This window comes from Myotis brandtii, unplaced genomic scaffold (assembly GCF_000412655.1).
Source record: "Myotis brandtii unplaced genomic scaffold, ASM41265v1 scaffold2495, whole genome shotgun sequence".
Lineage (NCBI taxonomy): Eukaryota > Metazoa > Chordata > Mammalia > Chiroptera > Vespertilionidae > Myotis > Myotis brandtii.
This window is the reverse complement of record NW_005359456.1, coordinates 107,966-169,865: the sequence shown is the minus strand read 5'-3', so window position 1 is coordinate 169,865 and position 61,900 is coordinate 107,966. Positions and strand designations below refer to the sequence as shown.

Here is a 61,900-nt window from a genome sequence, read left to right as displayed (position 1 = left end):
AACATCGATCAGCTGCCTCCTGCACACTCTCTACTGGGGATGTGCCCACAACCAAGGTACATGCCCTTGACCGGACTCGAACCTGGGACCCTTAAGTCTGCAGGCTGACCCTCTATCCACTGAGCCAAACCAGTTAGGGCTGGGCCATGAAGTTTCAATCGCACTATATGCGCGCCCGCACATGGTATATTGTGGAAGAGCCACACTCAAGGGGCCAAAGAGCCTCATGTGGCTCTTGAGCCGCAGTTTGCCGACCACTGCCCTAGACCCCTGCCTGAGGGCCTTTACACTTGACCTGTCACCTACATACAATGCTTCCCTCTTGTGTTTTTGCTCTCCTGGCTCCTTTCCATCATGGGGTCTTAGCTTAGCATTATCGCCTGACCACCCATCAAAAATCACTCTGTCCCTTTCTTCACAGCACGTGTCATTATCAGCGGTCAGGGATGTGGCCAGACATCCCTCCGCCCTCACCGACGAGGTCTTTTCTAGAGTTCTCTGGGGTCTGCGTTGGTTTTTTGTTTTATTTCTGTGCAGGACTCCGACCACCCGGGCCTTCCGGGACCACAGATGTGTGCTCTGTTGGCAGTGTTCCCCCCTGAGCCATTGGAGGGGCTCCGGGAGCAATGGCATCCTTTGCTCTGCCAGGAAAGAGTCGAGGGGAGGGCAACAGCATGGAGCTGAGGAAACCATGTCCGAGACCTTGGCTGCCTGCCCGGAGCTGGCTGGCCTGGCTGGTGCACGGTGGCCTTGCACCTCAGCGGCAGTCAGCAAAGCCAGCCAGCCCGCCCCTGGGCTCCGTGCTTGCACTGCTGAGCGGGGCTCCCCAGCCTGGCCAGAGGGAGAGCTTCCCCTGAGTGTCCCGGCAGCGGGTGGAGATTGAGTTCTTATTGGTCTTTCTCCTTTGCCCCGAGGGCGCGTCCACTGGAGGTCTGGCAGCGTGAAGCTGAGGGGGGAAAGCCCACCGCGGTGTGTTAACCTCACTGCACATTAGCCCAGTTAAGACACGGGGAGTGGCCTGCGTATGAAAACCACGCGGCAGGCTTTTTACTTGTAAAGTTCATCTGACAATTCGGGCTCTGTTTGATCCAGTTCCCCGCAGCCCTCGTGTGTCCAGACTCCATCCAGGCGCATCGTAAAGAGAAAGGAGGCTGTGTCAGGACAAGGACTAAGACGTTCAGGACGAATCTAGTTAAAACGATTCTATTGCACAAGGACTCTTTGAGGAATGTTCTGACTGGTCACTCCCCGGCTATATGCACCTTTGCCATGTAATTCTTTAAAAAAAAATCCTTTATTGTTGAAAGTGTTACAAATGTCCCCCTTTTCCCCTATTGAGCCCCTCCAGCCCGCCCCTGCTGCTCCCCCCACCCCAGGCCTTCAGCTATCCCACATATGAATGCAGTCATGTGATACTTGTCTTTCTCCGACTGATTTACTTCACTTAGCGTGATCCTCTCCAGGTCCCTCCATGCTGTCTCAAAGGGTAAGGGAGCCTTCTTTTTTTACTGCTGCACAGTATTCCCTGGTGTAAATGTCCCACAGCTTTTTCATCCACTCGTCTACTGATCATCTACTGATGGGCAGCCCAAGCACCATGTAATTCTGAACCGGGTGGGGTGCCCCAGGAGGAAGGCATGAGAACACATGTGACATGGGTGATTACTGCGTCTGCAGTCGTGCCAGGAACTCCTTCAGAAATGAAGTTTTCGAAAGACCTTTCTGGTCTTGGCAAGAAGAAAGATCCTTATTTTTTTACTTAAACCTCAAATAACAGAATCCTTCTGTTGAGGTTTGTGGTCAGTACAGTTCGTTGCTCCTAATGGCCCCACGTGAAGTCTTTTACTGTGTGCAACCCTGCTTTACAGGAGTTATCAACAATTATCCGACAAACGCGACCTTTACAGGCGGTGGGGGATGGGGCCGAGCCGCCCACAGTTTGGGTGAACTTTATGGCCAAACGCAGGGCCATGTGTCTTTGAACGCTCCGTGGCCGGCTGTTTATTACACAAGAACAAAGGCTTTGCGTGTGAGCTTCTGTAATGACTACGGTGCCTGAAAACAAATCTCAGCAACCATCCAACTTCTACCGCTGAGACTTTCCTCCCAGGAAGGAAGGCCGCGCCTGCCTCTGCCAAGACCGCCCGAAGGCTGTCGGGAAACCACCTCCCTGGTGGAGCGGGCGGGCCTGGATGCGTAGGGTTTAGGTCTGGCCACGTGTTGGCTTTGAAGAAGGGGCACCCCAAGGGAGGGTTTCTGGAGGAGCGGGTGGGTAAGATCAAAAATGCCTGGGGAAGGCTGGGGTACTCAGGTGTCTGCTCCTAGGGAAACAGGTGTGTGTGTGTGTGTGTGTGTGTGTGTGTGTGTGTGTGTGTGTGTGTGTGTGTTAAAATGCACATAACAGAAAATCTACCATTTCAAACATTTTTAAGTGTATGATTGAATGGATTAAGAACTTTTTCGTCTTCCCAAACACAAGCTCCTGGTCCCCAACCCTCTACGTTCCGTCTCTATGAATCTGACTGCGCCAGGGACGCCACCTAAGTGAAGTCACACAGTATTGCCCTTGTGACCGGCCCCTTTCACTTGGCACAATGCCTTGAAGGTTCATGCAGGTGGGATCATGTGTCAGAATTTCTCTTCTTTTTAATGCTGAGCAGTAGCCCATTGGGTGTACGTGCCATGTTTTGCTTCTCGGGTCATCGGTCAGCGGGCATTTGGTGAAGTTTTCAGACTGTTATCTTCTGCATGGGCAAGAACATTATGCAACTTGTAGTGTAAAGAACATTTGCCCAATCTCTTTAATCGGATGGAAAAAGAGACGATGAAAGGTGAGTAAGTGGGCAAACAGCACGCATTTAGATGATGCCAAACGTGTAAACAGCGGTGTGCTCTCCCCCTCCCAGTCATTTCTGTTCTGGAAGAATATTCAGGGTACAAAGCCTACATTTCAAAAATAGAACTTATGAGTCTAATCGTATTAACTCAACAGGGAGCACCGATGCCAGCACAGCCTGGGTGAGTCACTCCTTGGAGTCTGACAGGAATGCGTTTCAGACAGGAGTTTTCTCTTCTTTGAGGTCTGTTTTAAGAAGTTCCAAAAGCAAACAGTAAAAATAACAAAATGCCCGGGGTCACCGATCTCAAGGCAGCCCTTCAAAATAGCAGCCCCGATGGCGGGCGCCAGGGGCTGGCGCTGGGCTGGGACTCCTTTCCCCAGGTGGCTCAGGCCCACCCTCTCCTGGGTCTTGCTGCGTCTCTAGTCCATTTAAGAAGCCGTGATGTGGAGGGAGTGGGTGGGGGCTGGTGGAGAAGGGGAGTGTAGGGAAGGAAGCAGAAGGAGCTGGGGGCTTTGGAAAAGCCATAATCATTTTTTTAAATGGTTGGTTTACTGATTTTTCTGTTTCTAGTTATCAGCCGAGGCCTGGAGCAAGCTGAAATTCAGGGTTGTAGCGTGTGGCTGCAGAATGACACCATTCATGCCACCGCGTGAGCAGTGTGTGCTGTGTGCTGCTGGGCCTGAATCCTTGTCCCCGAGGCTCTCACCGTGCCCCCCCCCCATCCTCCCACTTGCTTTGCTGTAGGCATTCCCAGGGGCTCCGCCTCCCAGAAGACTGCCCGGTGACATCATGAGTTTCAAGTTTCTCTCTTGTTTTCACGCCATCGCTGAATTGGCCTATTGGCTCAGCTTTATGCACCCCCTTTGCCTGGGGAACAAAACCTCTCTATCAAGAATAGCATGGCCTTGGCTGGTTTGGCTCAGTGGATAGGGCGTCGACTGTGGACTGGAGGGTCCCGGGTTTGAGTCTAGTCAAGGACATGTGCCCGGGTTGCAGGCTTGATTCCCAATAGGGGGTATGCAGGAGGCAGCTGATCGATGATCCTCTTTCATCATCAATGTTTCTATATCTCTCTCCCTCTCCCTTCCTCTCTGAAAAAAAAAAAAGAATAGCACAGCCAGCGTGGCTCAGTGGACACTGTTCTGGGGAGATGCTCCTTGATAAGATGGTGTGAGGATTAATCACCTTTAGAGAGGGGCCATCCCCATCTCCAGAAATTTAATGTGCACTGGGAGCCTCCAGGAGCCTCCAGGAAACCCCAATGTAGACCCCGGTGAAATTCAGGAATTTTACACCGTGCTCAACACACAGTAAGTTACCTACAAGTATCCGCAACATTTCCAGGACCACATATTAAATGCACCAATAACCCCAGACTCTTTTTCCCAACCCACGCCCGGAGTCCCCCCACCCAGAATGCCAGCTTTTAGTAGAGGGAGAAGGAAAGGGGGAGGGAGCAAATGATAGCATTTTCCATGAAAAGGTTTGAGAACGACTGTTGCACAAAAAGGTAGGAGCCCAGGCAGCATGGCTCAGTGGTTGAGCATCAACCTATGAACGAGGAGGTCATGGTTCGATTCCCAGTCAGGGCTCAATCCCCAGTAGGGGGCTTGCAGGAGGCAGCCGATCAGTGATTCTCTCTCATCATTGATGTTTCTGTCTCTCTCTCTCCCTCTCCCTTCCTCTCTGAAATCAATAAAAATTAAAAACAACTTTTTTTTAAAGACAGAAGGAAAGCCATCAGTGTACCCTGGGAGAGGGGGAGGAGAGGAGGAACATCTCCAAGAACTGAAATGTGAGGGACAGAGAGAAGGCTGGAGGAAGAAGGCGGCAGAAGTTTCCCTCCGCACTGTGATGGAATCCTCCTGTGGCTCTTTCGAGAGCCTTCATCTGCTTTTTGTTTTTTCCTTGCCTGCTGGGTCGTCTGGGTTTTGACTCAGACACCATGCTGCGGCTGGTTCAGGGAGCCAGCAAATCAATCCGACTGAATACAGGCTTCACCAGCAATAACAGTCACTGTTTACTATTATTCTTATCATCCACCCATAACCAGGTCTCCTCGCTGCTCTCTCCAGAGAGGACAGTGTTGTGGGAACCGTGGTTCTGGGGGCTGACCCGTGGATGTATCAGCTTCGCCAGATGCCTTCACCTTGATGGAGATGAATGTCATCTAAAGATTCCACGTCTGCCCTGGCCAGTGGGACTCAGTTGGTTGGACTGTCATCCCATGTACAGAAGGACTGCAGGTTCCATGCCCTCTCAGGGCACACCCCCAGGTTGCAGGTTCCATCCCTGGTTGGGGTGTGCATCGGGAGCAACCCAGTGATGTTTCTCTCTCACATCAATGTTTCTCTCTTTCCCTCTCTCTCTTCTCTCTCTAAAACATCAATAAAACATATCCCCAAGGGAGGATTAAAAAATAAAGACCCCGAATCTCTAAACCATGGTGAAGCACTGGCCAAGGAAAGGCAGGTTAAGGGATTCCCTTTTCCAGGCCCTCGGACAGCAAGGTGAGCGTCTATGTCCAGCAGGTAACCCGACAGCCTCCTCTGGCCTCAGCCGGTATCACCATGCGGGAGCACCTCTAGGGGGTGATGTGGGGGTGGGGGGGCAAGCAGGCCCCAGCCTGCATCATTGCCTACCTCCTTGTGCCCCAGACGAAAATGATGAGAGGTGTGGACTGGCGCTTCGGCCAAGCTTTGATTCCAGTGGAAGTCACACCTCGGGGCTCTGCCCACTTTGATGAAATCAAAGGAGAACATTTTGTTTCTTGCTTGTAATTTCTGTCTGAAGCATCTCCATGGGTGACCTCAAAGGCTGCTTTGAAATCACTCTCCAAGCACCAAAGGATTCTTTTGCACCTTTTTCTCTCCAGGGACATAGAGGTCCCGGATCTGACCGCACCGTTGGTGATACCGCACGAGAGCGCTGCAGGGCAGCTCCGAGTGGCTGGGACAGAGCCTCCTGAGTCCGGTCCAACCAGGACCTGGTTTTTCGTTGCGTTTGTTTTGTTTGTCTCAAGGTCTTCTTGTTGAAGACCTTGATTTCAGTCTTTGCTGGAAGGTTCTAGAGTCTGAAGCATTGTCCTTGGTCTGAAGCAGACTCGGGGGAGGGGGGGTGTCGTCTAGATGAGATGCCATCCAGCCACCCCGGGGGAGCGCCTGGGTGAGAGCCATCCAAGGTTGTGTTTGGATGCGACCCACAGGTTGAGAACCGCTGGCTTAATAGCTCATTTCTTTTTAGTGACGTATCTTTTTAGTGATGTATCTTTTAATTTATTTACAAAATTAGAATGGGTTAAAGAATTGGAGCGGGTGCAGGAGGAGGAGTATGGGGAGAAGCAACCTGACCGTGTAACCCTGGCACCCAATTTGCCTTTTGACTTGGTTGGGCTCATCAGATGCCGGCATTGGTCTTCATATGAACAGCAGGTGCTATCAGATTCTTCTTTCATTGTTCATTCATTCATTCATTCGTTCACTCCTGTCACAATGACGTTCCCTGGTGGCTGACGAGGTGTGGCCTCCTTCATGGCTGAGAGGCTGACTCAGCCAGCACCCAGTGGGCCAGAGAGCTCTTCGAATGCGAATCAGAACTTTCTCAACTAAGAAAGGCGGTGGGAGGGGGTGGTGGTGGCGAGAATCAATCAGCAATGACAGAAAACAACTTTCCTGCCCTCCCCCCTGCAGTCTAGCTCCGTTCAAACACCCTCTAATGCAGTGGTTCTCAACCTTCTGGCCCTTTAAATACAGTTCCTCATGTTGTGACCCAACCATAAAATTATTTTCGTTGCTACTTCATCACTGTAATGTTGCTACTGTGATGAATCGTCATGTAAATATCTGCTATGCAGGATGGTCTTAGGCGACCCCTGTGAAAGGGTCGTTCGACCGCCAAAGAGGTCGCGACCCACAGGTTGAGAACCGCTGGCTTAATAGCTCATTTCTTTTTAGTGACGAATGATATTCCACTGTCTGGATGTGCCACAGTCTCATCCTTTCACCTCCTGGAGGACATCTTGGTTGCTTCCAAGTTTGGGCAATTACAGATAAAGCTGCTATAAAAACCCGTGTGCAGGTTTTCGTGTGGACATAAATTTCCAGCTCCATTGGGTAAATAACAAGGAGTGTGATTGCTGGATTGTTTGCTAAGAGTATGTTCAGTTTTGTAGGAAACCATTAAACTGTCTGGAGTGGCTGCACCGTGTTGCATTCCCACCAACAATGACTGAGCGTTCCTATTGCTCCACATCCTGCCAGCATTTGGTGGTGTCAGCGTTTTGGATTTGGGCCATTCTAATAGGTGTGCCCTGGTATCTCGTTGTTTTCCATTGTATTTCCCTGATGACATAAGATGTGGAGCATCTTTTCATGTGCTTGTTTGCTGTCTGTGTATCTTCTTTGATGAGGCGTCTGTTGAGGACTTTGCCCATTTTTTTTTTAATCAGGTTGTTTTCCTATTGAGTTTTTTTTTGAGTTCTTTGTATATTTTAGGTAACAGCCCTTTAACAGATGTGTCTTTTGCAAATATTTTCTCCTAGTCTGTGGCTTGTCTTCTTATTCTCTTGACATTGTCTTTCACAGAGCAGAAAATTTTTTAATTTTAATGAAGTCTAGTTATCAATTTTTGTTTCCTGAATCCTGCCTTTGATGTTGTATTTTTAAAAGTTATCTAGGTGTTTTTTTTTTTACTATGTTATTGTCTAGGAGATTTATCATTTTGCATTTTGCATCTGAATCTATGATCCATTTGAGTTCATGTTCCTTCAAAGTGGAAGATCTGTGTCTACATTCTTTTTTTTTTTTTTTTTTTGCATGTGGATGTCCAGTTGTTCCAGCACCATTTGTTGAAAAGACTGTTTTGCTTTGTTGTATTGTCTTCGCTCCTCTGTCAAAGGTCAGTTGACTATGTCATGGAGGTCATGTTTCTGGGTTCTCCGTTGACCTCCTGTTCCATTGATCTATGATTTGTCTCTTCTTTCACCAGTACCACCCCGTGTTGATCACTGTAGCTTTATAGTAAGTCTTGAAGTCCGATAATGTCAGTCTTCCAACTCTGGTTTTCTCCTTCAATATTGTGTTGACTGTTTTGAGTCTTTTGCTTCTTCATATAAATTTTAGAATCAGTTTGTCATCATTTGGTTTTTTCTAAGGTGTTTAAAATTTATTATGGGGGTGGAGGGAACCCAGGGGCAAGAAGTGTCTGATAGCAGCTAGACAACATCTCATTTAGTCTTGACGCCAGCCTGAGGAAGGGGGGACACCAAGTCCAGAAGGGGTTAAGCAGCCTGAAGTCATTGAGTGAGTCAATGCTTCTTTAACCCTTTAGCACGCATAACAAGTTGCCGCTAATTGAGAACACCCAGCGCACACCTTCTAACAAGCACCTGCAAGCTGACCTGGTTGGGTAGCTGTGCATTCCCATCGCGCCAATCAAGAGCCCAAAAAGTCCATGCAGCTAGCACTTCACATCACTTGGACCTGAGCACCATTCCCCAGATTAAACTGTGAAACGACACCCCCGCCCCGAGTTCATGCCTCGCACTGAGAATGTCCACAGCAGCACTTAGGAACTGGTTTTCATTTTTAAAAAAATCCACAGTTTAAAAAAAAAAGAAAGAAAGTGAAAATGGATAAGATTTCCGGTGAAGGGCTCAGAACAAAGATCCCGGGAATTCGCGTGCTTTCCTCTGAAGTTGTTCTATGGGTTGTGTCCAGCGGCTTCTGTCACCGTGTCTCTTTCTGACCTTATTTCTTTGTCTTCTCTTCCATGTCTTAAAAACTAGTGAGTGTATTTCTTTATCTTTATTTATGTGCTGAAATGATCATTGAGACCGAAGACGAGCAGCTGCCTTTAACGATGAATGAAGAAGCCGGCCCAGCTGTATGCCCTTGGCTTTGAGGTGGGCGGTTCCTCTTTAAACTTCCTCCTGGACGTACAGATCTGGGAGTGACGGGGTCAGAGAAAGCTGCTTCCACCAAGGTTGGCCTTTTCCACGGTGAGACAATGACTCAGCACGTCTTTCCAGCTCCAGGGTCCAGGCCTTCCTACGTCTTGCTGTGTGTGACTTTTTCTGAGAGAGGAAGGGGCCTGCGTCCACATGGGGTTTGAATGGGGGCGGGGATTTTGCCCAGGGTCAGCCATCCACAAGCAACAAACAAACAAACAAACAAACGAAGAGGGGACTGCAGTTCCTAGAAGCTCCTTCACTTGAGGGAAATGTTCTCTTTTCCAGCCCATTAGCATAACCGTCTTAGCATAACCGTCTTCCACGGTGAGTTCAGACTGTGGGGAACTTCTCAGATAGAGTCATCGGTGTGCGGCCCTGGGCAGCTCCTCCCGGGAGGAGGCCTGTGGATGGAGTAACCATGAGTCACTCCTGTAAATGAGAAATGAATGAACTAGTTCCATGAGCCCCTCTGAGCCCTACCTTTGCCAGCACAGGGAGTGACAGGGGCAGCTGCCTCCTGGCCCTTCGGAGCCCCCCCCCCCATTCAACTTGGCTCTCCCAGGTGGCAGGCCAGAAGCCAGCAGATGGTGCCCATGTGAGGGTGGGATGTCACCTGGAGGTGACCTCAGGTCACCAGCCACCAGCCTCCTTCTCTTCCTGCTTCTTCAACCCTTTAGCACCTGGAGAGCTGGCCCTGCCCTCTGACCTCCTCTGACCTCCTTCCGGGAGACAGCGGGTGGGGGGAGAGGGCTGCGGGCGGGAGGGGGGGGGGCGGCGTGCTGGCTGGTCCTTTCTTGGATTTGCCCGGACCCACCGGGTGGGTGCTTAATTAGTTAGTGTGTGTGAAGCCCTTTGAAGATACCAAGTGCTGCATCAAAGCGGGTCTCATGGTGCGATAATGGGGAGGCCTGCGTGCTGGTCTCTGGTGGGTGCGGCCTCGCTTCTCCTTCCCTCCCTGTGTGTGGTGTGTGGTGTGAGTGTGGTGTGTGTGGTGTGTGTGGTGTGAGTGTGGTATGTGTGGTATGTGTGGTGTGTGTGGTGTGTGGTGTGGTGTGTGTCGAATGTGTATAGTGTGTGGTGTGTGTATGGTGTGTGGTGTGTGTGGTATGTGTGTTGTGTGGTGTGTGTGGTGTGAGTGTGGTATGTGTGGTGTGTGGTGTGGTGTGTGTGGCCTGGTCCCTCCTGGCCTCAGCATGTACCTGGGGCTGCAGGACAATGACCGGGACCACTGTCAAGGGCAGGGACAGAGCTGCTGTGGGCGGGGTCTGGCGTGGGCGGCCTGAACTTTTGTTCTGAGCCCCCATCCCCTCCCAGGCCGCCCGCCAGGAGCCAGGAGCTGTGCCTCCCGCCCCCACAGCCGGCAGCCCACATGAAAGCCATTAGCTTCCCACTGACAAAGGGGGCGGTAATTTTTTTGAAACCACCCTCGCTGCTGCTTCTCTCCTTTGCCCCGATTCCTGCCAACCTTGATCAGGGCCCCCTCCCGCCCACACTGGCGGGGCTCCAGGCCCCGTGACCCTGCTGCCGCCCAGCCGTGGGAGAGCTGCTCGCTGCCACCCCCGCAGGAGGGGAGTGCCATCCAGAATTCCTTGGGATGCAGCCGTGCCCCCAGGACGCTGGGCTACCCTGCAGTTGGGCCTGGGCAGGGGATATGTTACTGCAAGGAGCTGCTGCAGGCACCGGGCACCGGGCAGGCCCCACCCCCTCAGTGGCAACGCTCAGGGGTGCCCTGCCCTGCAAGGCCCTTCCGGGGTAACCCCACCCGAGAGGCCCTCCCTGCCTCGCCGCACCTCTGGAGAGCTGGGCGGGGGGAGCAGTGGAGAGGACCCGCCCTGACGCCCGGCCCATTGCCTCCTCGCGGGCCACCAGCAGAAGGGTCCCCGTGGCTGCTTTTCAGAAACGAAGACGCAGTTCACGTGCTGCCAAACTCACCGTCTAAACCATGACAAGGCGCACAGACAGCTCTGTGGTTCTGAGTCAGTCACGAGGCTGTGCAGCCACCACCACCTTCTAACCCAGAACCTTCCATTCCCCTCCGGCCCAGCAGCCACCAGGGGCACCCCACCTCCCGCAGCCCGTCTCTGGAAGCCACAGCCGCTTCCTCTGCCATAGGTCTGCCGGCTCGGGACGCTTCACACCAATGAACTCGTATGAAGCGGAGTCTCTGACCGGCTCTTCCCCGTCCCTGATTTGTCCAGGTTCCAGGCTGCAGCCCATGAGGACTTCCCTCCTTTTCGCGGCCGGACCGTCTCCCTGGTGTGGCCAGCGCAGCGGCTTGTGCATCAGCGGACGGGCTGCCGTGGCTTGTAAGTGTCGTTGCTTCACAGACTCCCACCCCCATCCTGCCCGGCGGCTGCCCCCAGGGCAGGGGTCCAGCTGCCCACTGTTGGGATCTTCTGTGCTGAGCCAGTGGCCGCAGGGGACGTGGGTGGGAGTGTCTGGGTGGGGACGCTGAGCTCTGCCGCGGATCGGCAGCTGGGGTCTCTCGGCACCCCTCCCGCTCCCCTGCCTGGCGTCTGCATCAGTAACACGAAGGGCTTGAGCCACGCAGCCTCTCGCATCTCTGGCTTTTGGCAAAGCGATGGCGCAGGCGGCAGCCGGTGTTATTACTACCTCTGCGGAAGGAGAGAAAAGCACACTGTGGGCTGGCAGGGTTGGCGCGGCCATAACTGAACGCGGTTTTGTTTTTTCTTCTAACCCTCACCCGAGGATATTTTTTCCATGGATTTTCAGAGAGAATGGAAAGGAGGAAGAGGGGGGCAAAATGGGGGAGGAGGAGAAGAGAGAGAAACATCGATATAAGAGAGACACACTTCTTGGTTGCCTCTTGTACACACCCCAACCAGGGCCAGGGATTGAACCTACAACCCAGGTACATGCCCTTGATCGAGAATCGAACCCGAGACCCTTTGTTGCATAGGCTGGCGCTCTAACCATTTAGTGACACTGGCCAGGGCTGAAGTGCTTTTTAAATAATAATCTAAGTCAGTGATGGCGAACCTTTTGAGCTCGGCGTGTCAGCATTTTGAAAAACCCTAACTTAACTCTGGTGCCATGTCACATATAGAAATTTGTTGATATTTGCAACCATAGTAAAACAAAGACTTATATTTTTGATATTTATTTTATATATTTAAATGCCATTTAACAAAGAAAAATCAACCAAAAAAATGAGTTCGCGTGTCACCTCTGACACACGTGTCATAGGTTCGCCATCACTGACCTAAGTTGATCCACAGAAGACATCTGTAGTAGGTTCCCAAATGACAGGAAATCACTGTGAACGACAGGAAGGAATGACCAAATTAAAAAGAGAAGACACATGACAGGAACGAATGCGGAGCGGTGTTGAGCTCCCGATCCCCACAGATCAGTACGGCTGGGGGTGAGGAGGCCAGGCGGTGCCCATCAGAAAGGGGTTTTGCTGGACTCGGCATCGCTCTCATTTTGAGCTGCCATTGGGTTGAGCTGCCACAGCAGCCAACGTGATTTTCGATTACATTGAAGGAGCACAGGGGCTGACACAGGGAGGTGACCCTGGGGAGACCACATTCTGGGAGGGAGGCTAAGAGGGTGGCCCCGAGAAGGACAGGCCTGGAGGAAGATGACCTGGAGCTGTGATGCCTTAGGAAGCCGAGAGCCCAGGAGACGTCGCCTGGGGCCTGGAAGGAGGCCGGGGCCCTGAGCTGGTGGGTTGTCACCCAGGACGCGGGAGCATGCTGTGGCAGCAGAAGGCACCGGGACGTGGGAGAACAGGTGAGGCGCGCCCAGGTGGGGCAGCTTCTTATCAGGGACTTCCAGTGCCTTTCCTGTTTATGGGGCCTGGGGAATTGCAGTCAGATAAGCAGGGGGAGGATGGGGAGGGGCGGCTGGGCTCACAGGAGCCTCCCCGCTCACTGGGAGCCAGCCAAAGCCCGCTGCTGCCCTGCCCAGGGCGATTGAGACTTTCTCTGCAAGTGCACTGTTCCCCTCAGCACCTGAAGCTGCAGCGGTAAATCACCTGCTGGGGCGATCTCTGCTCCACACAAGCCCCCGGTGGCACCAGGCAGGGTGACTCACACATTCGGAGTCAACTGTGGAAGCGGGGTTCTTTCCAGAACGCCTGCCGGTGTCCTGGGTGACGGTCAGGCCCAGGGCCCGGCGCGGCTGGGGATTGGCCAGCCCATTGGCCGGTTGCCTTTTGCACCCCAAGAATTTGGGAGGAGGATGGGAACCCATGGCTGCTTCCTGATCCCAGTTCCGAAAACCATCTGATTCAGTGCAGCGGCCACCTCTCCACCAGAGCTGCCCTGGGCGCGCTGCAGGCAAAGCCTCGCCTGGGAGGTGGCCCAGTTCACACAGCACGTGGCCTGCGGCGGCCTCAGGGTCAGCGGCCACTTCTTACTGACACGATGGATTCGGGGATCCCAGCGCGGGCCGGCCTGTAAAGCTCATGTTCAGAGGGAGTGTCTGCTGACACATAAGTCCAAGGCCAGAGACACTCTTAGTTGTTTGATGGCCACACTCCTTTCTGCTGTGCTCCTTGCAAAGGCAGGACGAGCCGGGCGGGCCTGAGTGGCACTCCTGGCTGCTTTTCCCAGGGAGGGCGCGTGGCTCCGGGAAAGCCGCAGGCGCAGGGCCGGCCTAGGATTCCTCACCGTCCTGCAGGGCTCGGGGCTGCCCCATCCTCCCGCGGGGCTGGAGCTCAGCCACCTGGAGACCAGCATCGCACATTCCTAAGAGCTTAGTGGACAAGGACAGCCTGAACTTGGGAAACAAAAGAACAGGTGTCTGCTCCCAGAACCTGCCCCTCCGCTGTGCGGGCCGCGGGATGGCTGCCAACGCTCCCTGCTCCCTTGGGTCAGGATGGGGAAGCCTGGCTCTCTCTCCTGAGATGCCTGCTGCTGGGAGCAAATGCAGATGAAGGTCAGCCCTGCACTGAGCTGTAATCTCCAGCTGTCAGATGCAGGCCCTGGGAGGTGTGGCTGAGGCCTGTGAGTCAGACCCCAATCCCGTCTCTGTGCCCGGGAGCTCGCAGGCCCGGAGCACGTCCTGACTGTCTTGCTCAACGTTGCAGTTCCCACCAGCCTGGCACACACAGCTCCCACCTGCATGGCACACGCAGCTCCTACCAGCCTGGCACACGCAGCTCCCGCCAGCACAGCACACGCAGCTCCCACCAGCACAGCACACGCAGCTCCCACCTGCACAGCACACGCAGCTCCCGCCAGCACGGCACACACAGCTCCCACCAGCACAGCACACGCAGCTCCCACCTGCACAGCACACGCAGCTCCCGCCAGCACGGCACACACAGCTCCCACCAGCACAGCACACGCAGCTCCCACCTGCACAGCACACGCAGCTCCCGCCAGCACGGCACACACAGCTCCCACCAGCACAGCACACGCAGCTCCCACCTGCACAGCACACGCAGCTCCCGCCAGCACGGCACACACAGCTCCCACCAGCACAGCACACGCAGCTCCCACCTGCACAGCACACGCAGCTCCCGCCAGCACGGCACACACAGCTCCCACCAGCACAGCACACGCAGCTCCCACCTGCACAGCACACGCAGCTCCCGCCAGCACGGCACACACAGCTCCCACCAGCACAGCACACGCAGCTCCCACCTGCACAGCACACGCAGCTCCCACCAGCACGGCACACACAGCTCCTGTGCTGGCAGCGTATGGGCTCTGGGATGCATCCAGGGATGTTCCTGCTCAAGGGGGGCCTGACTCTTACCCATCAGGGACTGCTGGTCTTCAGAGAGCCCTGTTTTGGGTGCTGGGGACCCCTCCCCTAAAGGGTTGCCCAGCAGACCTGCACTGGGGGAGCATGGCTCTCTGCAGTGTGTGCGCTGCTGACACAACGCCACCTGTAGCCCAGGTTCTATCTAAACGCCCTTTGGATGCGGGAGTGAGGGTGCTTCTGACCACCCTCCTGTTCCCTTTCAGGGACCTCTCCCACTTGGCCAGCTCCCTCAACCGGCCTCAGTCAGTGCCACCCGCAGGGTCTCACCTGTGGCTCCCAGGGGCGGCATCGAAGACACACAGGAGCTGCTCCGTGGGTGGCAGGGACTGTTCTGGGCGAGAGGCGAGGCAGGGGCGGGCAGACTCCTTGCCTCTGAGCTTAGGTTTCAGTGGCTGGAAGCTGAATACATGGAAGCTGTTTTGATGCTTCTGTGATTATTCGCAGCGTCAGCATTTCCCACTGCACCCACGGTACGTCTGCTCATGGCTGCTCACCCATCAACATCGTCCTGGGCAGGGGGCAAGGACGGGGAGCTTAGGGACAGAGGGGAAGCCTCCTGTCACCCTTTATTGCTTTAATGCTTTGCCCCCACATTCTCTTTCTTACTGATAGTTTATTTCTCCCTTTTTGATATTTTATTTCTTCCTTATTGATATTTTATTTCTTACCGATATTTTATTTCTTGCTTGCTGATATTTTATTTATTTCTTACTGATATTTTATTTCTTACTGACATTTTCTTTCTTTCTTTCTTACTGGTATTTTAAAGAAGCCAGTTTGAGCCCCACCCTCACATTCCTAATGAGGAACTTTCACCTCTATTTCCCAGTAAATGACATAGTCCTCTGTGAACTCTTGCTGAACTGATTTTATGAGCACACTGTTCTCATTCGTTGAGAACTGGCAAGGCGACCCAAATGGGGCCAGTGTGGGCAGGTGAGGCTGCCGCGGCAGGTGACAGCTTTCAGGGCTCTGGCCCGAGGCCGGCGCCGCCTCTGCTGACGTGTGCTGACTGGGCTGGCTGTTTACTACATTGCTTTTAACAGCTTCACTTCCAGTAAACCTGAGAGCACGCCCCACCACCCTCATTTACAGCACCCGGCGTATCACAGGGCGGCATGTGGGCCAAGAAAGGGAGAGTCTTGGAAAGGTGAGGCTAGCTGGCAGCGGGCACATCCCCTGATGTGAAGAAAGAGTCTGGGTAAACCAGATGGCCGCTTCGGCGCTGCCCAGGGACACGCTGCAGGCTGCTCCTTGGAAGTGGATGTGAGCACAATTTCTTCTTGAGAAAAATCTAAGTCATCAAGGGTGGTGGTCTGGGAAGAGGAGCTGGTCTCAGGATGGCTGGCTGCCAGAGTGATGTGGACAAGTCATTTCTCCTCCTTGAGCCTCAGTTTCCCTCCCTGTATAATCGGGGTGTTCAGTTATGATTTCTTAGTGGGAAGCAGCGCAGCACGGTGTAGGCACGGGGCTCCTGGTTCCAGGCCTTCGTCTTCCCGGCCGTGGGACAGTGGGAGAGGCCTGACCTTGTGCAGACTCGGTCCCCCCCTGTGGTCTCTGGGCTGCTTTGAGGGTTTTGTGCGATGAAGCTCACGTCACTCTTAGCAGAGCGGCAGGGGCCTGGGGGGTGCTCCATACAGGAGCTCTTATCAATGTCAGCTCCACCAGGGAGCGCTCGTGGGGGCTTCGTGGACAGGGAGCGCTCACTGAGCCACCGTCCGCGGAACATCCCCTCACCTGCGACCCAATGAAAGGCCACAGACTCCCTTCATTCAGGTGGAAGTTACCAAAACCTCCATCCCCATTTCACTGAGGTTCCTAAACATGGTCACCTTTTATCTGAAACCATGTCCCTGAGGCAAAGGTCAAGCTGTCCATTTGGGGTGAAAGATAAAAAAAATAACAATTTCCTCTACTCGGTACTAGAGGCTTGACGGAGCCTGTTCAAGTGTATGATCTCATTGGGTCCTCCCGGCAGCTGGTGAGGACGGAGGACAGCTGCAGGTGAGGACACGGAGCCCAGAGGTTGTCCAAGGCAGCATGAGCAACAAGGACGAGGGAAACTGAGGCCCAGAGGTTGTCCAAGGCGCATGAGTGACAAGGACCCGGGAGAGGACAAGAAATCACACCCTCTGGTCCCAAATCTCGGGTCTGCCCAAGGCAAACAGCGTGGCGGCTGGCTCCTTAGATCTGGAAATAACAGAGAAGCCCTGCTTGTCTTTCCATCTCTGCACGTGGCGGGCTGGCTGCTGGAGCAGCAGTGACCCACACGGTCTAGATGTGCTATCTGGGGTGTGTGCGCCCCGTGCAGGGGACAGGCTCCCTGCTGGGGCGCCCTGGACACGTGTCCTCCTCCAGAAAGGGCCTCCCCAGCCTGGCGAAAGGGTCCTACTTCACGAGTCAGCGCTTCATCCCCTCCCGGCCTCACTGGGTGAGCCCTTGACAGGACAGGGAATCCGTGCCGAAGCCGAGGAAGGACTCAACGCAGTCCTCCCAGGGGGCGGGCGAGGTCCCAGCCAGCAACAGGAGGGATTCGCTTGGTGACTAGAGGCGTTTGTGATGAGCGGAGTAGATCTTTAAAACAATACGAACAGCGAGTTTTCTCTTTGTTTTTCTTTTTTGTTAGTCCTCACCCGAGGATTTTTCTATTGATTTTTAGAGAGTGGAATGGAGGGAGATGGGGAGAGAGAGAGAGAGAAACATTGACTGGTTGCCTCTCACACCAGGGCCGGGTATTAAACCTGCAACCCAGGTACGTGCCCTTGACTGAGAATCGAACCTGCGACCCTTCAGTCTGTGGGCCAACGCTCTAACCACTGAGCAGCACTGCCCAGGGGGCAACAGCTGACTGAGAATCGAACCTGCGACCCTTCAGTCTGTGGGGCAATGCTCTAACCACTGAGCAGCACTGTCCAGGGTGCAACAGTGAGTTTTAACTGGAAACCGCCAAGCGAAAGAGGATGGGGCAGAGACCACGTGAGAGGGTTGTGGGGGGTGTGGAGGGCTTTGCGAACGAGCCTCCACTCGCTCTCCTGCAGACACGGGGCCCTGGGAGGGAGAGGCCGCGGCAAGTCCCGTCAGGCTGCAGGCCCTTCCCGGACGCGCTGGCACCCTGGAATAGCCGCTCCTCCGTGCTCACACGTAGGCAGCTTATCTCAGGTCTTGTTGGGGCTTAGAAATCCCTTAATCTCCCAGGATCGTCTTTAATGGATCAGCCTCTATTTTTATTCTTGGATGGAGAGGTGAATCAGAGACTCGGCTGACTCCCCGGCACTTGTGGAGGCCTGTCCCCGAGCGAGCGCCGAATTCCTTGCAGCTTCCAGCAGGTTAAGGACAGAGCTGAGGCTGAAATGCAAACGCCAGCAAGACGGGGCCTGCTCTTCCCCACGGAATTCGAAACATAGTAGGCAATCAGCAAATACCGCTGAAGACAAACATCACAGGTGGTGTGGACTCCAGGAGCATTCTGGCGCCCCCCCACCCCCAATTCCGTGTGTGGAATGCAAGCTGATGGCAGCCGGCAGGGGGTTGTCTGAATTGATAAGCCTGATGCCTATAATTTTCCCAAACTAATGTATTTGTGGCTGTGGCTACATGCATGGAACTTTCTAGGCTTGGTGAAAGCTTGAGGACCTTTTTTTTTTCCTACATGTGGTCACCACAGTAGGTTACCCCAAGACCCTCTCTGGGGATGTGGGGTCCCAGGGGATGTGGTGTTCTGTTGAGCCAGTGGGTCCTTTAGATGCTTATCGGAAGCCATTCTGGGCCCGTAGAAGTGGGATTTATGTTGTTCTGGATGCCATAGTCTGGGGGCCAGGTGGTTACCAGAAAACAGCAGGACTTGGTGGGAGAGGGAAATGGGGGGCCAGGGCTGCTTCCCAAGTGGCTTCCCCTACGTTTGCTGTCACAGGCTTTGTCCAGACCACCCAACGCGCTGATCGAGTCTTTGGTGTTAACACAGGACTTCAGTCTCCCGGGTGGAGGGTTGGGTAGGTGGAGGAAAGAGCTGAGGAGAGAAATGCTCACAGTGGTAACATTATAGTCGTTACTTAAGGTCCTTAGAGGAGCAGAAGGAAATACTTTCTCATTTGATCAGTATTAATTGAGCACCTGCTATGTGACAGGGAGGGTCTTCGGTGCTTTAAGAGATGTCAATGCCAAGGGGCACTTACACTATAGCAAAGGGAGCAAGAAAGATAAAAAACAACACCCAACATATATAAGATGATGTTATAACAAATAGTAAATATAATACAATACAGTCATCCTATATAATAAAAGGCCAGGAACCATAAGTGTAACGACCGGAATGACCGCCCGACCAGTTGCCATGAGGTGCATTGACCACAACTCTGTCCCTCCACCCCCGGCCTGCAGGCTCCGATTGCAGCATGGTGAATGGGGGAACCACGGTGAACCGAGTGGCGGCGGGGCGGGACTGGCAAGTGGGTGGAACGGCCAACCTCTTGGTCCCTCCCCCGGCCCGCATGCTCCGGGGAACCCGAGCCATGTTGTGATCGGGGAACCACAGCGAATGGGGGGTGGCAGTGGGGCGGGGCTGGGACTGGCGAGTGGGCAGAAGATGGCCCTGATCGCAGGCTAGGCCTAGGGACCCTACCCACGCACGATTTCGTGCACTGGGCCTCTAGTAATGATAATGAAACAAGCAAATGTCAGCTTGTTGAAGGGGTTGAGTGCACTGGAAAGAAAGGCAACAGAACAGGGAGGAGGGCAGAGAACTTGCCAGAGGGTGGAAAGATTGCAACTTTAAACAGGGAGAGTCAAGGTCAGGCCCACTAAGAGGAGGGCCTTCATGCAAAGGCCTGCAGGGGGTGAAGGCATTGGTCACGGGGGCATCTGGGGAAGCGTGTTCAGGCAGATGGAGCGGCCACTGCAAAGGTCCTGAGGCAGGAGCACCAGGCCTGTTCCAGAACAGCAGGGAGGCCAGTGTGGTTGGACCTGGAGGGAGGGGAGAGAAATGGGGGGCTGGGGCGGAGGAACGGGGCCAGACCACTTAGGGCGCTAGGGAGAAAGAGAAAAATCAAGAATGGCCCAGGGCCTGAGCATGTTGGTGCTCAATTCGTTTAATCCCCGATGGGATTCTTCTGGTGGGGGAGGGGAGATGTACATCATGACACGCGTGCCCAACCCCAAAGGGGTCACACTGCTCTGCTCTGAAGAACACCACTGTTTCACGGGGCATCAGTTCTGAGGGGCAAGAAGGCAGCTGTCTACACGTCTTGCTCCTCACAGATGTTAGGACGGGGGAAGGGTTGAAAACCAATGTTGTAAACACATTGACATCAACATCTATTATCGCCTAATATGTGCAAACTCTCCAATAAGTCTATTCTTTATCTTATTACTTACCTTCCAACTCGGTATCTTGATATGAAGTACACTAGACAATGAGGGACAATTTCTTAAAGGTTCTTAAGGGGTATATCTGAGTGAAGGAACTAAGTATTTTGGTAGAGTCTTTTCCACGTGCTCATTTCAGATCACATAACCAATGTACACTTCATGCTTTGTGGATGGGGCCAGACTCTAAGGAGTGGTGACTATCTGATGGGTCAATATGTTAGTTAATATGTTTTTATTCCTCAGGAGGTGAGATTTCTGTCAGTTTAAACGTCAGATAAAACATTCTCCATGGCTTCATCTGGTGTTTCTAACAGTCTCTCTTGCACAGTAATTACGCTGTTGGATTTTAAATTCCCCTCTTTTGATTATTTGCAAGCCTCTGTAGAGGTTCATGATGTGTGGTGAATTTTAATTCTTCTGAAGCCCCGGTTTGAGTCTCAGCTTCTGCAGGGATGGCCCCCAGAGGTGGTTCCAGCTTCCACCCAACATCTGGCCTGACTGTGGCTTCATCGTCCAGTGCTTGCTCCTGAACTTCTCATATGACTGAATGAGCACTTTTTGGTGATGTGGTGTTCTAAGGTGATATGAACAAATACTATGGACTGAATGTTAGTGTCTCCCCAAAATTCATATGTTGAAGCCCTAACCCCCTATGTGATGGTCTGAAGAGGTAGAGCCTTTGGGAGGTGATTAGGGTTAGATGAGGTCTTGAGGATGGGGCCCTCATGATGGGATTAGTGTCCTTATAAGAAAAGGAGGAGATGTCAGAGCTTCCTTTCTCCCCCATCTGAGAATACAGCAGGAAGATGGCCATCTGCGATCCAGAAGCAAACCCTCACCAACAACTGCATCTGCGGGCACCTTGGTCTTGGATTTCAGCCTCCGGAGAAATAAATGTCCGTTGTTTAAGCCACTTAGATATTTTGTCATAGCAGCTTGAGCTACGATAACACATATGAGGCTTCTTGTAGTCCTTGTGATGCAAACACACAAATGTCAGTTAGCTACCATTTCTATTTTTTCTTTTCTGAACATTTAAGAAATGAATTACATGCAAATGATTTAAATACAATAAAACGCACAGGTCTTCAGCATTTAGTTCAGTAAGTTTGAACAATTGTGCACCTGTGTAACCATCACCTCCGTCAAGACTTAGGGCATATCCACCAGCAGAACATTTCCTTCTGCCCCTTCCCAGTTAATTATCGGCCCACCCTCACAACCTTGGAGGCAGCAGATCTCCAGGAGGCAACTCTCACCATAGATTAGCTTGGTCTGTTCTAGAGTTTCAAATCCATAGATTCTTCTTTGTGTGTTTGACCTCTGTCACTCCATGTGATGTTTGGAGATAATTACTAGTACATGTTGTTGAGCCTATGAGCAATCTCTCCCTTTTTATTGCTGAGTAGCAGTCCATGTATGGACATACCACAATTTGTGAATCCACCCTCTAGTTGATGGGCATGTATTTGTTTGGCTATTGTGTATATTTTGTCTGTAAAAATTCTTGCATATGTCTTTCTGTCGACATGTTTCATTTCTGTTGGGTAATGCCTGGAACTGGAACTGTTGAGTCATAGAAGAGACACATAACTAAATGTGGAAGGAGCTGCCAGACAGATCCCTAACGTGGTGGTACCATTTCACTCTCCCCGATGGAGCGATGCGTAATAGTTCCAGTTGCTCTGCATCTTGCCAGCATTTGGTGTTGTCAATCGTTTTTTATTTTAGCTACTGTGGTGGGTGTGAAATGGCATCTCACCGTCGCTTTAGTTTTCACTTCTCTGATGACAAATGCCATTGAGCAACTTTTCATGTGCTTTCTGGCCTTCATGTATCTCCTTTGGTGACATGTCTATTCAAGTATTTTGCCCATGTTTAAAATTAAGTTATTTAGTTTTTCATGTTCATTTGTAGGAGTTCTATTTATTTTTGTATTTGTCTCTTCTCCCTTTTACTCCCTAAATTTCTTGAGATATTTTGTCAGTTCTGTCTACAGTGCCCGCCACAATTCTATGTAACTAGCAGGTACTTAATAAATATTTATTGGATTATCAGCAAGGATTAGGTTCTGTTTGGACAGTAGCATTACCTGTTGATTTTAGTAAAAGAAGTCAGTCAAGGTTATGTATTTCATCTTTTCTATTGGCAGCATATATTATTTTTCAGTTATTAAATTTGACATTACTCTTTTCTAGTATGTCCATCTTTTACAAATATGCAGGCTATTTTCAAATGTTTTAGGCCAATCTGACATATACCACTTGAGCTTGGAAACTATGATAAACTGTATAGTTAACTTTTTACAAGACTAAGGAAGATCTGAAGTTTTCATGATAGGTGGTCTCTTCTAGACATTAAAATATTTATAGTCTTAAAAAAATAGAACATTGTGTACTATCCTCTTATGTTTGTCTCCTCTTCTGAAGTTCATGAGACATTTCTTAGCAAGAGCCAGAGCCTAAGGGGCAGAAAGAAGAAATATAAATACTTCTATTTGAAGATAAAGATGGCGAGCATCGACAAAGAGAATATCTGAGGCGTTTAAAATCTTGTCTCCCTTCCAGTTTTGTCAGCCAAAGCATTATAAACTTATGTTCTGCTTTGAAAGAACACCTGCAATGATGTCATCTTCATATTCTTATATTAGTTTCTAGAGAGACTGGCCAGCTCAGGGGAGCCAGAGAAATATTTCTATGCTTGTCCACTTGAACATTGTCCCAGACTCTTTGCTCTTGGGTATTAACCCATGTTTTAGCAACACTCTCATGCCCAGGGTGATTCAGAGATTCATAAACTTGAATCTTGAAAATAATATGTAGCCAATAAATTTATTACTTTTCAGTTGCTTGGATTTAAATTCAAATGAATTCAATAAGTTAATTTTTTTTCTGACCTCAAAAGTAATAATTGCTTGTTGTAGAAATATAGCATAAAAGTATATAGAAATTGAAAATGGTCTGATAATCCATCTTCATAAAAATAATAAGTATTAAAACCTCTTAGGTTTACTTGCAGTCATTTCTGTTTTGGGGACTAATATATGATTTCTGTTCTATGAAAAAAGAATCGTGTGAATATATTCTATGAAATTCTGCTTTTCGTTTATTCCATGTTGCTTTTTCCAGAATGATTTTCACACATCATTACAGATTTTTAATGACTGTATAACATTCCATTATGTGCTGCTTCTCCTTATATTTGTGTGTTTATCAGTCAAGTTTTGTGGTTTACCTCATGTTGCTAATAAAAATTTAATCTTTTCTGCCCAGGGGAGTATATTTTCTGTTTGCTTCCTATTGGTTTATGAAGAAGCTATTGACTGTTGTACACTTAGCATTTTTTAAAAAACCTGGCCATGGTGCTAAGCTTTCTTGTAACTTCTGAGTGTCTCAGAGTTGATTCCCTTAAGTGTTTCGGTTACCTACTCATATTGTTGGTATATAATACATTTTCGTCCCCTCTGTCCCAATGGTTATAGATTGTATTTCTCTTTCAGATCCTATTACATGAGTCACATCTTCTTAAGCAACAGGAAGTAGTAATACTGGAAGCAAACACACCTGCCCTGATTCTGATGTTCCCTCAGTGTTTTAACGGGAATGCCTCAGTGTTTCACTGTTAAGTAAGATGTTTATGTAATTATTATTCGAAAGGAGTATCCTCTAGTTTTCCCTAAGGATTATTTTATTTTGGGGCTATATTTTAGGTGTTATTTAATGCCCTTTAAACTATTATTAAAAGTGGGGGCTGCTGACGTAAAGTATTATGATGTCAGATTTGCTAAGATTGAACCATTTTGCAGTTCCAAGGTAAGATTAGTTTTCCTGGATCATGGCTAGAAAATCCCTTTGAGATACTATTTATTTTGCAGCTACTTTATTTAGGATTTTAAAATTATACCCAAGTGAGGTTTAGGTGTAGTTTTCTTTATTTTGTATTTTCGTTGTTAGGTGCTGAAATCAGGATTAATATAGCTTTATGAAATAGACTGTGTCGCTTTCCCTCCTTTTCCAGGCTTTGGGATAGTTGGTATAACCTAATTGTTAAAAGTTTGGTCATAAGCATGGGAAAAGATGCTTAGCATCATTAGTGAGTCAAGAAATGTCAGTCAAAACTACAATTCAATACACTTCACACCCACAGGAAAGGCTAACATGTACCTTTTTTTTTGTAAAAAAAAAAAGACAGAAAATGATAAATTTTGGCAAGAATGTGGAGAAATTGGAACCCTTGTTCATAGTTGGTAGCATTTTTAAATTCTTCAAAGCAGAGATAGAAAAATAAACATATGCACAAACAAAAGAAGGTAAGAATGACTGTGAACTTTTCGTCAGAAATTATGCAGGCCCTAAGGAACAAAGGGAGATAAATTGATGATAGATAGATAGATAGATGATAGATAGATAGATAGATAGATAGATAGATAGCAAGCAAATCTTGTCAACCTATAATTCTATTCAGGGAAATGAATCCTTTGAAAAATGGAAATAAAATCTTTTCAGACAAACACAAGCTGCAAGAATTTACTTGCAGGAGATCTGCTCTACAATAAATAGAAGCCAGGTTCTTTAAATCACAGGAATGTGAAACCTGTGATGACATGAAAGTTCAGGTGTATACAGAGAAATGGAGAGTGCCAAAAATTGGTAAATATATGGTAAATATAAACTTACTGCCTCATTAAAAAGTGCTTTGGAAGGTAACTGAATATCAAAGCCAAATGTAGGCATGTATTGTGGGGTTAAAATTATATGAGAAATAAAATGTGTCAACAACAAAATAGCACCAACAACAGGGAGGAAAGAGAAATGTAATGTTCTAAGAATTGTCCATTATACATGAAGTGGCATAATATGGATGGTGGTAAGCTAATGTTGAATATTACAAACCTTAATCACTTTCAAAATAAGGAATCAAAAAGGATAGCTTGTCATTAGCCAATAGTGTAGATAAATAGAAAAGTAAAAAATATATACATATACATTTAATCCAAAGGAAAGCAGGAAAAGAGGAAAGAGGAAATAAGGAAGGGTTGGGGCAAATAGAAAAAAGTAGAAACGTGATAGGTTTAAGTTCACCCATATTAAAAATTTTAACATGTGTAATAGTCCACACTCCAATTAAAAGACAGAGCTTCTAAAATAAAAAAGACAGACAAAGGTATGTGTGATCTACTAAAAAACCTACTTTAAAGGTGATGACAAAGACATGTAAGAGATGGAATAGACACCCCATGCACACTATAAGCAAAATAAAGCCAGAGTGGCTTTATTAACATGAGAGAAAACAGGCTTCAGAAGAGGAATTATTAACAGAGACAGAGATTATAAGGTGGCAGAGGTCAATACACCAAAAAAATTAACAACCCTGAATGTGTACATACACAGTAAATGAAGCAAAACTGGCAGACCTGAAAGACGAGGCAAATTAACAATTTTAGTTGAAAACTTTAGCACTTCTCTCTTAATTTACAAAACAAGCCAACAGAAACTCAGTAAGGATAATACTATTCATCAGCTTGGCCTAATTGACACAAAAATATCTACCCGCCGCCAGCAGAATAGCCATTTCTTTCAAGTGACCGAGTAACATACACCCAGATAGGCCAGGTGCCGAGTCATACAATAAGCCTTGGCAAATATAAAAAGTCTGAAATCATACAAAGTTTATGCTTTGCCCAACAGCAGAATTTAATAGAAAGACAACAGAAGAATATCTGGAAAAAAAAATCTCCAAATATTAAAAAATTAAACCATATGCTTCTAAATAACATGTGTGTCGAAGAAGAAATCATAAGGGGGGGTTAAGAATATTTTTAACTAAAGAATAAAAACACAACCTGGCGACATTTGTGGGGTATAGCTTAAAAAATGATCCACACTTACAACTTAAAATGCTGGGGTGGGTGGTGGGGGGCAGAGGGAGCAAACTAAACCAAAAAATAAGAAGGAAGTAATAAACATAAAAGTAGAAATCAATGGAATAAAAAACAAACAAAAAATAACGTGAATGAGATCCATAGCTGGCTCGTTGGAAAAAAATTTTAAATGAAGTTGATAAATCCCTTACTAGACCTATTCGGAAAAACAGGGAGAAGTCACCAATTACCACATCAAGAGCCAAACAGAAGCATTACTACAGATCCTATAGACTCTACAAGGATAATAAGGAGACATTATGAGCACTGTTACTCTAATTACTTCGATAACGTAAAAGAAATAAATTCTTTTTCATAATATTCCTTTGGTTGTATGTAAAAAATGATCCACACTTACAACTTAAAATGCTGGGGTGGGTGGTGGGGGGCAGAGGGAGCAAACTAAACCAAAAAATAAGAAGGAAGTAATAAACATAAAAGTAGAAATCAATGGAATAAAAAACAAACAAAAAATAACGTGAATGAGATCCATAGCTGGCTCGTTGGAAAAAAATTTTAAATGAAGTTGATAAATCCCTTACTAGACCTATTCGGAAAAACAGGGAGAAGTCACCAATTACCACATCAGGAGCCAAACAGAAGCATTACTACAGATCCTATATACTCTGCGAGGATAATAAGGAGACATTATGAGCACTGTTACTCTAGTTACTTCAATAATGTAAAAGAAATAAATTCTTCTTCATAATATTCCTTTGGTTGCATAAAAGAATGTCCTTATTCTTAGGAGATACATGCAGACATATTAACAGAGCAAATCACTTTCAAAGCGTTCAGCAAAATCTTAATTGGTGAATCTAAGCCATGGGTATACCCATGTTCATCGCGTTCTTTTACCTTTTCTGCATATTGGAACATTGTCATCATACAAAGTTGGAATAAACACAAATCAAGACACACTCTAGTTATTAGGGAGGCTCTGACTCCAAATTTCTCATTTGAAACAGGTCTGTGATGAAAAGAACAGTGTCATGACCTTTCCCCCGAGAAGGCAGGGTCATGGCCTTCCCTCTGAGTCAGGATGTCGCTTCTGGGTGATGCTGCTGAGCTGGGAGCTCCTAGGAGATGAACACAGAGAGGAAGGACCGAGATCCCTGGGGGCCAGTCTTGCCCCTTTCATCAGCAGCAAGGAAGGGGCAATAAAAAAAAAAATCGAGTAAACTCTAGATGTGCAGGTCCTAACAACTCATAAAATGCCCCCAGCAGTCAGCATAGACTTTGCTTTATAAACAGAGGCTTGGCCTACTTAGCTCTTCCCAGAGGTTGGAAAAAAAGAGAGGCCTTGACTCACACAGACATGAAACCTTTGACCTAATTGGATACTAATTACTCATAACAGCTTTGTTTACTCATTCGTCTCTTAAACCAAGCTCCGTGTGAGACTCCAGCGTCCGTAAAGCAGCAGAATTGCTGCTGGGAATAAGACACAAAGATTTATTGATTCAGCCCAGATGTCCTTCATTTATTCAGCCCCGCCGTCCTTTTTTTTTTCAGACCAGTGGTTGCTAATTGCATAAGAATAAATAATACACGGGTTGATAAACCTAGGGATTTATCTACAGAACAGCTTTCCTGCATTCCTACGGAGCTGTAGAGTTAGAATCTCGGGTAACATTGACAGTCAGAGGAACTGGCCATCGGAAGCCACGCTGGATGGGACCGGCGGAATTTCCCGTGCTGTGATGTATCTCTGTGATAAGTGTCTCTGTAAAGCAAACAAATGGCTGTATGTTTACTGATTGTCATGAAGTGCAAGGGAAAGAGGCCCGGTAATGTTGGCTCCCTTTTGGCCTTGGGTCCTGGCTGATGGCTGGGCTTCTAACCACCCTCTGTGCTGTGTGGAGACTTGAGAGGCAGTGATAGGTAGGCAATGCATCAGAACTTCTCTGCAAGATGTAATTGGCCCTCTTACTACTTATCTTCCTACGACCCATTTGCTCACCAAATGGAGCATCTCCACTGCTCTCTGCTATTATTGCCGCTAGGTATAGTGGTAAAAATAGACGAAATGAATTGCGGTGTTTATGCAGCTCACGTTATGGTTGATTTGGTAAAATCAAAATTCTTTCAATAAAGAACAAAGCATGTGAGGAAGACTTTGGGTTTAGAAATCTGGGCTTTCACCCCAGCTTTGCAGCCGCTTGTTGGAGAGCCTGAGGGATGAGCCCTTGGACCAGCCGTGGGCAAACTACGGCCCGTGGGGCGGGTCCGGGCCCTTTTAAATGAATAAAAATAAAAAAAAAAAAAAAAGACCGTACCCTTTTATGTAATGATGTTTACTTTGAATTTATATTAGTTCACACAAACACTCCATCCATGCTTTTGTTCCGGCCCTCCGGTCCAGTTTAAGAACCCATTGTGGCCCTCGAGTCAAAAAGTTTGCCCACCCCTGCCTTGGACCCACCTCTAGACCTCGAGGTTTCCTCCAGCGTGGGCGGGAACTTGACCAGATTTCCAACGGCAGCCCTTCCCGCCCACATTCCTGAGAGGAGATCTTCCTACGGTCCCGGGCAGAAGAGCGTGGGCTTTGGAGGAAGGCATGGTGGGTGGGTCAATCATGAAATCTCTGATCTGGCTCAAGTCATCTAACCACACTGAGCTTCCATTTCCTTGCTGCGAAATGAGATAAGAATGCTCAAAGAAGGTACCATCGGCAAGGGAACCCCACCGCCCCCGGCACGCCATCAGACCTCCCTCAGGAAGGTATGCGTGAAAAAAGGTTTCGTAATGCAAAAACCACGATCATTTCACCAGCGAAGCAACCAAGACATGGGGCAATTTCCCCTCAATGGGTCAGCCCATGCGCAACCTAAAACGCGTGAGGACGGGAAAGGCCTCCTGATTGGTTCCATCCCTTTTAACCACCTTTAGTCTGGAAGACAGGAAGAGTCCCTTCAAATGAAAAACGTTCCCGGCACATACATGTTCACTGTTAGTGTTTGGAAAATGTGTCCATAGACAACCAGGGACATTTTTCACACAGCCTCGCCCGATCCCCCAGGCTCAACAGGAGGTGCATGGGGACACGGGGCTCGGGGCTGCTGGACAGCACTGTGCCTGGGGCTGTGGACAGCTCTCCTGGGTCCCGGTGTCAGGGGCAAGGCTCCCTGTGACAACTGTGTGTCATGCCCTCGGGGCCTTGAGGTAGAAACACGTTTCCCAGGTGGGTCTGCACTCCCCACCGCGGGAGCAGAGGGGGTGCACAGAAGTGGAGCCTGGGGGACAGAGCTCCGCCCCTCCCTTGAACACCTTTTTGAGCATGAGCTAGGGTTGGAGGAGTGGGGCGTGCACTTCCCCACCTCTCTGTCCTGCTGGACCAATGGCAGATGCGCGCCTTCCTGCCCAGTTAGCAGAGCCCAGCAAACAACGAAATTAATTCTACCTGGTATTCGCCACATTACACCCAGGGGCCCACTGTGAACTCAGTGTCACTGGTCAAGTTCATGATGAATTTTGTGTCAAGCCCAGGACATTCCCAGAAGGTTGCTTTTAAAATAAATATCTAAGAGAAGAGGTTTACTTTTTCGGTGTTATTTGTCTAGTTACCTCTGTTTCCTTAAAAGTCAGAGGAATAGGAATCAGATATACATGCATTTTTCACCAACACGGCTCCCTGTGCCCGTTTGTCTCTCTCAGGAAGTGAGTTGATATAACGGGGCATTCACTTCGCCCAGGAGAGAAAGAAAATGCCTCTTTTATCTCCAGCCTATTCTTCATGAATCTTCGTAGAGGAGGTAATGGCTGCCCAATTTTCTCATCCCATTCAGAGTCCAGGGGTGGGTGGAGATGTGATTTCAGCTCAACGATCCCACCCGATGCCTGAAATGAGGTGTTCGGCAGGTGTGGGCACAGAATTGCCCGTGAACGTCCATCTGACATTATTCCAGTCTGTCAGATTTCATTCATCCTCACCTGGGATTCAGACCTGAAATTTCGTCGGCAGTGGGAACCGGAGAGAAGATTCCAATGTGAAACCGGCTCAGCCCCACGTTGGCCCTCGTGGAAACCAACGCTAGAGTTGCCCGGTGCGCGTTTGCCAGGGTCGGCGGCCCATGCTGGTGTGGGTGACATGGCAGAGAAGGGGCCCTTGGGATGACGGGAGCTCCGGGGGGCTGTTGAATCAGGGGCCTCTCCCGGCATCGTTAATAACTTCTGGGGGCCCAAGGGTGGGGGTTCCAATCGGGACCAGCGCCTGCCTCTTCCCTCCTGGCTGTGCGAGGCTGATGAGCGAGCCAGAAGGAGGGCTGGGCAGTGGGGGCCTTGTGCGGGCAGCCCCGGGCAGGCCTCAGCCCCGGGCAGGCCTCAGCCCCAGGAAGCTCAGGGGAGACCAGGCTGCAGCGCTGGGGTTGGAAGAACCCTCGGTCAGGGATCCAGACGGCGCCTGGTGTCATTGTTAGGGACAGAGACACCTGAGTCTGGTCTCTGGTGGCCTTCTCCTTCCCCGGGGGGTCAGCCCCTCCCAGAAGCCTCCCCTGGAGGGAGGCTCCCCTCACCCAGCGGAGCTCAGCGCCCCAGCCCCTCCCTGCTCCCCGGAGGAGCCGAGGAGGGCCTGGCAGGTCAGTGGTCACGGCTGAGCCTGTTTCTCGTGGTCTCTGCTGCGTCCACGGGGGAGGTTTGGAAGAGGCCTCACGGCGAGGGTGCCCACGAAAGGACAGTGGCTGACTCCCGAGGAAGAAGCCCCGAAAACTTGCAGACGTGGAAACGCCACGCTCTGATGCCCGTTGGGGAGGAGCCAGGTGTGGGCAGCTGACCCCGTGAGCTGTCTCACCGTGTGGCCTCCTGGATGCTGTCCTCTGCACAGAGCGTTCCGCTGAGCACAGGTGTGCTGTCGGCAGACTTGTTTTAGAACATAGCCAGTAAGATTCCGTCACATGCAAGTGGCAGAAACTCAGCTCCAACTGGCTTAGGCCTCAGAGGGGACGCGGTGGTGTAGGTCCTCCCTGAGACTGGGCGGTGAGGCTTCAGGAACAGGGCGATCCAGGGCCCAGCTGTGCGGATTCTGTTTCTCAGTGTCTGTGGGCTCGACTGCTTTCTCTGTGACAGCTCAGTTCTCAAACAGGAGACCTTCCAAGGGGACGGGATGGCCATCGGTGCCCCAGGGTGACAGGGTTCTTAGTGCTGGTGATTTCAGAAGGAGACAGGGCCCCTCTGTCTTGGTGTCTGTATTCATCTGTGAAAGGGGCTGGGCGAGGGGGGGGGTCATGCCCGCCCCCGTGCAGAGAGGTGGGAGGTCATTGCTAGGTTGAGGGGGCAGTTCCCGGCCTCGGGTTTCACTGGGGGGAGGGGGGAGCTCCGCCCCCAAGGTGGGATGTGCTCTCGGCCACCTGGTGAGCTGGAGGAGGAATAATTGAGAGCGGGGGAGGCTGGGGAAAAGCCGCTAAAAGCCCCTCCACGCTGACAACTGCTCAGCTCTGAAAGCTTTAAATGCTCCCAAAGTAATGAACAATCAAAGGCTTGGCGGCCACCCTGCCCCCAGCTCAGGTGGGTTTGACATTTAAAGTGTTCCGCCCACAGCTTTCCTGTGAGAGAGGAGCGTGTCTCTGAACTTCACATTCAGGCAAATGAAGAGAGTGCCTGGCAGACTCCGCCTCCAGACGCTGTCACTCAGCGCTGGCTTCCCGGGAGGGAAGGGGGCAGGGGCAGGAGGCAGACTGCTCTGCTCCACCCTCCTCTGAGGGCTCCCACCTCCCGTGAGGGGTGAGTCCTCCCTGTCCTCACCCCTGCTGTCCCCAGAGAAGTGACTCCTCACAATCTACGAATGAGCCTGGGTGGGAAAAGCTGCATTTGAACTTACACTAGCATCCAACTAAAAGGTATCCTTGTCTTTGATTACTGAATGGAGGCGACAGAGGGTAGCAGCATGGGCAGTACCGGATCCATCACCGATCCAAGTCGCAGGTACCCTGCACGTGGCTGCTGTGCGGCCTCTCGGAATGCCACTTCTCGTCGCTGCTTCGAGACTGCAGCCGCTCTGAGACCTGCCTCCGGCCTACTGCACGACAAAGAAGCCATAGGGCACTTTCCCACAACCATCATTCCATGTGCATTTCCACGTAATTGGCTTCCTTTTACATTTTCCATTATGCATGCAAGCTAGGATTCTGGCCCGGCCGGCGTGGCTCAGTGGTTGAGTGTCAACCTGTGAACCAGGAGGTCACGGTTCGATTCCCGGTCAGGGCACCAGGTTTCGGGCTTGATCCCCAGTGTGGGGTGTGCAGGAAGCAGCCAATCAGTGATTCTCTCTCATCATTGATGTTTCTCTCTCTCTTTCCCCTTCTCCCTCCCTCTCTGAAATCAATATATATTAAAAAACACAAAACCCCCCACTAGGATTCTGAGAAGGGGTCTATAGCGTCCCCGGCTCTTCCCATAGGGCAGCTTGGGCTATGAGTTGTACACACGCTATGAAGGGCATCCCACCACTGCACCGTGAGGCAGGGATTAAAATTCCTCCATTCAACAGATGGAACGACTGAAGCTCGCAGAGCGGATAAACTCCGAAAGGACACAGGCCAGTACGTGGCAGAGGTGGATTCAAATCCAGAAAACCTGACGGGAGCCTCCATCCGCGTCGGCTCAGAGGGGGAACTTGTGCGATGGTCCATCGAGGGACAGGTGTCAGACCTGTTCCTGAGGCAGCGCCTCCCCCCAGAGGAGGGTGTGGACAGAGCAGACACCCTCCAAGGCGCCCTGGAGAGGGAGGGGATGGACAAGAGCAGGCTCAGCCTCGGGCTCTGCCCAGGGGCCACTGCTTGCTCCACACGTTCCTTGCACTAGTCTTTTGCTAACGTTAGTCTCTGCGATTGCTCCGTGGATATTTCACTTACCCTTTGATGACCAATTTCAGGTACGTCTCAACGTCTAAAGGAGTGTCGGCCATCGTGGTTCAGTACAGAGGAGCTGACGGAAAACGAGCTGTCCTGAGGGTTCTTTTGTTTTTTACTTTTCAAACTGGAAAAGCTCAGCTCACAGGTAAAGATGTAGGAGCTGGCAGAGAGTAAATAAATAGCTGATGGCTCAGAGAGGATTTAAGTCCAAAATGGGTCTAGAAATCAGAGAGATTTCTCCTTGAAGTCTGATTCATCCTGGGGAAGGGTCCATTTCCCTGCCCTCCTCCCTACCCTCCTCTCTCCTTCCCTGCCTTCCATCTCTCCCCCCCAGCCACCCAGCAGGTCCCCCGTCCCCGACCCTGAATTACGCATTAGCAGGGTTTACTGGAGGTGATTGAACGCTGCATGGAAGTGGAAACCAACCAAAGAGAGTCAAGTGTTCAGCTCACCTTGATTTTTCATGAAAACCCCTGAGCACAGCCCTCTTCCGTGCAACTTAGGGCATCTTTACAAATGCCCCGGGCCAGCGAGGAGGCCCACCATCTCCAAGTGCTCAGCACCCACAAAGGGCTCCCTCTGTGGGGCGTCAGGGGGATGCTGGGCAGAGCACCTGGACTTCGGTGGCAGAGAGGAGGTAAATGAGAGAGAGGAGGAAAAACTGGGGAGAGGGAGGGGCAGGAAGGGCGGGCGGCAAATAGAGACTAAATGTGGGCAAAGGGGAAAGGGAAGGGGCGAAGGCCAGGTGCCCCCGCAGGTGAGGGTTCCGATCCTGCTCTGGCCTCTTGGGCTCTGGGAATCCGATCTTCTGCTTCTCAGCTGGAGACTGGAGACCTCACACCCACCGCCTCAGAGAATGGGTGGGAGGCCGTCCCCTCTAGTGTACGCACGGGCCGGGCGGGGCCTGGCCTCGGCGGGCGCCCAGCCAATGGGTGCTGTGGGCCTGATGGCCCTGTCACCACCGGCTGCTGCTCACCTGGGCTTCAAGGAGAGAACTTTGTCAGGGCTTCAGAGGCCCCGGGTGCTGACATTGAACTTACACCCGATGCTCCACCTGCTCTTCACTCTGAGCCCACCAGGGGCGCCCTGGAGAAGGTGCCACAGCCCCACCCGCAGGCCCTGCAGCCAGGGAAGGTCTGGTCGAGCCATGGAGGTCAGAGTCTCCGTGGAAAGGTTCATCACCGCCTCCCCAGCCCCCCTTCTTGGCTGATCAGTCATAAAGCATCTTAATACCAGGCCACATCCGTTCCCCAATCACAGGTGAGTCCCCGATTACAGAGCCCCCTGCCCTGGTCCCCAGCCCACGCTGCACTGCGGCATCCATCCTGAGCAGTGGCCGAGGGAAGACCCCGCCCCGTCCTCACCCCCCGCTTGACCGCCCAGTCACTGTCAGCATCTGTGTGAGTCTGAAAGACCTTCTCCCGGCCCCTTGTCTGGGGGACCCCGGGCCTGGACAACCCAGCTGCCAGGCAGCACTCTCTCTCCCCGACACAGGCAGCCCCGGCCCTGCCATCTGTTGGCCCCGGTCCCCGCACGCTGGGGGCCCTGGCACCTCAGACCAGTGACTGGGGAGCCGAGGGAGCCAGGATTTCCACACCGTCTTCCCTCCTGTCCCTGGGCTCCCGTTTCACTGGCAGCAAGTCCTTACACAATACGCCCAGCCCCCTCTGTCCCTGGCTCTGCCTTCCCGGCATCCTCGCTGGCACAGCTTGGAGACCGTAAATAACACATCCCTTTTCCAAACAAACTCGGGTAAATTCCGCGTGGCCCTGAAAACAGGCCCGTGCGCCTGCCAGGCGGGGCGCTGGCAGGGTCAGCACCTGGGCCCCTGCTCTCAACAACCGGCTGCTGGACGGGGGACAGACTCCCTGCCCTGGGCGTGTGACTATCCCCTGATTCCACACTGGCTGGACGTGTGTGTGAGTGTGTGTGTGTGTGTGTGTGTGTGTGTGTGTGTGTATGTAGAGAGAGAGAGGGCCTTTCCCACGAGCTCAAGAAAGAAGGTCCAGGGTCCCCCAGACCAGGGCAGGGCAGAAGGTATTTCAGACTCACACGGATGCTGACCTGTGATTGGGGAACGGATGTGGCCTGGTATTAAGATGCTTCATGACTCTGATGAGCCCAGAAGGGGGGCTGGGGAGGCGGTGATGACCCCTCCCATCAGGACTCTGACCTCGATGGTGCCACCAGACAGGGTGACCGGGAGACTCGCAGGAAGACCCGCCCCAGGACATCGCAGGGTGTCCCGTGTGGACCCGGGAAAGCGCTGTGCCAGCCCAGCCCTGCCCATCTCTGCTGCTCCTGGGAAGACGGCTTCCTCCTGGTCGCGCGTCCCTTTCTCCTTGGCCCAGGAAGCTGGGGGAGATGGGGACTCGGCGCTGTGACCTCTTAAAGCCCCACGACCTGCACATCGCATCCCAATCTCTTTCTCCCCGTCTTAGTTCTCATTGTTGGGACCACTCGGGCACTGGAGTTTCTAGCTTCCAGTGTGGTGCCTGCACTGCTGTGGCCTCTTCAACTGGGGTCCAGGGGAGCAACATGCTCGCCCCTCCGTCCTGCCCAGCCAGGGGCTCCCAGTGCCTCGTGATGGGGCTGTGTCCCAGAGGAAACCCTCTCTGATCCCTCCAGGAGGAGAGCAGAATGCACGCTCCGGTCCAGGGCTCACTGTCCCACGCACCCAGGCCTCCTGAAGTCACTGTGAAGCGCCGTGGGCAGTTACAACGGTGTGAACGAGGCAGTAAAGCCACACGCACTGTGGATCGAAATGAGTCAAGTCTGATGGTCATTCTTCACATTCTTTCAGGCCCTTTCCGGGCCTGCTCTTCCTGGGCCTCTGGGGGGCTGTCCCCTGCTCGGAGTAACTGGGGACAGGCCCCTCACTGGGCTCAGAGGACCCCACGGCCCTCCTCCCCCCAGGCCCAGCTTCCTGATTGCTGGCACCTGGACCCCGGCCTTGTCCCTCCCTCATGCCTGTCCCATGGGAGGTGCCCGGGGTCAGTGTCTCCTCCGGCACCGTCCTGAGCTGCCTCTGGTGGGATCCTGTCGGACACATCAGCAGCTCTGCTCAGGGTGTGTGTGACTCAGGGGCCTTCTCTCTGCGCAAGGGACATGCTCACCGCTTTGTCTCCTAGAGCAGTGATGGCGAACCTATGACACGCGTGTCAGAGGTGACACGCGAACTCATTTTTTGGTTGATTTTCCTTTGTTAAATGGCATTTAAATATATAAAATAAATATCAAAAATATAAATCTTTGTTTTACTATGGTTGCAAATATCAAAAAACTTCTATATGTGACGCGGCACCAGAGTTAAGTTAGGGTTTTTCAAAATGCTGACACGCCGAGCTCAAAAGGTTCGCCATCACTGTCCTAGTGACTTATTTATGTAAAACATCTATTCCAGTTGGCAACAGTTTTTACATTTTCTTCAAACAACTAGGAGGACCGTGTGTGTGTGTGTGTGTGTGTGTGTGTGTGTGTGTGAGAAAGAGAGAATGAGAGTGAGTGTATGTGTGTGTGTATGTGTGTGAATTTGCCATCAAGAGAAAGCTTTTTTATTTGACGGCATAAAATTTAGAAATGCTAAGCAATAAGCAGTATCTCAGATAAAAAACAATAAGATAAAACTATAAAGCAGGAAAGAAATCTAAAGATTTCTAATCTATGAATTTAGGGCTAACCTATCCTATGATTTTTAGGACTAAACTATGAATTTAGGACTAAAGCAATGCAAATATTACGACGTAGTTTGAATGGAGTGTTGTCCTGTCTAAGTGTTTTGTTTTGTTTGCATTGTTTTTTAAAACCAACCAAACATTTTTTAGGTACGTATTAAGTTACTTCTATAGATGTGTAATAATAGCTATAGCAAACAATCATGGCCATTGTTTCAAAGTCCTTGTCAAACTCAGAGGACGGTTTAGGTCATGGTGGTCATTTAAAATACAACATGTCTAGTCTGTAATTCTAAAGAGTCTCCTGGGGATTTTGTGTCCAGGAGCATTATATTAACGGGTCTATATTTGCATGCACTACTGTGAAGCTGCAATGCTGTGTCTGCTAAGGGTGGTTGTGGCAGGAGTGTAGTGAGAGCCAAACTGGAGAGAGTCAGTCAGAGTCACTGGAGCAGAAACACAGGCCGGACTGTGCCTGGTGGTGGGTGCTCAGGACCCAGCTGCCGGGGACGCTGAGTCACACCTGCAGGTGACCCCGGATTCCTGAGCTCTCCCCGCAGTACCCTCCTCCTTCCTGGGGGACCCATGACCCAGGGGAGGGCCTGGCGCTGCAGGGCCTCTGTGGGCGGCTGGGACTTGGACTTGACCTCGGCCAGCCTTTGCCTGTGGATCATTTTCTCTCCTCAGGTCCTGGAACTTCCTCTCCGTGACCTGGGCTGCCACGCAGGCGCCCTCAGCTCCTCTCTGCTGGCCTCGGCTCATTGTCATCGTAGAAGGTGCTTCTTCCCAGCTGCTCCTTCCCGTCTCAGGCATCTCCCTGTGCACGTCCAGAACCCGACTCACGGAGTTCCTGCTTCTCCAGACGTTGAAGTTTCTCCTCCATCTCGAAGCCGCCATTTCTGCCTCAAACAGTTGTTTCTGAAGTTGAGTGACAGGATCTCCGTGTGCATCGGGCAGACGTGGGAGCTCCAGCTGCAGCCCTGGAATCTCATCGCTCAGGTGTGACTTTCCACTCGGCCAAGATGCTTCCTCGGTTCGCAGACTCCTTCCTGCTTTCACTTTTGCTCCCGCATTGTCTGGCTGTTTCTTGATTTTCCTCGTGGGCACTTTGATGGCCCACAGTGAGGCCAGCATCATGAGGGACGCCCTGGAGAGCAACTTCCGACCCATGGAGAGTGGATCCCCACCCCCTGCTCCCCTCTTTGGTGGGAATTCCAAGTCCCCATCACCCACGTGACCCTTCCTGCCTTCGACGGCCCCCGCCTTCGTTTCTCCTCCTCCTGCTCCTGGGTTTTCTGCTTCCACCCGTCACTTCTCCTTGGCGCAGCTCTGGACTCTCTGGATAATGAGTGCTTTGGGTCAAATCACCCACTGGGTTCTTCCGAGGTTGTCCCCCGTCAATCCCCGATGCATCTGAGACGGGGTGTCCATCAGTCACGTGGGGACGTGGAGGAGGTTGGCTCTTGCGCCGTTTTCAGGCGGTCATCCGCGTCCCGGTGGCAACCTGCTCAGGTGCGTGTTCAGTGCCCACAAGTACAAGGTCTGTAACAGGAGAGGCCCGGCCTCCGCCCCAGGTGACTTGAGGGCGCCCTCGGCTTCTGCCATTGGCCCAACAGTCTCACATTTGGCACAGACTTCATTGCGGGCAGAACACCTTTCACCCGGCCCTTCGCACTTCTTGGAGTGTGTCCTCTCTTTAGTATCACAGACACCACCCCCAGGGCGCCCACCGGGATCCCCCGGGGGAACGCGGGGAGTCTTAGGACGTTTCTCAGGCTCCCAGAAACCACCAGCAGCGCCCCCACAGGTGCTCCAGGATCGCCTGGACGGCGGACGCCATGGCCGGCAGCAGGCCCTCCATGGCTGGCCGGGCTGTGCCACTGACTGCCAGGGGCCCTGCACAGTGTTCTGTCTCTAAGGTAACCAGGTGCCTAGCAACCAGGTGATCAGTTGGGCTGGGGGAGGGGAAGCCGGTAGGTCTAGAAAACAGTCCTGAACTTGGCTCTGAAATAGGACGGGGTTTCACCGCTACAAGCCCAGGGGCAGGAGGAGAGCGCTGATCTCGGCCTGGAGACCCGCCACTCCTGGCCAGGGGTGGGGAACCCGTCTCCTGCCAAGGGCCATTTGGATATTTATAACATCATTCGTGGGCCACATCAAATTATCAACTTAAAAATGTGCCTGCTTTATTCGGTCAAACATTTAATTAACTCGCCCCTGATGCCTTGGCAGGGCCAGGCCCAATGATTTCATGGGCCTTCTACGGCCCGCAGGCCCACCAGGCTCCCCAGCAAACCTGGGGGTCAAAGCAGGGCCGGCCGCGCCCCTTTCTGTGCACAGAGCCAGTCAGGGCAGACGTGGGCTGCTCCCCGGGTGAGGCCCATGCCCCTGATCTAACGTTTCCTTCTGCTGCGGGTCGCCCAGTGCTGCCCACGAAGGCCCCGGGGCTGTCCCTCCTCCGAGGCTCCCCCTCCTTGTGTGTGATCACTGCGGGCAGGCAGGGGCCCAAAACTCAAGGGGTCCCCACAGGTTTTAGCTAAGGGGCCTGGATTCCAGCCCTAGCATCTCAGGAGGAACCCATGGAGGCTGGGGCCAGCAGGTTCCCTGAAGGGGGTGACTCTGCTCCCGGGTGACCCCTGACCTGGGTCCTTCCCAGGGTGCCCCTGCTGTCACCAGCCCACACCTCCCAGGTGGCCCCGGAAGGGTCTCGGTCCACGGAGTCATCTTTACACGTGGCCTCGGGGAGGGGCGTGTCCTTCCTTTGGCTCAATTTGGCATCTTTCGTGTCATGAAACTCATGTCATTCCCCAGCACCTCTGTCCAGCCTTTAGTCTGTCCCCTGGGGCCTGTGTGACAGGATGTCCCAGTCTTTTTACCCGAGAGGAAAAGGAGCCAGCAGTCAGCGAGGCCAGTCTGGGGTCCCCAGGAGGGCAAGGGTCCCCCTGAGAGGAGAGAACAGAGGCTTGGTGGTGACAGGGGGAGGTAGCTGTGGTCTGAAGTGAGAGTTGTTTTCTTTTTCTTTTTAATTAGACTTTATTTCTTAGAGCAATGTGAAGATGAAAGAAAAATAAGTCTCGCCCCAGCCAGTTTGGCTCAGTGGATAGAGTGTCGGCCTGTGGACTGAAGGGGTGGGGTTCGATTCCGGTCAAGGGCACGTACCTTGGTTGCAGGCTCTTCCCTGGCCCTGGTCCTGGTGCAGGTGCGTGCAGGAGGCAACCCATCGATGTGTTTCTCTCACATCAATGTTTCTTTCTGTCTTCTCTCTCTTCCACTCTCCCTTAAAATCAATAGAAAAAAATATCCTCGGGTCAGGATTAACAAAAAATAAAAATTAAAAATAAAGTAAAATAATAAAAAAAATAATAAAGGAAAGAAAAGAAAAATACATCTTCAGTGGAAAGTACAGAGCTCACCTGTGCCCCTGACATCCCACATGAAGAAGCCAGTGCTGTGGACACCTGGCCTGGCTGGGGTCCGGCCGCAGGGTCAGCGGATGGACCGATAGTGTACATCGTTGTCAACTACAGTCCCTTTACCTCAGGTTCCTACTTTGTGTTGAACATGCTGAGGTTTTTGACAAATGCGTGATGCCTCTACGCACCCCTGCAGTCCCGGGGAATAGCTCCCCCGCCCTAAAAGTCCCTCGTGCTCCAGCAAGTCCCTGGTCACTTTTCTTGCTCTCTACTCTGCGATGTCTGATATTAACACAGCGACTCCAGCTTTTTAAAAATAGTGTCACATGGTGGCTCGTGTCCACCCCTCTACTCTTACCTCACTGTGCCTTATAGTTGAAGTGGTTTCTCAAAGGCAACGCTATAGCTGGGACTTGTTTTTCAATCCACTCAGACAGTCTTCTGTCTTTCAAGTAAGGTGTCTAGGCCATTGACATTTAAAGTGGTATTGAGATATTTGAATTCATACTGACCATATTCATTATGGTTTTCTCTTTGTGGCCTTTGTTCTGTTCATTTTATTTATGTGGTTGGAGTTGCACATTTTTATGTTTCTGTTTATCTCCTCTCTCAGCATGATCATCCTACTTCTCTTTAAACATGTTAGGAGTTGCTCTTGAGTTTGCCCTGTACCTTTTCGGGTGAGCCACACGCACTTGGTGACGGGTGTACCCAGGGCCCGCTTTCGCTGATTTTGAGTTATTTCGTGTTGGGACATGAAACGTGTTCTTCCAGAATTCATACGTTGCCGCCTTAAAGCCCAGTACCTCAGTATGTCACCTTATTGACGGAGGCCCCATCTGTAACATGGGCACAATAAAACCAACCTCCCAGGGTCCCAGGGGGATGACCGACGCCAGGGAGCCTTGCAAATGGTACCACATTTCACTCTTAGTAACTACGTCTCTGCATTTTGATGAATGCGATTCGGTGGAGGTGGCCCCCAAACATGGAGATGGACCACAGCTGACATTCCATTTTCTGTGCCTGTCGCCCCCTCACTGCCGTGTTCTATTCCCCAGCCAGAGCAGCCACGGGGGCCCACGGAGCTGCATTTCTGGCGCCATGCCATGCAAACACACATGTGCGTGCTGAGCCCTGCTTACACACATCAGAGCGTATAGCCGCAGACACAGCCACGGCTGGCGGGGGCCGATGTGGCAATCCCGGGCTGTTCTGCCATCTGAACATGACTTTGGGAGGCGAGGCGGGGCCGTTACTCAGAGCACGTGGACAGGGGCCGCGTCAGTCCCAGTCACGGTGTCATCACACCAGCTCTGACCAAAAATGGTCTTCCCCCGCCGCGAGGTGCCAAGCAGCATCACATGCACAGACGCGGCCCCGCCAGGACTTACAGAAGTTCCACGCAGGGGTTCCCCCTGGCCAGGCACGCCCTTCTGTTTGGCTCCTACAGAAAAGACAGATTAGCATCTGGCCCAGATGACGGGATTCTGCATCTGCTCAGAGGACACGAGCTGGCGCCAGCTGCGAGGACTGCGTGTTCTTTGGGTGGGAGGTGCATGGGTCATTTACAATGCAAACCCCGGGCTGGGCCAGAGGAGCTGGCAGTGTGGGGCAGCCCGGGGAGCAGATGCAGAAGCCAACACACGTGGTTATCGCGGCCAGAGAACCTCGGGGAACAGAGGCCTGGGGTGGAGTCGCGGTGGAGCCGCGTTTCTTCTCATGGAAAAGGTGCCGCAACCCCCAGGGCCCCTATTTTCTCGGCAGCCCCCCTGCCGGACTGCGTGGCTCCCGCCTTCAATGGAGCCCTCAGGCCACCGACTTCCCAATCTGACACCAAGGGTTCATCACCCACCGCTCTCCAGCGACCCCACTTTAGGAAGGGGAAACTGAGGCACAGAGTTCGAGTCACCTGCCTGAGGCCACACACCAGCGCACGACAGTGATAACCCAGAGTCTGGCTCCAAAGCACAGAAAAGCCCCCTGCCCCCTGCCTGCTGTTCCCCAAGCAGGTGGAAGAGGCTGCTCTCTCACCCTGCCCCCCCTCCACCTCCACCGCCTCCGCCCACTGCCTGCACCTCAGACACCCAACCAGCAGCCCCGTCAGGCCCGTTGTGAGGTCCACCCTGGGCCGTTCACAGGTGGCCTCAGGCCTATATGAGGGAGAACCAGGACATGGCGGGGGGAGCGGGGGAAGAGAGCTAAAGGCAATTTAATTCTGCTTCTTCCCCACCACGTGGGAAAACTGGGTGACAGGCCCCTCACTTCATCCTTAGTTTTGAATATATTAAGATAAACAAATTTAAAGAATTGTGGTAAAAGATACATTTTATTCCAAGTTCAAAACGTTTAGGATTGGAGTGAAGATAAAAAAGGGCAGAGTGAAGGGTGTAGAGGACCCTGAGAGAACCCAGTTCCCCCACACGAATGAAGTTCATCCCGCAGAACCGGACGATGCTTTTGGCTGCAAATTTTTAAAAAATGCTTCTTGACTGGCTGTGAAAAGACTGGAAGCATAGACGCCGGGTGAGCGAGGAAAATGGTCCTCCCACACTCTCTGCTTCTGGAACCTTCCTCCAAGCGAGGTCTCCAGACAATGGGACCTCTGACAGCCTTTCGGCAGGGTTGGGTGGGGGGGGTCCCCAGGCTCAGAATGGTTTCTGTAACAATAAGACCACGTTTGGCTCTCTTGCTGGGTTGACATTTGCACTGATGGGTATAAAAGCAAAGCGGAAAAACCGCCTGGACCTTGGCACTCACCTGTGCTGGCGTCACTGCGAGCCTCACCTCCTTGAACTTGCAGGGAAGGTACCAGTCTCCTTGACAATGTCCTACATGGAGCCGTACAAATTAAAGTTAAGAATAAGTGAATACACATCTTTTTGATTTCCGGGTAATAAAATGAAAAGTGTACATATCCTTATGCTACTAGAGAATATAGCCAATAATATTATAATTATAAACTAGAGGCCTGGTGCACAAAATTCGTGCACAGGGGTGGGGGTCCCTCAGCCCGGCCTGCACCCTCTCCAATCCAGGACATCCCTCTCAATCCGGGACCGCTGGCTTCTAATCACTCACCTGCCTGCCTGCCTGATCACCCCTAACTGCCCTCTCCTGACGGCCTGATTGCCCCAACCGCCCTCCCCTGCCGGCTTGATCGCCCCTAACTGCCTCTGCCTTGGCCCCCGCCACCGTGGCTTTGTCTGGAAGGAGGACCGGATGACTGGAAGATATCTGGTCGACCTGCCTAATTAGCATATTACCCTTTTATTAGTATAGATGGTTATAGGACTTATTGGGGGGATCACTTTGTATGGTATATCAGTGTCTAACCACTAGGCTACACTTACAACTACTATGTATAATATTGTATGTCAACTTGTATGGGGGGACAATTAGAAGAAAGATGCTTTTATGTTTTAGTATTTTAAATTTAATATATAAAGTAAATATTTATGCTATCTTCTAAAAAACAATTTATTTGAGTTGTAAGCTAACTTAGCCACTTTATTCATGAACACCATATTTATTGAAAGAACAACTTGACAAATTATGTTTATTCAGACTTGGGTATTTGACAAGTATTTCCTCAAAAAATAAATGAAACGGGTCTGTCACTTCAAAGAAAAGTTGGTGTTTGTTGCTGATGATAAAATTTGAGCTTTCAAGTAAAAATCTGAATTTTTCAAAATTTCTGGCGGCCACTTTGAGCTTGACCGCTTCCCAGTGCTTTGCTGATGAAACTGGTGGTAACAGTAACGAATGTGATTGCTTGATATTGTGTATGGACATGGGCCAACATGGTGAAGCAATATTTTCCATGTGACTGAGGCACGATGTTACCAAATCGCACAGGGGTCAAAAGCCACGCAAAGTCCCAGACAGGCCCGCGGGACTTGTCACAGCCACAGGGGAGTTCATTGACACGGTTTCACTTCCAGCTGCCGTTTAAGCGGTTTGTCGGCTGTGGTGTCACAGAAAACAATACCCACCGTGATCTGAAAGTTACTACTCGCCCTCCCTCTTCCAGTTACGTATCTGCCTGAGGCCTGATTTTCTTCAGTGTGTCACAACAGACCGAAGGCAACAGTGTCAGAAACCAGCCCTCTTCCATGAAATCAGACATCAGAGAGATCAGAAAGCAGGCAAAACGCCATTCTCAGAAAAATGGTTATTTTTCATAACAATGTTAATAGGTAGTACGTTATTTTATGTTAAAGCGGATGAACTTCTAATATGGTGGACATGGATGACCAGTGTTGTGCAGGTCAATGTTTAACGCGCAGCTCCCTGGGCCGGGGCGCCCTCCCTCATCTGCAGTGTGTGCTGACTTCACGGTGCAAATATTCTCATCCAGCCAAGTTCAACCGACCAGCTGACGCAGACCCGGGAAGAGACAGTGCGTGCCCCTGTGAGCTGGCTCCCGCCGCCTCCAATGGAACCCGCCCAGGTTTTGTGACGTTCTCACTCATTCTGGAGAGTGGAGAGGAGCCCTGAGGACTTGGAGAGGAGGTGTCCCGGGACCATCACCCTCCTGTCTGGTGACGGCACCCCAGCAACGCCAGGAGTCCCCAGGAGTCCCACCTCAATCACAGAAGTCCTTGAACCTCAAAGCCTACTGTTCTTAAATTTGAACATCCCCAAATCTCTTCTGTGTGCCCGCCAACGCCCTGGCAAAGATGGAGCCCAAATCTTCCTATTCTAGGTGCTTCTTAAATGAACTTTTCACTTTAAGGAACACTGTTTGGGAATGTCTGCAGGGAGGGCTCCCAGCTGGGTCCAGCTTGGTCAGGATTTAGTAGGTGGTGGCCACGTGTAAAATCCCTTAAATGGAGCTGTGACTCAAGGGGGGGGGGGGGGCTGCTGAGTGAGCAGGGGCTGAGCCCCGCCCCCTCCCTCCGCCCTCCCTGCTGGGGTGGGGACGAAGAGGGACGACTCTAACGCGGAGGAGTTTATATAAACAAAATACTTTATTTGAGAAAGAAAACGGCCAAATTACAAAACCTTTATACTTATGTTCTGTTCGTCACCATGCCAGAGGACTCTAAGGGACTTCAGTTCCCACCACTGTTAGGTGGGACCGCCTGAAACTGCCAACTTGGTCGATGGAAACAACAGTCCAATATTGATTTCCTGTGGTCCGACCCCGCAGAAAATGAGCCGATGGCTAACGTTTGCTTTGGCAGCAACGTGTCCCCAGTCACGTGTCTGTCGATGTTATAAACAGACGTCCGAGCGATAAACAGATCCCGCCTGAGAAACATCCTGTGTTTGAAGATGCTGAAGCCAGTCTCATGCTGGTCTGGAGGTGGCTCTGCCCTTCCCAGCGCGTCCTTCCCGCCGAGCGCACGGTCTCAGCACAGGGACGGGCCCAGGTGTCCTCTCACACTCTAGGGACACCTGTCCGGCTCTGCAGCCCACCGGGCTGGCTCACGTACGGAGGCCAGGAAGACGCGCTGCCCAGGTGCTCCTTAGAAGCGGCTGAAAAGTCGCCATCGCCATCAAAACGTCTTCTCCACGTGACCCAGTCCCATGCTTCCCCTCCCGCCTCGCTCAGGCCCTGGGCCCCTGGGCGTTCTGCATCCAAAATGTAAGAACAGAACAAAACGATGTCGCCGTGGTCGCCGAGCAGGAAGGAGCGGCGTGGTATCCAGACGGACAGCCCGTGAACAAGGATGGGACCCACACGCTCCATTCACGTCCGAGGTTTCACGAAGGTTCCCCTCCCCCCACCCTCAGCTCCGTACAGCATGTTTACATGGAGCCGAGATAAAAAATAAAGCTTTCTTACAAATTACTTTTTTTTTTTCCAGTGAAATACTTTTACAGTAAAAATAGCTGCTACATAAATCCCTCCTGATCTCAGAAAAGGAGTTGCATATTTCCAAAAATAGTATTCTTATTTTCATCAGAGTCACGTGGGGCTTGGGAGTGGGGCGTGGGTGGAATGGCTGGTCAGGAGGGTTAGCTGCAGGAGAAACACACATGAACTAGGAAATAAGTTTTGTGTATCAACTGGCTTACAGGCATGCGTAGGAATGGGAAGCATATGCCGTCCGTCAAGAAAAATACTGCTTTATAGGTTAGACATTACAATCAAAAGGAGAAACCAGAGGCCGGAGGCGCCCCCAGATAATAACATTAAGTTTCTTATAAAAATTCCCAAAATGAACAAAGTCCTTGCCAGCTAACAGCCCAGGCAAAGCAAAAACACACACAAAAAAACAGGGATGACCCCTCTTAGACTTTCGCCTGTAGGCACAGTAAATGCAAATAAAACACATTTTACAAATCCTCTTAGCCTGCCCGGGGCAGGTTCACGGTTTGCAAAATGCCGTAGGTGCTCTTGAAAAATGGAATACGAGTTGCATTCTTATTTCACATAGTCATAGAATTATTTTAAATTACAATATACAATTTCTGTTAAATAGAACTGTTAGAGGATTTTGACAACAATTATAAGATTACAATCCTATATACAAACCAACGTCTGAAATGGCACAATCGTTTCCTCGCCCCTCCCGCCCTCTGAAACAAAGAGACCGCTTTCGCGTTCGTGATTCCCGGTTGCAAACGGCCGAAGAAAATTAAAAAATGTGCGCGTCCGCGACACGATCGCTCCACGTAGATGTCCACAGCCTCACGCAGCCGCTCGGAGCGCCCCCTCGGCCATTCCACGCGGCTGCAGCCTAAATAGCGTTTTCCGTCCGCGGGCTTCGGAAGCGACCCACCGCGCTGCTTTGGGCGAAGAGCTGCAGTTTCGGGTGAAATGAGGCCACTGCTTCTTGGCGACGTTCCTGGAGTGTGGGAGCGGCCTGGCAGGGCCCGGGGCAGTCGGTCAGGATGGCCCCGCTGGCGGTCCCCGGGCCTCAGTCCTCCGTGTCCGGCTGGACGCCCAGGATGGCGTGCAGTTCCTCGGGCGTGAACCCCAGCAGGTTCTGCAGGTCGCACACGAAGCGGTACACGTAGCGCTTCCCCGACGTCTTGTGGATGATGTTCTTGTCGTAGTAATAGCGCAAGCCCCGGCTCAGCTTCTCGTAGTTCATCTTGGGCTTATTTTTCCTCTTGCCCCAGCGGCGGGCCACCTGCGGGGGAGACACGGGTGGAGAAGAGCTCAATTCCACTCCATCGGCAATCGCCCCGATGACGATATGACGCTGCCGCGTGCTCACTGGGGGAACTTGGCCACTAAAGGACCCCTAAGGTCCCATCTGCCTTAGGACGCGAACCGGGGCTGTGCCCCTCAGCTGGCTCCCCGAGGACGAGGGGAGGGGCGGAGGGGAGTGTGGCGCCCCCACCCACAGCGCCGCCTGGCACAGGGCTCCTGCAGCCTCTCACTCAGCACAACCTCCCAGAAACCAAGGGTTCCGAGTTGGGGGTCCTGAGGCAACGGACAAGCTGTGTTCACCCCTCTGCCCCCCTGGTTCTTATTCCCACCACCAGATGCTGAGTGGGGTTCTGAGCTGGGTGACATCAGTGATCCTCAACGCTTCTGCTTCCCAGGGGTGGGGAGGTGACAGTCCGACCCAGGGCTTCCCTAATGCTGCCCCCCGATGGGGAGGGGCTGGGCCTGCCCTCGGCTCTCTCCTCCTGACACGGCTGGGGCGGCTCTGCCCAGCTCAGCTGAGGGGCACAGAAGACCATCCAGTGTGCACATGTGGGGGTACGAGGCTCCCTCCCCCCAACAGGAACAAGCAGCTTTCCCAAGGCATTTTCACTCGGCCAGGAGAGAGAGCCCAGTTTACTGCTTGCGCCTCTATATTCAACGACAGAGCAAGACGGTCAGCGGAGCCGGACGCACTCCCGTGTCGGGCCCACCAGGAGAGCTCGCCTGCGTACCCGGACCCTTCCTTGTGCCCAGGGAGCTGAGTTTGTGAACCCAAAGGGGTGAGAGTGGGGTCGGGAGCCCAAGACCGATCCCCCGGGCTCTGGCCATACCTCATCGGGGTCAGCGAGCTTGAACTCCCATCCGTCGCCGGTCCAGCTGATGAACGACTGGCAGGATTTATCGGAGAGCAATTCCAGGAGAAACTGCCACAGCTGGATCGGTCCGCTTCCTGGGGAGAGGACAGTCACAGGTTTGTATTGATTTTTAGAGGGAAAGAGGCAGAAACACTGATGAGAGAGAAACATGGACCGGCTGCCTCCTACACACCCCCTACTGGGGATCGAGGCCAAAACCCGGGCTTGTGCCCTGACCGGGAATCAAACCGGGGACGTCTTGGTTCATGGGTCGATGTTCAACCCCTGAGCCACACTAAACCCGGGCATGTGCCCTGACCGGGAATCAAACCGGGGACCTCTTGGTTCATGGGTCGATGTTCAACCTGAGCCACACTGGCCAGGCCAGCTATGGGATTTTACAGATTTAAAACACAGCAAGGCTCCAGCCGTCCCAGTGAAACAGACAGGCTGCGGAACACGAGCCGGATCCTGGGTGCCGGCGTGATGGTGCCACTCCAGGTGGCAGGGACAGTCCCGAATGCCAGTGGGATGAGGCTGGACCCCAATAGAATCCCTACGCCAGGAAAAGCGCTCCCTGGCCCCGGGTGCCTGGGTTTGGTCTTTCGGGGAAAAAATTCAGGGCCACTGACTATTGGCATCAAAATTCCAAACCCCGTTCCTCCTGGAGTCACCACCACTTTCAGAGCTTGTTTCTAAGCTGGGCTGGGCCGGGCGGGTGACGGGGACAGATAACCAGAGGACCACGTGGTGTTTGTGGAATCCTGTGCCGTGGCTTCTGGCCACGTGACGGTGGCCCAATTGCTTAAACCAAGATTCAGTTTCCTCAAGAGCCACTTGAGCCCTGGGAGTGGCCTCCACGGCCTCACCGCCTCCAGGTGCTGCCACCTACGCTCTGCACAGGGCCCTTTCTCGGCCAGAATTTACAACCACCGCCTTGTGGAGAAGCGGCTCGGCCGCACCGTCTAAAGACGAGGACCAAGACGTGCTCAGAGGCCGGGGGCCCTGCCCGCTCACACACCCACCCGAGAGCTGCTCCCCAAGATGCAGAGGCCATCGGCAGCAGGGCGAGGCTGCTGGAACCCACGGAACCAGCTGCCTGTGTGCCCAGGGAGCTGTGTCACCGAGCGCATTTCCCCGTCTGTAAAATGGGTTACTACCCGCCCACACTGGGCCGGCCTAACGACTCCCGACAACACGCCTTGCGAACCCCACGGAGCAGGTAAGCAATACTAAAATGGAAAACACCCACACCAGGCCTGACCCCCGGGTGTTATTTCATCAGGCCCCGACCCCCAGGGATGAACACCGCAGCCTCTCCCTCCCCGCCGTGGGCCCTGCCACAGGTGTCCGTGGCTGCTGTTTCAGGTGGCAGGAAGACGCTGCGGATGCCTACACAGCCTTATTTTAACCCATCAGGGTTCGTAGTAGGTACTATTTAAATCCCCAGGGGCTCTATATATAGTCAAAGTACAGGGGGGGAAGCTCATTTAAGGACACATGAAGCAATTAAATAAAAAAAAAAAAATCCCGGTATTTTCGCTAAAATGCTGGAAATAATCTAGTTCCAAAAACAGCTTTAATATTTGTCCCCTGCCTAGAATAGCTCTTGCCCAAACTTTAAAAATAAGAGGGGTTTTAGAAGCAAGAAAAGGTAAACAGGCCTGTGTTATTTGAGGCCGGCTGGCTGCCCCTCCCGAACCAGTTTACATTCTTTGAAATTCCTGGAGTGGGTGAGTCAGAGCTGAAGGCTCCACAGCCCAGTGCCTTGGCCGCCCTCCTCCTCCTCCTCCTCCTCCTCCTCCTCCCTGGGAAGGCCGAGGGAGCTGCGTGCCCTTCCATCCACACCACCGAGCAGCTGGCCGTTGTAGAACTCAGAGACACAGCTAAGATGTGGCTCAGCGACCAGGTGTCTGGATGCAGGGTTACCCCCCCGCCCCCGCCCCATGTCATATGCGGGGTGCAGATCCAATGTGCTCAGACCAGAACCACCCTTGATAAACAAACACGGCTGAGCCGGGCGGGCACAGGGAGGGGACGGACACCCAGAGCCGCACACTCACCTGTGAAGCCGGCCAGCACGGCCGCAGGAATGACCGGTTTGCCCTGCTCGGCCGGGTCGCTCCTCTCCTGGATGTAGTCCTTGAAGGACATGGTGGGCTTGCTGAGGCCCAGGGCCTGGCTGCCGTCGTCCTCGCAGCTCTCGAAGGAGGGCACCCGCTGCTCCAGCAGCGACGACTGGCTGCTCCAGGACTGCAGCAGGGAGTCCGAGCCCTCGAAGCTGTCCCCGCCCTGCTCGGGGGAGTCGCGGTCCCCGGGCTTCCCTGGAGAGAGAAGCAGGCACACACTGACTCCTCCGGACAGGGACATGGCCGGCCCCACAGCTAATACATAACTGCAGGTGGTCTTGGACTCATTGGCGGCGTTGCTGCCAACCACCCCCCCTTCAACGTGTCCCCTGCGGCGTATAACCAGCCAGACTCCAGGAGGCTCTTAAACGGAGGGCTGGTTCCTGGTAAGTGTACTACACAACCGCACCTCCTTCAACAACAGGATCAACAGACCACGTGTAGCCGCATGGGGTGGAGTACTATACAGCAGTGAAAAAGGACAGAGGATGGCTATATCCAACAACATAGATGGATCTCGGGCACAATGATGAGTAAAAGACAAACACACATACACACACACACACACACACACACACACAAAAACCCAAAAAAAGGAAAAAGTGTGATTCTATTTATACCAAGGTCAAGAACAGGAAAAATTATGATGACAAAAGGACAATCAATAGTTTCCTCTTGGGGTGGGGATGCTACTGACGATTGGGAAAGGGTATGAGGGCCTCCTGGGATGCTGGAAACCTATCTCCCCCTGGGTGGCTGTTACACAGGTGCGCACATGTGAAAATTCAGCCAGTTGGATAGCCTGAGATCTGTGCACGGTGTGTACACATCTCCGTAAAAAGAAATCTGTTCCGTTCCTACACTGTCTCCCAAAATATCCCACTGGGTGGAGGAATCTACTCCCAACAGCAGGACTGTGTGTTGTTGGTGCAACACCCTCCGGGCCCAGACCACAGCCTGAAACAGGCCAGGAGGGTGCTTGCTGGGGGAATGGTCTGGGAGAAGGGCCTAAGGAGCCCAGGACACCGGTGCAGCAGCTCGGGTGGCCGTCTGACCCTGGCTCCCGCAGTCCAACCACAGCCTGCTCCAAGGGACGCGTGGAAGCTCCTTACCGGAACTGCTGGCGATCAGGTTCAAGGTGCTGCCGGCGAAATCCTGCCCGACAGAGCAGTAGCCGACGCCGACCGTGCTGAGCTGGGCCTTGGGGAACATCGGGAACTCCTGCTCGGAACTGAGGGCGCCGGGCGGGCACATGCTGTCCAGAAGACTGCCTTTGGGGTAGCTCTGCGTGTGCATTCCGTACGGCGCCGGCTCCATGCCAAAGCCTGCAACAGAACCATCGACGGCGGAGCTATTAGGCGACAGACAGTCAGTGATCGTCAGAGACCCTCCACCCCTCCAGCCAACCGCACACGAGCGTTCTGCAGGCCCGGCCTCTGCAAGCCCTCCGTGGACATGGGCTTTGATGGGCAGGCTTACTGGCCCTTTTCCGAAACGCCCGCTGCCTCTGGGCCCTGGGCGCCAGCCTCGGCGTTAATGTTTCGGTGGCTCTCGTCCAACAAGTGCTTTCCGTGACCCGCAGGACGACAAGGGTCACTGGCTTTCAACTTCCAAGGACACTAAGGCTCAGACTAAGTGACAGGCCCCCGCTATGTGACTCCTAAGGGGCGTCTCCAGCCCTGTCTGTCCCCGGCTGTAACCTACACTCACCGTGTCAGCGACCAGAGGGAGAACCGGAATTCCCCGACTCCTCTTTCAGCTCCCAAGTTCCGAGCCAATTTGGTATTGCTTCCCACACACTCCCTGCGCCAGCCCAGCCACCTCTCCTCTCTTATACTAGATGGGACCCCCGCAACCCGCTCCCTGCATTCTGCCCCCGGCTCTGTGCGTGGCCTGGACCAGGCGGCCACCAGGCAATGACACATTTTCTGGTAGCCACGTTAAAAAAGGAAAAAACAAAACACACAAAAAAACAAAGGAAACATGGGAACTTTAAAAATTATACTTGAGCCTAAGGGTATCAATGATCAGTTCAACGGGTAATCGATATCTTTCAAAGTAGGAGGAGATATTTTACATTCTTTGTTTCTTACTGAGGCTCACAGATCTGGTGGGCACTACACTCCTATAACACATCTCCGTGTGGGCCAGCCCCACTGCAAGCGCCCAGCAGCTCGAGAGCCACCAAATGGGCCAGCGCAGGTCTAGATGGTTCGCAAGTCTAGACAGTTTGGACCGTCCATGAACTAACAGGAGGACTTCAGGACCTGAAGGGCAGAATCCAGACTGACCTAATGAATTGCTGTTGATCCAATGGGGAACTGAGTTGAGGTGAGAATTTTCTTCATACTGATCTTCTGCCTTTTCTTGGTTCTCTGGAAGAACAGACACAGGAGAGGTAAGATTGCAAATGAAGGTTAAAACGACACAAGCAGCCTGGCCGCTGCTGTTCAGTGATTAGAGCACCAGCCAGGGCACAGAAGGGTTGTGGGTTCAATTCCCGCTCAAGGGCACATGCGTGGGTGGTAGATTCAATCCTCAGCCCCGGTCGGGGCATACTTGGGAGGCAACCAATCAATGTGTCTCTCACACATCAATGTTTCTCTCTCTCTCTCTCTCTCTCTCTCTCTCCCATTCCCTCCCTCCCTTCCACTTTCTTTAAAAAATCAATGGAAAAAATATCCTCAGGTGAAGATTAAAAACAAAAAAACACACAAAACAACACAAGAAAAAAAAGCGACTTCCTAAATTACCGCTCTCGGGTCATTTCAGGATAAGTCATCGCATTTAGCGGCTCATATTTAACCTGATGGTGTCCCAAGCCACGGCGCCTTTTACAAACTCGAGGCGGCGACACACTTTTTAGTAAGTAGAGTGAGTGTCCCAACATGAATGCCGTCTGGGCAAAGTTAAATTTCCCACCACACAGTTTGAAAGACCTGGATGGTGTGTCAATGAGCAGGGCGATATGGGTGAGGTGCCCCCGGCACCCGAGGCTGGGGATGGAGCAGGCGAGAAGGGCAGGCTCCGTCCCTGCCTCCGAGAGGCTGTGGCCGTTGGCTGAGACCCTGGAAGCTCCCCAGGGTGTGGTGAGCAGCTACACAGAGAGGGCCACTCGGGGACCCACGTGCCCATGAACTTTGAAAGGGAAAAGGTTTGCGGTTCTGTATGCCTACTCCCTGCAAACACACGTAACCACACACACACCCACACACCCGTAAACCCAGACCCACAGCCTCACACCGAGTAGTGGCGAAACAGGCCCAACTTGCCCACCAACAGACCCTCCCCAGAACCTTGCCAGGCCAGTCTTGCCCAAGGTCAGGGGGATGTCGGGTCAGGCTCCCTGGCCTCAGGGGCCACACCAACAAGGGCTGGCGGCGGACTCCCATGGTCTCCGGTCTCTGTGGGGTGCCGCGTCTCTGATGGCGTTCATTTAAACCGGGACTAGTTCCCCGAACTCTACAAAGGGGTTGGTTTTCTTCAGGTTTTCACCGAAGGGGGCCTTGCTACGATGTCTTTCTTTTTTAACTCAATGTACTTTTAACATTGGTCGCAAGGTCTGAATCAAGACTTTCTCTCTATAGGATGACAGTTCTTGGCTGAGTGGCCAGTTTTTGTAGAACAAATCAGCATGGAGATATAGATCATCACTTCCACGTTTGTTTAAAAATAATAAAACCAAAAAAATTCTTTGTTGGAATCCATTTGGACTTGGGGGAATTCCCGGTAAAATCCACGGGGCTTGTCTGAATAAAGGTCCCGGTCGTGGGGGCTGAGCTACTTGCTTCGGTTCTGTAAGGGGAGCCACCCCACAGGGGGAATGTCTGTGGCCTCTAAGTCTGCGACAACACGTCCTCCCTCACCAATGCTGCCTAGCGCCCGAGAACAGGTCAGTGACTAAGGCTATGGCCTTGGGGCTCTGCTCGATGCCACACACACACACTTACATGGATTCAGATCTGTAGTCACTGCACGTGTGACTCACTCCAGTGGCATTTTCAGGCCACCGACCCCATTAGAAACGCTGACCCTCGGCTGCACGCTCTCCCCTCCCACGCTGGTACCTTTGATCATCTGCTCCAGATGCTCCCAGAGAATGTCGCCCACGAAGTCCGGCGCCAGCTCCAGGAAACGCTCCTTGCCCAGGTTGCACAACACCTGGCCGTTCATGCCGAACCTCTGCAGGTTCACGTTCACCAGGCTGAACTCGTTGGTGGCCCAGAGCAGCCACTGGCACACCTGCTGCTCCGTCCACAGCCAGGGGTCTAAAACGGGGAGAGAGACGGAACTCAGAGGGGGCAGTGGAAGGAGGCGGTGAGACCAGAGAAATCGCTCCTGATTTTCCCACCACGTCCACGCGGGCACCCGAGACCAGCGACGTGAACGAGACCCCCGGGGTGAACTCTAAGACGCGGACAACGGTGTCCCGCTGACGGGGTTGAAGTAAAAACCGGCGCGGCTTCCCCACGTCTCTGCCAGTCTTTGGGAGCCGCCTCTCACATGAACTTAAAATACAACCCGTCTCGCGCCATGGCAGCCCGGCTCGCCCGCCCGCCCGCACGGCGCAGACCCCGACGGCAGCTCGACAGAGGCACTTACTCTTGGGGATGCCCAGCCGGCGCTGCTCCTTCGTGAAGCCACTGAAGGTAGCTTTCAAGGCCTGACTCATCACAGCCTTGCTGCAGGGCGTCAACAGGGGCAGCTCACAGCTGGCCGAGTCTAGGGAGAAACCAGGCGGAGGTTAGGATTTCAAGCTGGCGGCCGCGGAGGAGAATTTAGGGGAGGAATCGTAGCTTTTAGAAAAGAACCATTTGGATCTCAAACCATTTTGGCATCATTTCCTTAAAAGAGGATACATAGGACCCCCAAACTTTTTTTTGACTGACATTAAAAAATATACATCCCCAGCTGGCCGAGTCTAGGGAGAAACCAGGCGGAGGTTAGGATTTCAAGCTGGCGGCCGCGGAGGAGAATTTAGGGGAGGAATCGTAGTTTTTAGAAAAGAACCATTTGGATCTCAAACCATTTTGACATCATTTCCTTAAAAGAGTATACATAGGACCCCCAAACTTTTTTTTGACTGACATTAAAAAAATATACATCCCATAACTTCACTTATTAAAATAAAACCACTCAAGTTTTATCTTATGACCCAATACTTCATACAGCAGCTTATGTCTAGATGAAATGTCTATCTGACTATTTTTAGACCATCAAAGAAAAGTGCATGATCTTGGGGCCAAAGGCTCAAGGGCTTGTAGCCACAGGCAGAGGCCCTGCGCCCCGTGACGTTGGCACACTTTGCGCTTTTATTAAGAAACAGTCTTCTCTGGGTTCCCTCGGCAATTCCAAGAATGATAAATGACCGTCACGTGACGGCATGCTGACGCAAGCGCACCTGCTTTAATTAATTTTCTGGGCTGTATTTTCTAGCACCTACTTCATGTGACAACGTCACGTCTGGAATGTCTCCAACTAATAACTATCCCAGTCACGGCAGAGGCACCGGCTGACATGCCAGTCAGTCCTCCACAGAGAATCAATGACACGAAGGAGCACAGAAGTCAGTGCAGACGGGGAAGACCAGCAAGAGCCACCTATGGCCCCAAACCCCAGGGGAGGGTCTCACTGTGAACCCAGAAGGAAAGCTGAGCTGCATTTGACTGCGGCCTGGTCTGCTTTGGAGTGGCCCCGGGAAGCTGCGGGGGTGACACCCCCCTGGTGGAAACCCCGGGGGCCCCCTGCAGTGTGCCAAGCGCAGGACATTTGCTCTCCCCGGGGTGCGTCTGGCAGGGAAGACACCAGAATCCTCACACTCAGCAAAAGGGAAAACGGCCCTGCCCCAGGTCCAGAGCCTCCATCCGACTTTTCACGCCAGACACTCAAGACCCGGGCACTCATGGCTCATCCGCTGTCCTCTCCCTTCCCCGCGTTACTCTGGGCCATCGCACACGACGGCCGGTCTGGGCAGCAGGTTACCGTGAGAGATGGAATCCAAGCCGGTGGGCACTTCCTGGAGCGCTTGCTTTTCATTCAGGGAGGGGAAAATGGCAAACAGGGACCCGTCGAAGGTGTCGAAGGCCGGCTGGCGCTGCAGAAGGGACAGGAAGAAAACGGGAAATATAATACTTACTTACTGAGTTACCTGATTTCAACGCGGTCCGTGGGTCATCGGACCCCATACCCGGATCAAACCGGCCATTGTGAAGCCACACCTGGAGTGGACCCGCCGTACCCAGACGTCTCGGATGGCCCAGGTGAGCAAAAGGTCATTTAATCCCCCTCACACAGAGGCAGAATGACCAGGAGTTTATTTCTAAGGGCCTAAGCCACTGAAATGAAGACAAGACACCCAGAAACCCAGAAGAACAGTGCGGGGCGGGGCCTCAGAGCCCACCTGCTCCAGCACCTGCCTTTTTGTGACATCATCGGAGAGAAATGCCGTCAGGCCCTGTGTCTAAGGGAAATGAGCCTGGCAAGACCGGCAGTTTTAGGCCACTGCAGTGAAAACCAAAGGCAAACGATGGACTGAACACGGAAAAATCAAACAATGAAGATCCGCGGAGGCACTTATTTTGAAATTTTACAATGAAACACTGTCACTGACACGAGGTGCTTTTTCCCCTCAACAATCCCAATGGCGCAGAAAAGAGTGAAACACGCGGAAGCTCCTGCAGGTCCACTGTTCTAAAAGTAACGCGAGTTAAAAAGAACTTCCCTGCCCCACACTCCTCGACGGGGAAAGATTCCAAAGGAATCGGGTTTAAAGTTAAACTCCCTACAGTGGAGGGGGAAGGAGAGGAGAGAGACACCAAGAAAACGGCACACTGCCCATTTCTGATCCTCTCATCTCAGATGTATCCAAGAAATAGCCTTTCATATTAAGACTCGTTAATAAGTAACAGATAAGGCCTTGATTCATCATTGCCCAACCAGTCAAGGAAAAAATGTGAAGAGTCTACTTTTCCAACAGGGGCTGGAACTCCCATGTTGCGTGTCATGTGATGACACATGTGTTGAGTCATCAATAAGAAAATGTGTAACACATTTACAAATAAAATCAGTTCGTGTGCTTTCGTTTTAGAAATGCAGAACAATGGATGACACATTACCCCAGTGGGCGGGCAGAGGTTGGAGCTGGCCCCAGACACTCAGTGGAGCCCAGTCCCCCCAAAACCCAAGGCTGTGAAGTCCAACAGATGTCCCAAGACATTGAGGGCACAACCCATCATCTAGTACAGTGGTCGGCAAACTGCGGCTCGCGAGCCACATGTGGCTCTTTGGCCCCTTGAGTGTGGCTCTTCCACAAAATACCGACTTCTGCGCATGGGCCATGAAGTTTCAATCACACTGTACATGCGCGCCCGCACGTGGTATGTTGTGGAAGAGCCACACTCAAGGGGCCAAAGAGCCACATGTGGCTCGCGAGCCGCGGTTTGCCGACCATGGATCTAGTAGATGAACAAACTACTTTATCATTTGGGACTAACTGTGCGTAAAATAGCCAATCGACTTTTAAAACCCCCACGAGCTCTGCCCAGGTGACTAAGAAATGCCTTCGCTTCACTGACAGCAAGTTCTTTTTTTTTAAAACGAGGAAGTTCAAAGACAACACTAAGTTCACGCTGCCTCTTTCAACATGTCAACTCCGGTGACTGCTTCTCCAAACCCAGGAGTCGCAGGGACACCATCAAAGTCTTTGAATTGACAGGGAAGTTTCTTTTCTGGGGCTGTGCCTTGCAGCTTGGTGCCATCACAGCTTGCCCACGTCCGGCTACTCTGAAAACGTCTGACCACACGGGCAAGGAGCGCGCCGCCTCAAGTGGAGGGATGGCCGCCGTAATTCTCCAGAGAGGCCCGAGCCCAGTGTTGGCTCTTTGGGTTCCACAGACAGACAACCTCCCAGCGACCTACAGAGCAACACGGGACCTGCCAGAGACACGCATTTGTACAAAACCCTGGGCTCAGAGGAGGCCGATCGAAAACCACTGCTCCCGAGATGTGTTTACTCGCAAAACCAACAGCAGTCAGGCCACGCTCTCATGGATGGAGAAGCCGACAGGGAATTACCCGCTGTGCTGCCACAGCACGTTCCCAAGAGGAATTAAGATAGAAGCCCAGGAAATATGCTTGCTGGGCAGCAGAGGCGGCGTTCATCCTTAATCTGTTTCTTGGTTCACAGATACAGGCTGTCCCGTGGGCTCGGCCGCCTCAAGGAAGCAGCACTCCCTCCACGTCGGAAGCAGCCTTCCCCTCGTCCCGGGAAACTGGCTCCAGCTCCGTTCCATGGAGAACCACAGGCTTATCCACCGGGTCGGAGTCTCAGAAACAAACTACCAGGGCCTCACCTTCTACAAAATAAACGAGTTCCACTCTTGGAGGACAAGTAGAGCAAGCATCAGGATGCCCATTTTACAGGTTAGAAAACTGAGGCCCAGAGAGAGTCAGCAAACGGTCCAGAGTCACACAGCCAGTAAGTGAAAAGCTGGGGCTTAGAACGGGTCTTCTGGGGCCCCACCCATCGTTGTTTTTTTTTCTTTCTTTTCTCCTAGAGATTGAGCTTTCCAAATTAAAAAAGCAAAAACCCAACTTTTAGTAAGACTTGCTCACTCACCTTGAGTGTCCCTCTGTAACTGTTAGACACAGGGGCCACCTGGTCCATGTTCTTGATTCCAAAATCATTCATCTTTAAAAAAAGAGGAAGAGGAGGATAGTCAGAGGCAAGCGCTCCTTTTTTAAGGCGTCTTCACTGGCTGCAGCCCCCCTCCCCACTCCCCCGAGTCTGTCAAATCCTACAACGTAAAATCATTCAGTAAAATCATTCAGTAACATCGTTCAGATCATTCAGAACCAAATGCCAGGGATTCTTATTTAAAAGGCCCTTCTCACAAAGGCTATGCCATTTATGTCGCTCAATAATAATGCTGATTCCCACTGAATTCCACTTAGAGATGAGGCACACCGATAAAGGCACTTTCCGGCTGGCTGCTCAGAGCCTCCCAAGGCAGCCTGTGTCCCTCCACGGGAGGGGCTGCTGTTCGAGGGGGAGGGGGGGAAGGGGACCCAGAGGGATGCTAGGGGACCAGGGCTACCTCCTGTCTGCAAGGGGGGATCCTCAGGGTTGGGGATCCTCAAGGGTGACCCCCCAGGCAGCTCCAGGAAAGCATGCTGGGTGGGGCCAGAAGGCCCCTTCCTCTCATTGGAGGAAGCTCTGGCCCAGGAAGATCAAAGGGAGACCCCTGGCTTCAGACCAAACCCTCTTTCATGGTCCTCTGGGTCCCAGGTCCTCCCGTGTTAAATACACGGCTCCAAACACGTTAGCTCTGTGAGTCGCTCAGCTGTGCCCTCCCTCAGAGGAGATTCTAAGCGCAGACCTGCCTTACTTGCCCTGATAGCATCTGGGCTTATGCTAGACCTGCGCTGCCCAGGGTGGTGGTCACCGGCCACGTGTGGCGGCCAGGCGCCTGGCACATGGCTGATCCGGCCTGAGATGCGCTCTGCATGTAAAATACACATGCAGGTTTCAAAGATCTCACAGAAAAAAGTAAACCGTCTCAGTAATAATGTTAGGTTTACTGCACGTGTATGTAACAGCTTGCATATACTCGGCGAATGGAAATCTACTGAAATTAACTTCACCTATTTTATATATTTAACGTGACTATGACAGCATTTATATAGCTACTTATGTGACTTGGAACTGAACCTTGCTGAGATAGGCCGAGAACTTATTTGGGGCCCTAAAATGGAATTGGTTGGTTATATATTAGTAAGTGAGAAGGGTACATAGATAATGCCACCAGGATGCTAGAGAAAAAAACCCAGAGAAATGAAAATGAAAATTCATTTTCAAATAAGCTGGGTTAGCATAGCTGATCGTAACCTTTACCCTACTGGCTTTCTGGCCACGGAACTGAAGGCTTACCAGGCAGCTTTAGGGGTTGGCTAATTGCACCCTCCCGCCCCGCCCCATCTCCACTGGGTGTTCCCCCCTGTTACAACTAAGACCTTCGAGTAATTAAAATATTGCTTAAAATATTGCGCAATTGATAGCACTTACTGGAGGTGGCAAATAGCATATTTTCCCCTAATTGGTTTTCTTTGTGCTTTCTTGTTTTTCCTTTATGACCAATGTTATAGCTAAACCAGACCTCCCAACGACTCAAAACACACACACACACACACACACACACACACACACACACACACACCCCTCTCCTGGCTGGAAAGGCAGCGTGGGAGGTGAGTGTCTGCTTCAGGGGAGGCCAGAGGCACTGCCCAGGGCTGTTAAACCCTCCAGTGCCGGTAATTATGGGGGGGGGCGGTAATTATCCTGGGGGGCCAGAGGAGCCTGGAGCACTGGGAATAATAATAGCGCTGTGCGGGGAGGGCCGGGGTGGGGAGGGGCTGTCCTGGATCAAACGTGGCCACATTTGCTCAACCTCCACTTGGTGAGCCGTGTCACCCACATGCACTCAGGAATCAATATTCATGCGATGGTGGCTGCACTGACAAGAGTCCTCCTCGCTCAGGGCTGGGCCTGACCTCCCGGAGGGTGGCTGTGACACAGTGCGGCCCAGAGACCTCCGGGAACTTGCCCAGGATCACACAGCTCCGGTGGGGGCTCCTCAGGGGCGCAGTGCGGACCACATGGCAGGGGAGAGTGGCCCTCAGTCCTGAGCGCCTCCATGTGCCAGGATAGCCCACCACGTCCTACAGGTCGGACAGCACACAGATGTCATGAGACCGGGCCCCTGCGTGCTACTCTTTAAGGTGAAAGGCTCCTTAGTTCAGAGCTTTCTGTCATTGATCTGAATGTTAACCTGTTGATTACAGACACAAGCCTCAAGCAGACCAAACTGCCGATGACCCACCCAGGCCGACTCCTTTTCCGCGGCCGGTTCGCAGACGCTTGGTGACTTGGAAAATGGAGAATAAGTTCCCACCTTCACTGAGACGGACAGAGAACGGATATGGAAGGGGGGGCGATGGAAAGCCGGGCGGGGGTTTTTGTGTACAAATACTTGGGGGAAAAGGCAGTCTACCCCGCCCACATGAAGAGCTGTAATTACTCCTTACAGAACAGAATTCTTTTGTTGTCCGGCTTTTAATTTGTTTTGTAAGAACCATGCAGAATCAAAGTGGATTCAGGCAGACACAGAACTAATCAAATTTAAGTTCACTTCTTTTACTCAACATGGCTCCTTAAGGTGGCAGACAGGCCAGAGTCCTTTCCATATAAATCAATTTCAAGTGTGGGTCCCTTTGGTGTTGCCCTTTGGATCGCTGCTTGCGGGGGGGGGGGAAGAGGCAGAAATGTAAGTGCTGAGGATGGTTAAATTTTTAAAACAAGCAGAACTTGCCTGACAACCGTACCCTTCTTGGAACAAGCGATCACTTATGTGAGATTAGACCACAGGTGTGTATTCAGGCAAATTTGGAAAGAAAAAGAAAGGATAACCGCCCCCCCCCCCCAACAATGTACTTTTTGAAGGTTGGTGCGCTTTTTCCTTTGAAAGTTATCACTTTAGCGAGAGGAATGACTAATCCCAACGATGAGTGTTTGCTATTCCCTGCAGGACCACGGTGCTAGCATTTACTGTACTGTGATATTACTCAGAATTTTAATAAACCTTAACTTGGAGATTTATCTGCCTGATGGGTGGCGGTGTGGGCAGGCAGATGGCGCACAGGCGCTGCCATTGTCCGGAACACACATCATCTCTTGGTGGTGAATGACAATAAATTACCCTTATCTCCAAGGGGGACTGCTCACTGCTTCACTTTCTAATAAGGAGCGCGTCCACTATTTTAGTGGTACCTTGAAACTGAATACAGGCCAATATAAAAAGTGCCTTATGCTTTAAAAAACACACACAAAACAACCCTCAAATGCACAAGCGCTCGCTGATACCTGCATTAAAAAGACTTTAACAGCGAGAAAATAAAGACAGTCCTGCGCACCCATGTCCCCACTTCCCACAGCTCTCGGCCCTCGCCTCGCAGGGCCGAGGGGCCCCATCCACGCCCGGGCGCCCTCAGGGGGTCTTGCCCT

At 51.9% G+C, this 61,900-nt stretch overlaps 1 protein-coding gene and 4 long non-coding RNA genes across 13 annotated transcripts; 3 read left to right on the top strand and 2 right to left on the bottom strand.

Annotated features, from left to right (window-relative positions):
* The first annotated feature begins 6,799 nt into the window (after positions 1–6,799).
* Positions 6,800–11,095, top strand: LOC102253192. 2 transcript variants are annotated; one of them, XR_001362356.1, is made up of 4 exons: positions 6,800–6,952; positions 7,669–7,736; positions 8,673–8,838; positions 10,989–11,095. It is a non-coding gene; the product is annotated as an uncharacterized LOC102253192 (long non-coding RNA). The 2 variants fall into 2 exon arrangements; XR_313663.2 differs by lacking the exon at positions 10,989–11,095 and having other exon boundaries at positions 8,673–9,528.
* A 4,132-nt stretch (positions 11,096–15,227) lies between these two features.
* LOC106726302 lies at positions 15,228–21,950 on the top strand. Its single transcript, XR_001362357.1, has 2 exons — positions 15,228–15,795; positions 20,270–21,950. It is a non-coding gene; the product is annotated as an uncharacterized LOC106726302 (long non-coding RNA).
* Positions 21,951–27,205: 5,255 nt separating this feature from the next.
* LOC102252994 lies at positions 27,206–32,944 on the bottom strand. The gene is made up of 3 exons (XR_313662.2): positions 32,662–32,944; positions 28,239–28,447; positions 27,206–27,539 (listed from the first exon to the last, which is right to left on the bottom strand). It is a non-coding gene; the product is annotated as an uncharacterized LOC102252994 (long non-coding RNA).
* Positions 32,945–44,702: 11,758 nt separating this feature from the next.
* Positions 44,703–61,830, bottom strand: ETS2 (v-ets avian erythroblastosis virus E26 oncogene homolog 2). 8 transcript variants are annotated; one of them, XM_005867334.2, is made up of 10 exons: positions 60,925–61,830; positions 58,460–58,531; positions 55,825–55,936; positions 54,445–54,564; positions 53,910–54,110; positions 52,134–52,217; positions 50,955–51,167; positions 49,777–50,037; positions 47,690–47,808; positions 44,703–46,836 (listed from the first exon to the last, which is right to left on the bottom strand). In XM_005867334.2, the coding sequence occupies exons 1-10, from the start codon at positions 60,973–60,975 to the stop codon at positions 46,621–46,623; spliced, it is 1,449 nt and encodes a 482-aa protein (XP_005867396.2). In that variant the 5' UTR covers positions 60,976–61,830; the 3' UTR covers positions 44,703–46,620. The 8 variants fall into 8 exon arrangements, with proteins under 8 accessions (XP_005867396.2, XP_014396108.1, XP_014396106.1 ...); XM_014540622.1 differs by lacking the exon at positions 60,925–61,830 and adding an exon at positions 60,720–60,898; XM_014540620.1 differs by lacking the exon at positions 60,925–61,830 and adding an exon at positions 60,444–60,543.
* Positions 60,472–60,950, top strand: LOC106726301. Its single transcript, XR_001362355.1, has 2 exons — positions 60,472–60,564; positions 60,682–60,950. It is a non-coding gene; the product is annotated as an uncharacterized LOC106726301 (long non-coding RNA).
* Positions 61,831–61,900: the final 70 nt, after the last annotated feature.

Excerpts from the sequence above, each read along its gene's own strand:
- ETS2 (XM_005867334.2), bottom strand. The coding sequence starts at position 60,975 with ATGGTTCTTACAAAACAAATTAAAAGCCGGACAACAAAAGAATTCTGT. Across the intron at positions 50,038-50,954 it reads CCTGATCGCCAGCAGTTCCG|GGAAGCCCGGGGACCGCGAC; the intron begins GTAAGGAGCTTC and ends TTCTCTCTCCAG. Across the intron at positions 46,837-47,689 it reads AGCTCGCTGACCCCGATGAG|GTGGCCCGCCGCTGGGGCAA; the intron begins GTATGGCCAGAG and ends TCTCCCCCGCAG.